Source organism: Nestor notabilis, unplaced genomic scaffold (assembly GCF_000696875.1).
Source record: "Nestor notabilis isolate BGI_N333 unplaced genomic scaffold, ASM69687v1 scaffold19436, whole genome shotgun sequence".
In the NCBI taxonomy this organism is placed as follows: Eukaryota; Metazoa; Chordata; class Aves; order Psittaciformes; family Psittacidae; genus Nestor; species Nestor notabilis.
This window is the reverse complement of record NW_009931772.1, coordinates 1-69,134: the sequence shown is the minus strand read 5'-3', so window position 1 is coordinate 69,134 and position 69,134 is coordinate 1. Positions and strand designations below refer to the sequence as shown.

General features: G+C 45.7%; 1 protein-coding gene across 1 annotated transcript; it reads right to left on the bottom strand.

Moving 5' to 3' along the window:
* Positions 1–15,527: 15,527 nt before the first annotated feature.
* On the bottom strand, positions 15,528–68,526 carry LOC104406936 (activating molecule in BECN1-regulated autophagy protein 1-like; the record flags this gene model as incomplete). Its single annotated transcript, XM_010016061.1, has 7 exons — positions 15,528–17,122; positions 25,495–25,688; positions 27,302–27,394; positions 43,643–43,782; positions 58,680–58,834; positions 59,281–59,469; positions 68,416–68,526. Coding segments are annotated over 7 exons (1,373 nt in total), but the record flags the coding sequence as incomplete, so codon positions are not given.
* Positions 68,527–69,134: the final 608 nt, after the last annotated feature.

Here is a 69,134-nt window from a genome sequence, read left to right as displayed (position 1 = left end):
GACACCTTCCACTAGAGCAGGTTGCTCCAAGCCCCTGTGTCCAACCTGGCCTTGAACACTGCCAGGGATGGGGCAGCCACAGCTTCTCTGGGCACCCACAGCTTCTCTGGGCACCCTGTGCCAGCACCTCAGCACCCTCACAGGGAAGAAGTTCTTCTCAATGTCTAATCTAAATCTCCCCTCTGCCAGGTTAAAGCCATTCCCCTTGTCCTGTCACTACAGGCCCTTGCCCAAAGCCCCTCTCCAGATTTCCTGTAGCCCCTTTAGGCACTGGAAGCTGCTCTAAGGTCTCCCCAGAGCCTTCTATTCTCCAGGCTGAACAAGCCCAGCTCTCCCAGCCTGTGTGAAAAAACCTTTGCCATGCTCTGGGTGAACTCATCAAACTGAGGAAATATCTGCTTCGAAGACAATTTGATTGCACTTGAGTTGGGTTATTTGATTGGACTCTTGTTTCAAACTACAACTCCCCATGGATAGACAAAAGACTGTAATGAACAGCGAGAAGTCTTCTTCCAAAGCTGATCAGTCATGGAGATAAAAATATGTAACCAAATTGAATACAAAACTTTCTAACTTCTAGCTTAGCCTAGAGCTGTGCTCTCTCATTAGTCAGAAGAAGCAGTTTCTCTGAAAGCCCGAACGCCCCATACATATTCCAATTAGAGATAACACTTGCTTCTCTTGCCTTGACATATTCATACATTCCCTGCCAGCGAGTTTCACCAGTCCCTCTTGCTGTCACCAAAGTGACCATCACCTTCTTTCTTAGGTCACATAGGCACTGGTCATGAGAAACAGTAACTCCACTCCAGAGTCTGATCTCAGGTCCAACCCTTACCCTGGCAACCTATGTTGTGCCACGCTGTGGGGTGGCAGAGGAATTACTTGTGGTTGCCCCGTGGCAGAAGCCAGAGGCTGACCTGCCTTCATGTTCAGCAGCCCAAGCTAAGGAAGGGCCTTCCTTGTTCTGTTTTGGGTTTAGGACCTGTGACAGTCTTAGTCTCCTGACATTTTGACTTGCACAGCTTGGTCTGGTAGGCACCTGGGGAGTAAAAGCCAGCACATCACCTTGTAGGGATCTAGGATAGCCCTGGAGCTGGCCATTTTTCATGCAACTGCGTGTATCCCTTTGTTTCATCACTGTACATCCATCACCGTGCTCCCATCCTCTATTTTTGGATGGCTTCTTTGTCTTTCTTCTTTGTTTTCTTTTTAGTTATGCCCAGGAGCTTTGCTGTGCTTGCTGTCTAATCAGCAATTGCTGCTCTTCCATTAACACTTGGCAAGGCTCCATCAGGCTCCTCCATCTCAAAAACTGCCCTCACACCAAAACACCACAAACACCTAGAAGCAAGCAAAGCCACTCCTCTCCCATTTGCCCCTGTGGTGTGAAATTCAGGGACCAGTAGCAAGTGGCCACCTTCATGCTCATCTTGGCTTGTAACAACTCCCACCCGTAGCCATCCTGAGGCAGAGGAGTGCTTACACCACTGAGTAGCACAGGAGATAGATAGGTATGTATGTTTGAAGAGCAGTGAAGGCAGTTACAGGTCATTCACTCTGGTTTCCCTGACAGGCCTGGGAACATCCATCCATTGTCCCTGAGTGATTCCCAGTAACTGTACTCACATGTGCAGAGTAGAGCGGGCAGCAGCCTCGGCAGCAGCCAGCACCACCTCCAACAGCTTAATGCCAGCCTGTGGCTGCTGAGGAATTTGGGGGTTCACCCTTGGTCCTGCAGCACCACATTGATGGCAGGGTGAAGAAGCAACACATGTTCAGACACATGCCTCGAGGACAAACCTGCTCATCACCATCTCTGGCCAGGCTTCCCCTTCCCAGCCCCAGTTTGTCCTCCCATCCCACTCATAGAGGGATGCCCTCGTGACACGCTCAATGCTTCCTCTCCTTCCTTTCTGTCCGTCTCCAAAGCACTCAGGTTTTCTTTCTGCCTCACACACACCTTTTCATGCTCTGCTTCCCTCCCTCCAGCACCAGATCCCTTTGCCCTCAGGCAGATCCAGCTTGCCTTTCCCAACAGAGCACTGCAGGCAGCCAGCCCCCCTCCCTCCGACAGACGAACGCCCACAAACCCGCTGAACCCATCCACATGGCTTTAATATTCATAAAAGTCAACCTTAGTCTAAAGCAAATGTGGTTGATGATGAAAGTATTTACATTGCAAATCACTTTTAATAACCCTCCGGTAGTCAGCCTGGTGATAAATGCTAGCTAATCCGTCTATCAGCCCAACAACAATACAAACCCAACTCCGGAGAGGAGAAGCAGAGAGAGAACAAACAGCCAGTGACAATGAGAAAGGCTCAGCCCCCCCCAAGCATCACCTCATAGAGGGAGATGGGCATGAAGGGTTTGCTCAGCAGTCAGTGAGAGCATTAAAGCATCAACGCAGGGAGCAGGAGCAGATGCTGTACTTGCTTTTGGCCAAGCAAGGGGACAACCCGGGTACCCTGGAGGGTTTGCCAGGGTGGAAGGTGAGCACCCAGCCTCACAGACCCTCACTCCCTGGCATGGAGCTGGCATTGCCTGGCAGGATGTGACTGCCTAAATGCCAGGGCAATAACTCAGACCTTGTCCAGGGCTGCAGGCAATAGGGTGATGCACCCTTGTCCTGTGTGTGCTGATGGGTGAGACACAGCCCACAGGGACACGGGTTGTTCCCCTGAGCCAGCATCACCCCTACGGGAGATGGGAGAGGGGACAGATCCTTGTGGCCACCTGCCCCTAAAGGGCATGATGGTGCATTCATAAAAGGGCTTAGGGCAGTTTGAAGAGTCTGAAATAAAAATCCAGGCCATGTTAGCCTGGAGCCTCCCATGGCTGCTGTCCCAGCACTCATGGATGTGGGGTGAGCCAGGACCCAAAGACGCTGGGACAAAACCACGCTGCAGGGAGCAAGTGATGCTGCAGGGGAGAGGGCAGGAAGACTTGCAGGGCCTGAGGAGGAGCAGGGCATGCTACAGATAGAGGAGGAGAACAAAGACACCCAGCCGTGTTCCAGTACCTCAGCCAGACCCCCAGGAGCCATCCACAGCCACATCTCATGCTTCATGGCATGCCTGGACCAGAGACAGAGAACAAAAATACTGATGCTGAAGCCGCATTAGACACATCACTTAGTGCTCAGCTGTTGCCCAGCCTTGCAGGCTGCTTGGAGACACAGGGTAATGAAAGATTCTTTCATTATTTGGAGAATGTCATTTTTAGCACCACTGAAGGATGCCAGAGCCACAGCCCCAGGGAGTGGGTGACTTTGTGTAACCACACAGCAGATGCAGCTCCTGCGGCCGCGGTGACAGTGGCACCAGCAGCACCCCTTACCCTGGGGTTCCTGGCAAGGCAGAGACAGGAAAATGGGGTACAGCCACCCTTGACCCGTCCTGGGAAGCCAGGTGAATGTGAAGATTTTTGTGACTAATCATAGACTCATGGAATGGTTTGGATCAGAAAGGAACTTAAGATTAACCAGTTCCAACCCTCTGCCACAGGCAGGGACACCTTCCATTAGAGCAGGTTGCTCCAAGCCCCTGTGTCCAACCTGGCCTTGAACACTGCCAGGGATGGGGCAGCCACAGCTTCTCTGGGCACCCTGTGCCAGCGCCTCAGCACCCTTATAGTGAATAATTTCTTCTTAATATCTAATCACACCTGGCTAGTACACACTGGTACAAGTCACACCAGACCATGACCACCCTTGAAATGCCAGGGGACCCCCCAACACCCATGAATTTGGCCTGACCACAACTATCAGTGCCTTAATCCATGTGAGGGGGCATGGCAGGCAAAACATTAGACTTGATCTCACCCCATGTTAGCCCTGGGGAAATCAGCTGTTGGGCACTGCCGATTGCTCAAGCTCATTCAAAAGCAGGAGAGCACCCACAGCCCATGTCTGCTGTGGCTTTCAGGGGTGCGCAGGGAGCACGCACCTCTGGAGAGAATTAAACACAACAGCCTGTTGTGGTGCAGTCTCTTCAGTCAATAATCATCTGCTTTTTGTGTTTAAAGGGTTGCTGCTGCTGCTATTTTAAGGTTGTGCTCAATTTTGTCACATTTGCCATATAAGCACGACTTCAAATATTTCAATATAATTGTTTTGTTGCAGTCCCCATTCTTGTGACTCTTATTTGCTTTCAGGGTAATGGAAGGGGGAAAGTGCTTCTGAATCACTTCTTCTACACCTATTACGCATAAAACAAAAAAAGGGGAGGAAAAAGAGTGGAAATGGAGGGTTGTGCTGTTCCTGTGCCGATTCCACACCACTGCAGAAGATGCACACCTACCCCATGGACTAGGTCTGTGGAGCCACACAGCATGCAGGCCAGGCACCATCCCACTGGCCTCCTGCCTGACCACCAGGGGAAAAGCCAACAGAGGCTCAAGCCCCTCGAACAGATTAATTCATTAAATTTCCAATTTGCTACCTCATTAATTCATTAACCCACAAACTCACTCACCTGCGTGCTCACACACAGCGGTGCCCGCGCCACAGTGAGGGTCTCAACCTTCCCTCCCAGCACAGCACAAAGCCTGGCTGCTGCTGCCTCCTGTCCAAAGGATTTTGGGGTCTGACACCTTCCAGCCCAGGAGGTCGGTCTGTACCGTTTCTGCAGGTTCTGCAGAAGGTGCCTGTGGCTGGTGCAGAGCTGCAGGAGAGGATGGCCACAGGACACACTGGTGCGCTAGCCCCGGGGCTACAGGGGTGGGAGCCTATAAATGTCCATGAAGCCAAGACCACCTTTGGTACAGCAGCCACTCACTGGAGGAGAATCAGAGAGTCATAGAATCAACTGAGTTGGAAAAGACTTTTAAGCTCATCAAGTCCAAGCATTACCCCAGTATCCCATTAAATCACACCACTGAGGGCCCCATCTACCCGGTGTGTGAACACTTCCAGGGACGGTGACTCCCCCACTGCCCTGGGCAGCCTGTTCCAATGCCGGAGCACCCTTTGGGAAGGAATTGTTCCTAACATCCAGTCTAAACCTCCCTTGGTGCAGCTTGAGGCCATTTCCTCTTGTCCTATCATTAATTCAGAAAAGAGACCAGCCACCTCCTCCCTCCATCCTCCTTTAAAGAAACTCATCCCACGTGAGGAGACAAGACCCAGGCCCACACAAGACCCCCAACCACCCACCCCACCTGCCCCATGGTTTGCCAGTCTCCCTGCTCTGGGGATGCCAAGCCAACCCAAGCCCCTCTGGGGGCTTCTCTGTAGCCCCCCAGGTTTCTCCCCCATAGGGGCAAGGGAGCTGGTAGCCCTGCCTGCAGTTCAGCCACTCTGCCATCAGATTTAATGCCTATTTGCTTTAATGCACCCAGTGTTATAAATGTGTGTCTTGAAAAGATGCATCTCCCTTTGTTTGAGGTAATTACTGGCGCTGCTAGGGGACAAAGAGATCTGTGTGTGCTCAGCCCCCTGTTTGGACAGGATTTGTGCTCCACACACATATACTTACCTAGTGTAGAGCTCCAATTAATGTTAGTGCTACCTACAGGTGCCTTCAGGGGGAAGGAAAACAAGAGGAACACAGCAAGTGTGCAAAAACCACAGCAGGTAAAGAAAACTGCAATTGCTGTGTCAGGAAAGCATTTAGTGCAGCCAGAATGAAGCAGACCCTCTCTTTCCCAAGAAAAATGCTGCCCCTGTCCCGCATCTTGGAGGGACCCTGCTGCCAGTCACTTGCCTTCATCCCGTGGCTGGTGAGTGTGATGGAGGCAGTGCCAAGCACTCACACCTCCTGCATGTGTGGCTGCCCCATTCCTCATCTTGTTCCCCAGCCTCTTCCCAATGGAGTTTACCCCAGGAAGAAGACCCCTGGTCCGGCAATGGGTACACTCTATGGGGATGAAGGCAATCCACTGCTGTTGGGGTATCCCATTCACACCCAGGTCTGTACCCCCCAGCCTCAGCACTTGCCAAGGCGACTCCACTGCCCCAAGGCAAGATGAAAACCTGGCTGAAGTCTCTTTTTGTTATGGCATGAGGCCATTTCCCGAGGCAGAGCCAGGGATGGAGACTCAAGGCTGCAGGAGCCGAGGAAGCCTCAAGGCGGCAGGAGCCTGTTCTCCGCCAGCCAGGCTAATAACCCTGTATTAAATTACAGGCCAGGGTTCAGCTGTGGCTGCTTGGTTGTTTGAGGTTTTTTTCTAAGCTGTCTGTTTAGATTTATCAGTGTAATTCCTGATAGTGCCTTGTCGGACATCATTACAATAATCTCACTGCTGCATCTGGCGGGAGAGCAGCGGGCTGCTGCAGAGCAGGAGGGCAGCATGGCTGGGACTGCCTGCAAGCTGCAGCCCTCAGCCCCAGGACCACTCACCCCGGAGCTGGAGACCCTGCAGAAGGTGGAGGCACGAGGGTACGAGCCCCTGCAAGGGGACTCAATAGTCAAAATGTCACTGACAGAACCAGTGTGGCCATGGGAGAAGATGCTGAGGGAGGAGGGAACCAGCCTCCAGCCAAGGCAGGTCTCCATCCCTCAACCGATCTCACTGGGAAGTCTCGAGAGAGGGGGAGAGGGTGATCAGAATAACCTGGAGGATGTGGGGAAATGAGCAGCTTCTGTTTTGGCATCGATCCCTCACCTCCCCTTAATGCCCAGTAATTGCATCATTTATTTAAATAAGGCATCTCAGGGTAAAGAGCACAAGAGGAGGAGGAGGGCAGGAGGCTGCCAGACCAGCTCCAAATATCCATCCATCCATCCATCCATCCATCCATCCATCAATACTGCAGCCCCTCTCCCCTTCATGGGTGCTCTCTTGCACACACACATGTGCACACACAGAGGCACACACAGTCCTTCTCCTCTTCCTCCTCCCCACAGCCAAACCAGCTCCTGCTCTGTCCTGACACTGGTCCCACACCAGCCCCAGCAGGATGGGGGCAAAGTGCTTCTCTCTGGGTACCAGATGCCAGACCTTTGCTTGTAGCAGGGTGATGCCCCAGCACAGCACCTCATCTTCCCTTCCCAGCAGCAGGAGCTGGCTGAGGAGTCCCCTGGCACAGCGGTGAGGGAGGGTTGGGGTTTTTTGGGCATGGCATAGAGCAAAGGTGCCTGCGGGAGCCCATTAACCCATATGGAGCATCCCTCTCTGTGCCGGGCAGGCGCTGGGGGAGCTGCAGGTGGGTAATCACATCAGCAAATAAATACAAATCCCAGCCCTGCCAGAGTTTCTATTAGTGAAAATGAGCCTGTGGTGGGACCTGATTTCCAGCTCCTGAGAGACTGGGCTGGGGGAGATGAAGCCAAACCAAGGGACATGGCCAGGCAGAGCCAGAGCACAGCCAGGCGCAGTGAGGGACCATGAGCCCCTTCCACGGGGAGAGCAGGCACTTGGCCTTGCAACTAGGAGCTGCCAACACCTCCAGAGAGCAAATGCTTCCAGTTGCCCTGCTGGAGACAGGGTGTTAACGGCCACCACCACTTAGGTGGGGTCTGGCTGAGGTCATGGCAGGAGGGGGGGTCTTCAGACCGCAGCTTACAGCATCCTTTCCCCATGCTCTGGTTGTATCTTTGCAGATGCTGCTCCATGCAGGTACTTGGCTGAGTCACCCTTACCCAGCTCTCCAGTCACCTTCGTGCATCCTCCTGTGCAGTTGCTCACACCAGCACGGCTCTCCGCTGGCTCCCACGGCATTCCAGCATCCCCCTGGTGCTGCTGTGCAGTGGGATGGCTGGCATCCCATAATACAGCAAAAAACCCCTATTATGTTCCCCTTTTGCTACCATAAAGAGGAGAAAGCCTGTTTTCATGCATTTTCAGACCTACCTGAGTGAGGGCAATGCATTTTGAGGGCAGATTCGCTATGGAAGGACACTGCACTCTGATGATACGAATTAATTCATTCCCAGCTGAGTACCTGATCCTAGGTAGGTTTAGCACTGAAATGAGGAAATACATCGTCTCAGTGATAGTACTGCAAAAGGGGAAAGGAAACAGCTAAGGTCTTGTTTGGAGGGTAAAACATTATATGAAAATCTATTTATTCCACCTGTTCAGGGCTTCAGACCCTGCCAGCCCCTGCCTGGGAGACCAGCAGGAGCCCCAGCACAGGGGACAAGACCTTTCCTGCCCTGGCTGTGGGGAACACACCACCTCTGTGGGCAATGGTGCAGGAGCAGCCCTGCAGCGCACAGAGCTTGTTCAGAGAGCACAGAGCAAAGCAAAGAAATGCTTAAAGAATGCCCCAAAAAGAGCTAGAGGTGCTGGCAGGGAGGAACAAGCCCTTGGGACTGCAAAGGGCTGGTGCCAAACCAGCCAGGCTGCTAGCAGGGGACAGGGCAGCTGACAGGACAGATCCCATGCTCCTGCTGGGCTCAAAGGGCTTTTCCAGCTGATTCCTAAAGGACAGGACCTGCTGCATGTGCATCCATCCCTGCAGCAGTAGCTGCCAACCCCTCGAGGGGATCCAACCAGCACCAGCCTGCAGCCTCCATGCTGCACCTCATCCCAGTGCTGGGCCAGCCTCTCCGCGACAGGCTCCAGAGCACAGTCTTTCCATCCATCACCTCCTCAATGAATTGAGGAGGTGCCACTGGCCCAGCCAGAGCGTTACCACCAGCCTTGAGCTGGGGTGGTTCAAATAGCTGTGCACTGCGCTGCAAATTGGACTTTGACGAGGTCCATTAGGCCATCTGGATGGCCTTAAACAGCCTTGATGAAGATGGAGCAGGAGATGCTTGAGGCAGGAGAAATCTCAGTGCTTTCAGGGCTGTTCACCAGATTTACATTAGACATTAGCAAGTTCTTCCCTGTGAGGGTGCTGAGGCGCTGGCACAGGGTGCCCAGAGAAGCTGTGGCTGCCCCATCCCTGGCAGTGTTCAAGGCCAGGTTTTACACAGGGCTTTGAGCAGCCTGCTCTAGTGGAATGTGAACCTGCTCGTGGCAGGGATTGGAACTGGATGAGCTTTAAGGTCCCTTCCAACCCAAACCAGTCTGATTCAATGATTTGGCACTTGCAGCCTGGCTTTGCTCTTGGCCAGCACAGCCCATTGATCTGCACCACCCTGGGGTGTCCCCATGGATGGATGCACCCAGAGCATCATCTTCAGACTGCCCCGCTCCCACCAGCGCCATGAACTGTGAGGGAGGCAGTGCTCCTAGGAAGGAAAGCCCACGGTTGCTGATGCACATAGGATAAATAACACCCTTTTGTGGCACCTCGGAGCCCTGGTGCGGTTTTAGCTGAGCTATTCCCCTAATTTGGTTTCCAAAGTAACTTCTAGGCAATGAGCTCAGTCCCTCTGTGGGATGAGACCCACTGGTGCTGCTTGTCCCCTGGGACTTCAGCCACCCTGAGCTTTGCCTGGCCTCCTGCAGCCCCATCTCACTGCTGCGACCTACATTCCACCTCCCCAAACATATGGCGTTGCACTTAGCTGTGTTAAACCCACAGAGTGCTGTATAGCGCTAATTTCCCATCAGGCTGTCAGGAAGTATTATGTCAAATACCTTACAGGAGCCTAAGCATATTGTGCCGACACAGCTACCTTTGTCAACCAAATCTGAGGTCTCATCAAAAAACAATGCCAGGTTCAGCCATCCTCAGCGCCTCCAGAGCAAACCCATCTCCGGGGCTTCTCCTGGATCACTGCACCCAAGGCTGCAGCTCTGCAGAGAACAGCCTGAGCCCCCCAGCCAAGAGCTGAGGAGCTCGCATGACTTGGAAACGAAGAGTCCTTGGAACAGGATCCTTACTCCCACCCTGTGCGTGGCCACGGAGGATGGAGCAGGGTGGGAAAGGCTGGGCAGCACCTTGCACTGGGTTACTGCTGCCTTTGCATGCTCAGCTCTCTTCCTCCTCAAGACTGCACCCATGGCCCTGGCACTCCCTGTGTGCTACAAACCCACCTTGTCCTTCCCAGTGCCACTCGTCAGTGCCGGTCACAGCAGGTCCTGGAGTCCAAAAGCTGCTGTTTCATGGCTGTGCTCAGCCCTCCCTCAGCAATACAGCAGGACCAGCCTCAAACCCTCCCTAAATAATTGTTTTAATTAGCTTTTGCTTTGATGTAGGTGATTAGCAGGGGCTGCTGGCAGGGCTTCCTTGGGAACTTCTGCAGTGGGCAGGCAGGTAAGTGCAGCCCTCACTTAAACACTCTGATATCAGCCTCCCCTGTGGCTGCCAGTCAGTCTTCATTAGCCCCTTTGAGCCTTCTCCAGTTCTGTGGCCAAAACAGGATGGAGCTTGCAGCACCTGCCCAGCCATGGAGCACAGGCCAGGGACCCCATGGTGGGTACCACCTCCGCTGGGGTACGGCCCTGCCTGTGGGGGACCACCAGGGAAAGGCAGAGCTGCATCACCATAGGGAGGTTTGGCAAGGACCCAGGGCAAGGAATGAAGCTGGTTTTAGGTACCAGCCACCAAAGCATGAGAGAGCCCAGCAAAGGGCTCTGGCTTACAGCAGCGCCTGGTCAGCAGCCAGCAACCAGCACCCTGATAACAGGGATGTGCTCGTCTTCCTCTCCAAAGCCTGCCATGAAAACAAATGACCTGTGAATTAAAGTTCCTCTGCGATGGGGTGGCAATGTCCATCTGTCATCAGAGCCAGCCCCTGATCCTATCAGCATATTACTGTATTATTGAGCTGGAGATTGAGGGACAGGCTTTAATAGCAACGATGGTATCAGGGGTCCAGCATTAAACTCCAGGAAGGGCCACGGCTTTGTGAGCTCTGAGGCAGCAATTGCATGCCAAAAAATCCTTCAGGATAGAAGTATTTTCGTCCCCACAGGAAACTGACACAGGTTCATACACAAATGTTGTCAATGGGGAGGCATAAGCCCATGTTTGCCAAGTACCAGCCTTTGAAACAGCCCAGGAGAGCACTCTTGTGCTTGGGCACCCAAACCTTGGTTCATGGGAGAGCCCCAGCAGCACAGGGCATGGGCAGAGCCCTTGGACAGGCAGCTCCTCACCTCCTGGACATCACCCCAGAGCAGACAGGGTTTTGTGAAAGCTGTAGCAGTGGTGTACTCACAGCACCCAGCCAGGTGGTATTATTGGCCTGGACATGTAGCTATAATACATGAAATAGAAAGGACCAAGCTTAAACTACCATGACATGTCCTGGCTTTGCACAGCGTCTGCTACTCACCCCAGCCTCTGCAAAGCTGGAGTGAGGAGCTCAGAGAGTAAAGGTAAAGGGCCAGAGAGCCTTGGGAAGAACATAGATTCCATAGTCCAATTGCACCAGCCAAGCTGGAGCAGGGCTGGACACAAGGACGGAAAGAGGAACCTCAGCAGCTACCAAAGCCCACATGCCAGCCTGCAGCTCACCATCCACAGCTGCAGGGAAGGCTCAGTGTGGTGCAGAGCCCCTCTGCAGCTCTCCATGCAAGTGTTGGTCCTGTTTCAGCAACGGGTGCTCCTGGAGACCTGTGTGTCTGGCTGCCTCTTCCAGCACTGGCTTTGCTCCCTGCTGGGCTCACACCTTGCTGGTCCCACTGAGCTGTTTGAGCTTGGAGGCCCCAGTGCCTCCTACACGGCACCACCGAGCTGCAGGAGCCTGGCTGGAACCAGCAGGAGAGTCTCTGGCACAGAGGATGGATGCTGGGAGGCTGAGCCACAGCACATTGGTTTGGACAGGAGCAGAGGGGAAGCCTCACATTGCCCTCCCTGGGGCTTGCCAGCTCCTGGCTGGGATGGAGCTGATGCCTGGGGCATCCAGGATCCAGCACCCCAGGAAGGACTGCTTGATCCCTGCCAGCTCACACCAGTGCCATGTGCCAGCAACAACTGCTGGAAAGGCAAAACAAACAGGAGCCAAGGGAGAGAGCTGAGACGAGAGGCACTTCTGTTAGAGGTGTGATGGGGAACAAATCCCTGCACTGAGCAGGCTCTAAGGAGCATCCTGCTGGGAGCTATGCAGGAGCAGCAGGGCAGGGAGGAGACGCTCCTGCTCCAGGGGGTGAGGAGAAAGGGGCCCCAGCATTAACTGGTGTTAGCTGGAAAAGAAAGGCTGACGTGTCCCCCCTGACCCCTCGTGTGCCTCCTCCACACAGTAGTGGCAGCAGCTTGCCATTGTTACTCCTGGGGAGATTCCAGTTGGACACAAGAGGAAAATTCTTCACAATAAGATCGATCAGCCATAGGAATAACCACCCCAGGGGACTCCCCAGTGTCAGGCACTTCTAAGATTCAACTGGGACATTTAATCTAGGTCACGCTTTGCCTAGAAAGGTGGGACCAGATGATCCTTGAGGTCCCTTCCAACCCTGTGTTCTGATTTACACACTACACACTGAAGTCCCTGTTAGAGGTGATGGCTCATATGCTGCACCCTGTAATTAATTTGCCTTTTCCTGCTGGAGAAGAGCATCTCTGATTGATTGGGTCCAAGCAGAAAGGGCAGCTGCTCCCCAGCCTGAGCGGTGGGCAGAGGGGCTGGCTATGGGGTTCAGCTTCCATACCAGTAATGCCAGGGAGGAGAGATTCCCTGTGCACCCAGCTGTGACCTGGTCCCTGCCCACCACAGCTCTGGCCATCACGTACCACCCAGCTATAGGGTCACCCCACACTGGTCACACGTGGGTATGGTGTGGGACTTCTAGGAGTCAAATGGAGGTGCTGGAGATGAAGCAACAGGCCAGTGAGGGGGAGAGAGCCGAAAACATGGGGGTCGTAGGGACAAGTGGGTCTCACCACTTGCTGTACCACCTACCAGGGCTTCACAGCCCCCCATGGGACCCCAGCCCTCCCCTCCAGGCACTGCTCATGGGCTGGTTTGATCCCAGAGCATTCACCAGCTGCAGGTCAGCGCTGTGAAAGATTCATACAAAGCCCCCTTCTCGCACAGCAACTCCAACCATTGCCCCAGGCACCTTCTCTCTGCTGAGCTAACCTAAATAACCCTGTATCTTCAGCTGCTCCCCTCCTCTTCCAGCTCATTATGGCTTTTGGAGAACACTGCTCCCACCAAACCCAACCAACTCACCATTAACCTCTTTCCACGCCAAGAACTGGCTGTTACTTTTTGCCTCCAATTCTCACCTCAAACAGCTCCAGGAGGACTCTACCCCTCACCCTTGAGGTGACTAAGTTTCTTTAATAGCCTCTTATGAGGGATTTTATCAAAGGCCTTTTGAAAGCTAAATAAAATTCTTGTATTTTTGCTTTCCCCAGGATTTTGTTAGCACATTTAAAGGCTCCTGACAGGCTGAGGCTGAGGAAGGTTTTGGTTTTTAAGATTATTTCCTGCTCCTACGCAGCAAAGCTCTCACTTTGCCTCCCAAATTGGGCCACCAAGCACGCACAGCTCTGCTTGGGTTCCCTCGGGCAGATCCTGTTGAATTTCCACCTGCTCCTGGCAGGACACTTGCCTCAGCGCTGCGTGATCCCACTGCGGTGGGCAGGTAAAGCTGTGAGCTTTGGGGAAGGAGCCCTGTGCTGCTGCTGTGCTTGTCCTGCATGTGGGCAATCCCATCGCCTCCTGTTCTGTGCAGGGCTCCAGGGCTCAGGTCACCCCACGGATTCACAGGCTACAGGTCAGCTCAGCCCTGCCCAAACCAAGCAGGGAACACTGCTGGGCCACAACAGGGTAGTCCAAGGCAGAGTTTCGTTCACAGAATCCCAGACTGGTTTGGGTTGAAGGGACCTTAAAGCTCATCCAGTTCCAACCCCCTGCCACAGGCAGGGACACCTTCCACTAGAGCAGGTTGCTCCAACCCCTGTGTCCAACCTGGCCTTGAACACTGCCAGGGATGGGGCAGCCACAGCTTCTCTGGGCACCCTGTGCCAGCGCCTCAGCACCCTCACAGGGAAGAACTTCTGCCTAATGTCTAATCTAAATCTCCCCTCGGTCAGTTTAAAGCCATTCTTTTTCCACAAGAAGCATAGAATGCATAAGAAATAAATTGCATTGGCAGGGGGAAGTGAGTCCATGGTACAAGTGTGCTGAACTTTCTCTCCCTTCCCTCTTCCCACCAACCCACCTCCCTCCCTTGGGTCTCAGGCAGGGACAGAACCTGAGTTTGGCAGACTCTAGGTCTGAAACTGAAATAGAAAGCACTGCTCTCTCTACGTACAGGCCCACCACCACTTAGCTATGTGGCCACAGGAGGTCATCTACAAAGCACGTCCAAGGCAGCATCTGAGGATTAAGCCCTCCCACATCCACTCTCCCACTGCTCCCTCCTAGCGCCTGTATGAACACAGGAGTCAGGCTGCAGCCACTACCAGCCTTTGACCAGAGCTACAGAGCAGCTTAGGAGAAACACTGAAGCTGCTGCTCCTTACCTCATCTGGACGAGTTTCCCCTACAAGAGTGGAATGAAAAGCTGCTTTGGATCTTCAGAGATGTCCTGAGTCAATGCCCGAGATAGCAGCTGTGGTTTGCTCCCAATTGGAGCTCACTTGGCCACCATCTCCAATGGGGACAGGTCTGGACCAAGGGGGAATCCTCAGCAGAGCAGGATTCAGGCCTCTGCATAGCACTGGAGTGAGACATCCCAGGAGACCCTTCTCCAGTCATGATGGAAATTTTCCTGTAGGTAGCTTGGCTCTGGCCATCTGTAAATGCTCTGCAACACATCTACCAAGAATGGGCCTCAAGCCTCTTCCAGGAATCATGCAGGGAGAGGGAAGGAGCTGCCAGGCTGAGCTGAAGCAGAAGTCTTTTTCTCCAGGCCCTCTTTCAGTTTGTTTTCAAGCAGAGCAGTGAATAGCTCTGCCCAGACCTGCCCTGTCTGCCCAAGTCTTGAGCCAAGACATAGCTCCTCCAGCTCCCAAGTGCCAGCACATCCTCAGGCCACCCCACACTGAGACAATACAGGGATGCATGAAACCCTCCTCACCACACAAGGGAATCCCGTTTTTCAGGCTGCTCTCTTGTCAGATCAGGGATGTGGTTGGCTCAGGGCAGGTTTTAGAGCCTCATTAACACTCTGCAATGAGGCCTGGCAGCAGCTGATTTGATTTAAGGTTCATTTCCAGGCTGTGATTTAAGAGAAGATTTGCTTAATGTTCTCTAACAGACTCTTCTGACTGGGAGCTTGAGTGCTGCCTAATGACAGCCTTATTTATTGTAATGTCTTTGCAGGGCAGGATCCAGAGGAGCCAGGCAGGTGCTCAGGCAGCAGGGGAAGCATCCCTCACTGCAGAGTGTTAACACAGGGATGTGCATTCCTCTATCCAGAACAGCCAGACACTGCACCCCTTCTCTGCTTTGAGAGGCCAGCAAGACAGACCCCTCTCTGCTTGCCTGAGATACACAGTGCTGCATCTCCACATACCTTTTTAAGCAGGACAAGAGACATGCTTCTCTCTCCCCCTGCTGCAATACTTGAGTGATGGGAAACACAGAAGTGCCTGCTCATCTCCAGACTGATTAAAAGGCAATTTGCAATCAAGACTCCACCATGCTCCCTCCCTGGCTCCCAGTTTTGGGCTTTCAACTCAAAGGCTGAGCCTGCTTTCTTCCTTGAGCTTCTGATGTACCTGACCCCAAGGCCAAACACAGAGACAGCATCACACAAATGAAGACAGTAGGTCGAGCAAGGGTTTGTCATATTTTAATGACATTGATCTTTGGTGTTTCCCTCGTCAGCACTCACGCTCTCCCCGCCCTTCCTCCACAAGCCTGCTAGGGATGGAGAGTTACAAACGAAAAGGAAAATCACATTTGAGACTAAAAACAAAATATCAGAGCCTGGAATTCTCCACTAGAAACTACATGTACAAGGTCAAGATTTCACATGCAACACCTTACATCACAGACCCATACCTCACACCCTGACCTGGAGCTGAGAGACATTTCCTGCCCCCTTGCCAAGGAGGTGCAGCTCAGTCCTGACACCATAAAACCACTGGGATGGCTCATTCATGTTAATATTGGCACAGTTTAGAACATCCTTGCGTGAACCGCATCCTGACTAGAGAGCAGTAGCCCTTGTCCCTCTATCCATCTATACAGCAGCTCTGCTTAGGTTCCTGCCAAGTACTAAACTAACTCTCTAAAAAGGGAAGATCCCCCACCTGTGAGCAGGTCCTGAGCCATGCAGGTTATGGCAAAGCCCAGTTCTTCCCAGAAAACACCACAGTGCAGACAGGAGAAGTCTCAGAACACCACACTGGGGGGGAAGCAGCGCTGTGCCATGGAGTGTGGCTGTGGCCTGGAAGACTCCTCCACTCCAGCAAGGAGCTGGAGCATCACGCCCAGGTTTGCCCAGTAGGACTGCCTGTCTCCAGAAGGATGCTGCAGGCCCCCTTTCCTTTCTCCACTCTACTGATCAGCCCCTGGGCATAAAAGGGCAGGAAAAGGAAAGGAAAGAAGCTTTGGAGAGGATGACACCGACCAAACTGCAGGGTTAGGGCTGAGCTCAGGGGACCCCAAGGGGCTTCAAAGTCTGCATGATGTGCAGCCAGTACAGTTCATATTCCTGTTAATTCTTCAGCAGTGGGAATGTTGGAAGTTAAGTACGCTTTCTTCCCCGTGGCTTCCCTTGCAGTCCTTATTCTTCCCCCACTCACCCAGGACAGAGAAGCCCTCTGAACCACCAGCATCCTGTCAGAGCCACATGTTCCTACTCTTCCAGCTCCTGGCCAGCTGTGAGGTACAGGTCTCTGCTGAGCAGTACAAGGGTAGCACCAACACACAACTCAATCTCTACCTGTTCCGCGACTCCCCACTGGTGCTGTCATTACTATAGAAGTTGGTACTGTCAGGAAGATGGTTATTATTAGTTAGGTCACTGTATTCAATTGGTCCCTCAGTGTCCATGGAGGACTGGGCCTGCTCTGGCAGGTCCAGGTCACCAGCGCTTTGTCCTTCACTCCCACCAGGGGCTGTCCGCGGGCTCAGACCATGCTCCGAGAGCTGCATAGACTCTGAAAGGATCCGTCCCTCCAGCTCAGCTGCCATCTGCTGTGAGGTGGACTGCTGTGCTGATGTGCCCTCAGCTCCGGTGGACTCTGCACCGGTCTGAGAGCTGCGGTGGATCCGGTGGCTCACGATGATGTTGTTGCCAAAGCCACCCATTGAGGCCATGGTGGTGCTCTGCTCCCGCTGGACCACGGCAGTCATGCCACCTTCTGTCATCAGCCTTTGGATCCTACTCAGGGCATCCTCCCCACTGGCCCCATAGTCTGGACCTTCACCTGCAAGAGAAAGCAGAAGCAACTTGGATGTACAAGGCAAGCTACAACACAAAGAGAAAGCAATGCTGGGTAGATGCACCACACGGTGCACATGTGCTGCAATAGAAGATAAGGTTTGTTCCAGAGCGAGCCCAACATTTTATTTCCACAACTTTTGGTGAGTGCCAAAGGCACTAAACTCTGTCAAGAAGATCTTGGCCAATCCCACAGGTATCCCTCACAGACCTGCATGTCTGGAGAAGCAGCTCTTATCTAGCCATAGAGGTGGGGAAAAACAGGAGTCAGAGGCAGTGTGTTTTCTTACAGTGCAGAGACAGCCCAGCCAGTCCTCCAGGGGCAGGAAGAAAAACCTCAGTTTGCCCTGCAATAAGCCAAACATCTCACCACAATGTTAAAGGGTCCTGTGGCCTTTCCTACTTCACCTGTTTGAGAATACCCCAGGCATTACATGATGGCCATCTCCTTCCTATCAAAGAGGACACAGGCCAGGACCAGACAGCAGCTACAGAACATGGTCTGTGCCATATGCCACTGATCAAGGAAAGATCAAGTATGTAGGCTCCTGCTGCCCTTGACTGGTATCTTTTGGGAATGCAAAAAACAACTTTCAAGATCTATAGTTCTTTGTCTATCTTTGAACTCTCCCTCCACAGTCAGGCTGTACTGAGCTCTGAGGAACCACTGCCAGATGCCTTGGTTGCTTAAGATTACTTTGAAGAAGAACAAAATCTCACAGAAAAATAGTCCATGTCTGAAATGAAATCCCCATGTCAGGAAAGACCAACCCAGTTCTGTTTCCCAGCATCCTCCTTCTGCTACAAACCCTACCCAGCCCATTTGGGGAAAACAATCTGTAACCATAAACTGCTAGAACCATTCCACAGTGGGATCCTGATGATTATTAAAGAGATAAATCTCACTCCCAGTTCCATGTTGCTATTGCAGAGCTGATTAGATGAGAGGAGAAAGCCATAAGCTCTCCTGGCACCAAGGAGATGAACACAAACGTCAACAAGGCTGGATGTAGGCAGGAGTTAAAACACAATAGAAACCAAAACGCCACAGTGACTAGGAAGGCAAAACTGACTGGGGCTGTGGGGTGGAGATCATGTATCCAACATGAGAACTGGGGTATTCAGCACAGTCTACACCATGCCACTGTAGAGGATAGTCAGAGCTGTTAAGATGTTGTGCAGCCAGTCAGTGACAGCTTATTCCCTTTCCTCATGGGCCAAGTGGCAGTTGTATCAAACACCCAGCTTCTTCCACCAGAGGGTATGGCTAATTCCATCTTCAAGCAAGGCTGCTGACATACTGCCCTGCTATAGAAATACTGTGGATATTAAGGGCAAATTTAATTCTCACGAGTAGAGTAAGTCCCTTTCTGCTAGGAAGTTAGTAAGCCTGCTCTATCCACTATACATACAGCAATTACAGAGCTCCTTGGTTAGAGCATCAGTGGGACTACAGAGGCACCAGTAACCACATGAGAATCTGGAGCAGAGCCTAGATGAGTGAGCACAAATACCCCCAGGCAGAGCCTGACCCAGAACTCTAGCAGGGAAATCCTGTTCAGGATGTGACTGATGCATGAACTAGGAGCCTGGCTGACCTGCACAAAGACTGAGAACAGAGGCAGCTATTAGCCTGGAAACTTCAGTGTGAAAAACATGCATGCCAGGGGATACTGAAGCATTAATCAGAGCAGAAGTAAGTGGAAGGTTTGAGACGCATGGTTTTGGATTCAGTCATCGCTTCCTTCTGAGGGCATAGGTGTAAGCACTTTGTTACCAACCATCTGGCCAGGCCAGAGAGAAAGCTTGAGAAAGCCAAGATGTGCAACCTGGCTTAGAGACAATCCAGCCAGCCTTATCTACACAAGTCCTGAAAGAGCAGGTACCGTGCTCTTGACAGATCATTCACTATAAACCAGTCCAATACAGGAGCACTGGAACAGCGAGTCAGTAGAGCACAGCACAGCACCCCCTGCTCTTCTCTGCCCCTTAATTACCACATGCCAAGGCTGAACTTACAGTTGAGGCAGCTGCTTGCTGAGAAAACAGGCACGGGCTGATGCCACAGCAGAAATCAGCAAGTCATGAACCTTCAGATGAGAAGCACGGAGATACAGCAGTGTTGGAAATTCCAGAAAGACCATCCAAGCAGCAAAAAGCACCTCTGCTTCAGGGGTTGTCCTCCCCTTCCCCCCACTGCATTTTTTGACAATGCCTTTGGCTGCCTGGTTCAGAGCTGAGCTTCCTGTGTGACGTTCCCTGAGCTGAGCTACAGCACAGCTTCACACAGAGCCCGTTTCTACTGCCTGGTGACTCCCACACGTGTTCCTTCACCAGGCTGCCAGTGCAGACTGCGGTAGTACTCAGTGCAAGTGAAATAAGCTGACTTCCATTTGGTGGAAGTTCAGAGTGTGCGCACGGGCACCTACCCAGAACAGCAGCAACGCTGTGAACCCCACACCTCAGACTGCTGGAAGTTTCAACTTGCTGCAGTGGCCAAACCCCACTCCCTGCACCACCAGCTAAACAAAACCAGAACAGAGAGAAACCCCACACTCATGACACTTCTGGCAGACTCCAGAGGGTTTAGGCATATTTAGAGCATGAACCTGACTTGAGCAGGCCAAGTGACAGCACATCTAATTCTCTGTATGGAGAGAGCAATTCCTCTTCTCTCATTTTACGCTCAAAACTAAATTCTGAAGTCACAGGCTCTGTAAAATCCTTTATCTTAAGCTCACATCCTTCTAAGCCTTTTCTGACCCTCTAGGAGTCAGAAACATATAAAAACCTCATAGTATACTACAGACAAAATTTAGAGAACTGAGCTAACCAGCTCCAGTGTGTGAAGTGCCATCGTGTGAGGTACCACTGTAAGCATAACACTTCCCAAATCGCTCTCCGCCTAGGCTGTCCCTCTACCAGAATCCATCACAGAGAAGGAAGCAATCTTGAAACACAGTCTTATCTTTCCCTGGACAGGGACACAAGTTCTGTGCCTGACAGGACATAAAAGCATCACCCGTGTTTCTCTTTGCAATGCAAGTATTAGTGTTGTGTCCCCAGTGCTGTGTTCCCACAAACCTTTTCTGTTCTAACTGAAGTGACCTTTCCAGAGGTCCAAAGCCCCATCTATCCCAAAGACAGACACAAAACATTGCTCTTGAGATCTAGCTGACTGGCTCCAACATTTAACAAAATACTCCCTAGCTAATGCATTTGTCTTCAGAAGTCCTCTTCCATCCTACTCCCGCAAGACTAGAGTTTGGCACAGAAGACCACAAAGCTGAAAGATCTGGCATACTTTCAATGGAGCTGTACATAAGGCAGGAGCATTTCCACTCTTAAATGAAGCGGTCTCTGAAGTAGTTATGGAATTACAACTTGTTTATCTCTGGGCATAGTCAGCACACACCTGATAAAGAGCAAAGCCCACAGAAGCAGAGATGAGATCAGGCTGTGGGATATACCAACACTGCTCTTGAATTTTTGCCTATTTTCAGCTTTCCTCTTTCTAAACCCAGGAGTAGTTAGTAGCCATGCTTGCAAACAAAGCTTCAAAATTAGAACTAAGAGTAAGCACTGCAGAGATATGCAAGTCTTCAGAGAACATGGAATAATAGCTTGGAGGTGTGAGCTGACCCACTAATTCAGATGCTCAAAGATAAAAATATCACCATTTTTAAATGAATTCATTCCTGCATAAGAATAGGAAAGGGAGTGTCAGAGCACAGCATAACCAGCTATGAATACTCACATCTCCCTTAGTGCCAGAAGAAATACTACCAGTTACTTCTCTCCCCAACCAAGCCCAGAAGAGTGTTCACACTTCCTTTCTAAGGTAGCTAATTCAAGCAACTCCACAGAACTCAGAAAAGACACACCAGCTTTGACTTGTAGAAATTCTCTTAGCAGTATCTCACCTTGGTGATTTGTATGAGGGAAACTTATTTTTGTAATGAGAGTTTAAAAGTAGCCCCCATAATTTAATCCCAAGGGAGCCAGGTACTCGGAACAGCTCACACTGTAAAGGCTTGTGTAGTACATGCTTCTAGAACCTGATTCTATTTTTTAGGCAGTGCTTTTCAGAGGGCTTTTAAAGAGAATCTGAAATTTGCAGTTCTATAGTACATATGACACACATTTTACAGATGGATAGGCAGATGAAAGGCTAAGGGATCTACCCACATTTCTACTTGGAGAATAAAAGGCAGATCTGGAAGCTGATCCCTGGTGTCTCAATTCCCATTTCCACACTAATCGCACAAAAGTAACATCACATTTGACATCACAGCATTGCAAAAACATAATCAGCTAATGTAAAACAACATGTTTCTCTTTAGCATTCTTGAGGCTTGGCTGGGGACAGGGTATTCTTGCCCATGCAACCCCCTGACACATGTTCCTAATGTCTCAGATTAAATAAGTTACATCACATGCAGGCACACTGAATCTGCATCCTTTGGCATCCTCAGGATGCTTTGCTTATACCAGGCAAGTTTCACTTGCATGTGCTGTCTTTTCAGTACCAAGAGTTTGAACAGACTGAAGCCCACAAACCCAAGCCTTCATTTTACAACTCTTTTCCCTCTCAAAAGTATCTGCTGCAACCTCTGAAAGCAGCTGGATGTGATGGAAATTTGTGCTGGCTGGTGAGAAACACTTCAAGCAAATAGGTTAAAATCTGTACATGGCATGACAGTAGTCAATATGCTGCTCCCCCAGAGAAAGGTGAAGCAGCAGTCCACTGACAGCAAGCCTTCAGATGGCTACAACTTCAGTAGTTCAAACATGTGCCTACTTGTACAATAAGCATTGAGCTAGCTAGAATGTTAAGCCCCAAAGACAATGCAGATGATAGGGAAGGAGATGACAACCGCCTTCCAGCTATTTCCATCAAGTTTCTTGTTTAAGTGTGGGGTATTTTTTCTTTTTAAACGACTGGATTACCTGAATGATGCATGGATATACTGTAAATAGCCAGGGGACAGCATGGGTGCACAATCAAACAAGTGCCCTGCAGCTCTGCAAAGGTCCCTCTCCCTCAGCCTGCAGCACCTTTGGCAGTTGCAGTCCATGACAGTTACTGCCACTTGCATCCTACTCCACGGATCCCACAGCCTGAGCAAGGGCAGCCACAGCCTGACTCAGCCTAGACCAGGAATTGCTATTTCTAAAGGTTAAAGCTTTAGGCTATTAAATCTCATTAGAATTTTCTGTTGTTTTTTAAGTGAGATTTAACTTGCCAGTCGACTACAGATCCTCCCCCGTCATCCCTGTCCATTTGCAAGGGAAACCATAGAATCACTCCCAACAGATTGTTTCTAATTAAGAGTGCCTCAAAGTTACAGCTCCATCACTATTTCCACCATGTCTGTCAGCTTAAAAAAATAGGAAACAGCTGAAACACTGTTTTAGACATTTCTTGATATCTCTCCTAGTTTTCTCTTAACTTCTTTGGTTTATGGGTGGCTTGGGAGCAGAGTTCACAAGGCAGCTATCAACTGCTGCAAACCAAAAAGATACAGACATGAGAGGGATTCACTTCTAATAAAGTCATTATATACTCATTCCTCCAAAGGAGGTAGAAAGATAATCAGAACAGCAAAGTCCCCGCAGAGCTTTGCATGAGAAAAGGAAACTATTTATACCCGCACAGAGCTTAATTAGATTTCTGATGCAATTCTGCATACTTCTTTTTTGTACAGTAAGCACATATCTGCAAGAAATGCCCTGAGCCAGAATTCCCCACAGCAGCGGGGCTGTCAGGACACAGGACAGAAACCCACTCTTGGGGGTAGCACTACCCTTTCTTTTTCTTTCTTTTTTTAAACATTAAAGGTTTTTGTTCTTTTTTTCCCCTTCACGGTGAGGTGATAACTAAAACACTTTCCTTTACATTACTCTGATTCACATCTGATTTATCCATTCTGCTGCTGCTAATGCTGCTAAGCCTTTACGTAGTGATTTACATCTTTAAAGCCCCATACAAAACACTAATTAATCTTCACAGCCCCTGGTGTACTGTGCTATGGGAAGATTTATTCCCATTTGATAGATGATTAATAATTTGCCTTAGGTCACACACCAAGTTAGTTGTAGCACATTTTTGCTCTTTTTTCCTTTGTGTCCCTGACACCTAGATCCTGCTATTAGGAAATACTGTTTCAACAGATGAGCTGTGGTAGATGCAGTGGGCAAATTAACCATCAGAAGAGCAGCATAGGATCTAATCTAGCCTGCATGAACACACTGGATGAGCATTACAGGAGTTTATGATGCTGGAAAAACAGTAATCTCAATGTCACAAGCAGTACAATGGGGCTCAAGTGTAATGTGAAGCATGCAGACTCTTGGATGAACCAGAGCACTGATGTCACAAGTCCCTGGCTAACTGGCTGAGATGCTGTTTAAAAGCAGCTGAAAATATGTCTTTCTGCTTCATAGGTCCTTGTGCTATTCCTCTGCCATGGATTATAGCTGGGTTTTTGGATCCCACACAATCTTTCCAACAGTTAATGCCTTGACAGCTCCCTGTTTTGAGCTGCTCTTGAGCCTTTGCTGTGGAATTTCCAGAGGATGTAACTGGCACAAGAACTGATCAACTACAGGTTAAGACTGCTTGGCTCATCTCCAGTGCATGTATCTGTCCTGGAATAACTCCTTTGCTCCTTACAAAAGAGACAGGAGTGTGACAGCCTATTTTGCAGGTGAGACCACTTGCAAGGGGACATGTGATAAGTCAGCATCTGAGACACAAATCGCATCAGATGTGGAACTTGCCAATCTTCTTCCAAGCAGAAAATGGAGACAAAGAGAAGTCTCTGTCCTAGGTTTGTTATCTACGTTCCTTTTCTTTCAAATGCTATGTTTTGCTTCTTTATAGAGATACCCTGCCTCAGGCACTGGTGAAGGACAACCCTTCCCCTTCTCATTAATGGTCTAGTTAAAACCCATGACCTAGTTCTAAAAATTGAAAGGTTAACTAGAAAGAATGAGATAATGAAACCTTTAGATGATTCAGAACAGCAGCAGAGAGAAGCAGCACTGGAGAATTCCACTGGTTTAACACAGCAGAGAAAGACTCCCAAGCCTCCAGCATCAGCCATCATGGCCTTGATGCAGGAAGGTCCCATAGAGTCCCTCATCCTCAGTCTGCATACCACATTCAGTGTATGCATACAACTTCTCACAAGTTCAGCATTAGTCCAGATATCCTGTGTTTCAGCCTTATTCACACACCCTTAGCTGTACTAACCGTCAGGAGAGGTTCATCTCAGCTCTGCTAAGGTAAGCACATGGGAAACACCATAGGTCAAGAAATAGACACTTTAACAGAAGAGAGTGAGATCAGAGTAAAACAAAGCCTTATTACACATGCTGGACGCTGCACAGCAGGAACTCTGGAAGAGTCACATGCCAAAAAGCATCTTTCCAAATGACAGAGCACAAGCAAGCATACTGGCACAAACAGGCATGTCATGGGCTGCTTCCCAAAGATAAGTGGGTTCACCATGAACCAACAACTTCAAAACTGTCTCCTCAATTTTCTCTGTCCTTCCTATGCATATACTGCTAAACTCCATCCTAGCCAAGCCTTCAGAATTAGATTCAAGCACAATGCTACAGTAAAGAGACAAGAAGCCGGGACAAAACCATCATGCTTTCAAAAGATCAGTGACTATCTTCATGTAGGAACTGCACATCAGCTGCTTCCAGCTCTTCATATACTGCTTAGTTTTCCTGGGCTGGAAAACACTAGAGACATTTCTGTATAGCTGAGCTGGACACTCATCAAAGTCTTCACTGATCAGACTAAACAGAATACTCATACCTGCTTTGTGAGAAGTGATTTACAGGATTTTACTTTGTGTCCAGGTGCTGAGTTTGTGAAGCCTGCACAGGTTTTAGATGCAGAGGTTGAAGGACCAAGCTAAACTAACAGAGAGGCAGAAAGGATAATTCTTAACAGTTTGCAGCTTTATGGATGGTTAGAGTTCAGGAGATTTGAGGAGTGATGCCAGTACAGCTGATTCTACAGAGACACAAAGTTCTGGGGAAGAGTTCATTTTGCCTTCTAAAAGCATGAAAAAAAGACAACTTCACCATTAATATGGACAGAGATTCACCCTCCTGATCATCTTGGCCTAGCTACAGGCAAATTAGGCTGGAGAAATGTTTGCTGAAGAGAAAACAGGAGTGTCCCAATCACAGAATGGTTAGGGTTGAAAAGGACCTTAAGATCATCTAGTTCCAACCCCAAATGCACAAATGAATTGGTAAGATGTGGAACCTATATGGAACCTCTTTGTTCACCAAAGTAAGCTCTGTCAGATAAATCACTGCGTGAGCTCCTACCTTCCCCAGTCCCGGCAGAGGCGGATTCCTGCTCCTGTACCTCCCTCTCTGTCTGAGTCTCAGCATTCTGCAGCTGAGGTGCCAAGGTCTGGGTACCCTGCGAAGTCACAGAGGTGGGGGGGTTTCGGGGTTGCAGGCCTATGGCATTCATCAGGCCCATGTCCCTGTCTGTCCTCCACGTGGCTCTGCTGGTTCTGAAAAGAGAGAAAAACAGGTAAGACCAGGAGCATTGAAGGCAAAGAGCTCCAGCAAGACTGAAGCATCAACTTGAGCCTCTTCTTGCCTCCACTCCAACCAGGCATCTGCTAGTCAGTATGCAATGGGGCTGGAGGGAACTGTGCCCTGCACACACACAGACAACCCTCTCCAGCCTCAGCTGGCTGGTCCCTTGAGTTTTAAGCCAACAGAGTCTTGCAGTCCACTCACCCTTCCATGGAAGCAGCATATCTGACAGGCACAGACAGAGATCCCTGCAGCATCACTAAGCCTTCAGTACAACTCTGTCTTGGGGTCACTGAGTTGAGTAGGCAACAGGATGTGCAGCACAGGATCACAAACACACACACAACCTTTCTCTGAGTGTCAGCAGGATGGTTTTAACTCCCAAGGACACAGTCTGTATCCCTTCCCTTCTCTGGACCTCCTGGTTTGTCAGCATCACACATGAATGCACTCCAGCAGGCATTTCTGCCCGTTCCAGTCAGACAGGAGAAATTCTCTGTTCTCAAAAGCAAACAACAGGAACCACCTCAAGGCTCATTAGCTACTCAGAATCAAACAGTTGAGTGTACAATACTTCAAGAGCTGAATCTCAACAGTGCTTCGATGCTCCTTCCAAAACTGACCTCTGACTGTAAGTGCTGGGAATGGTAAAGAGATTCTAGAAAATATGGCTTCATTTACAACCTTTTTTCATAAAGTTTTGAAACCTGCCACACTTTGCTTGCTCTCTCTTTGAGCTAGTTCATTCTTGAACAATATTTTGCCTTCGAGCTGCTCCTAAGCCCATCAGGCAAGACTGACACGTGCTGTCGAAAACCATGAGTAGTGGCAATATCCACTCACGTGGCAGAATAAAGAATCTCTACGGCTTATTTTTCACCCTCAATCAGACCAAGGCTGTAGGACAGCACAGATAATGCCCTGTACACTAGCTCAGAACTCCCTTGGGATCCTGGAGCTCACAGTTCAGAAACAAGACTGTCACCCTCTTGCTGAGAAGAGCTGGCTTACAGAGAATACTCATCACTGGGGCAAGAAGCAATGCCCTGTAGCATCATCCTCATGTTTAGAATAACTAATCCGAGCATCACCAGACAGACTGGATGAAGCAGCCAATAGGGCTGTCAAGGGATTTAGCTGTATTTTTAGAGTTTATTGCTCAGAAATAACTGTTCCATGACCAGAAACTAAAGGGATGAAATCAGTCACCAGGACTGCCCGATGGATTTGCACTCATCTCTGTGAAACCCCCCATTCTTCGGTTACCCTCCAAAGGCCATTTACTTTGCATTGTGTTTTTGATGCATCAAGCACCACGTGTTCCTCCTACAGCTTGCTCATGGATGTTACAGAGACCATGAATGACATGTTAGTTCACTACCACTGGCAGCACTTTTGGGCACTGAATGTCACTTGCTGGAAGCAGGCAGGTGACCCAACTAGACAGTTATCAAAAGGTGGGGGGGTGGTAACTGCATATTTAAAGCAGCCAGTGCTAAAGGAACAAAGACGAGGTGGTGCTGTCAGATGTAACAAAAGCAGCAGAAAGGGCCAGGTCTCTCTAACCCACACCCAGGAGACTCACCCGGGCCGTTCAGTGCTCCTGCTGCTGGAATGCACAGTGAAGACGTTCTCATTCATCTGGTCCCAGTGGTACTCAACTCCAGAGTTTAAGGCCCTTGCAATACCAAAGAAGGAAAACATATTAGCATGAGAGGACACTATTCCAGCCAGCACACATTACATCCCCAAAACATGAGGGACAGTACTGATTCCTCCCTACAAAACTACAGGTCTAGCTCAGTTCACATTTTCATTTAAAGGGCTCATCACCATAAAGAGCCTTGCAAACACAGAGCCCTGTATTACCCAGATTGCTCTGGAATATTCCATTCATTTCAATTCAATATTAGCACCGAGGCACAGCAACAGGAGCAGAGAGATTTTCAGGAAATGAAGACATACAACTGTGTATATAAAATCAGGTTACCTTAACTCCAAGTGACTATTAAACAAAGAATTGGAATGGGAAGGCTCTCTCTGTGGTGCCTGCCAGCATTTCTTGCACTAGGTAATGTTAAGTAAAACACTGCTCTTATTTGACATTTAGGTTTTTTGTAAATGGTTCTCATTCTACCTATAAATAAATCTCTATACAGCCCTCTCACTGACAGTCACTGTGGAACAAGGGCAGATGTAGAGGATATGTTGACAAGTTTCCATAAAAGTGTTTGTACTGCTTTTTGTACTGGATCAACTACTTGTGTGTACAAAACATCCAAAACCACAAATTTTACAGCTAATGCTACTAAGTTTAACAGAGAAGCAAATGCTCTGGCAACCTTTCACAGTGCATTTCCCTAAAAGATACATGAAGCCAGGGCTGGCTAATCACAGGAACAGGCAAGGTTAACACTGTATAGCTACTTATAACATCATTGCTGAAGGCTACAGTCAATCACAAAACCTAAACCACCATAACCATAATGCTCTAAGTGTGTCTCCCACTATTTCTAAGGCCCAACAGTCAGACTGGAAGAGGGTAAGAGTGAATCCAGCTTCCCCTGTGCCCTACGGAAATCTCAAAGGACAGGCACACACTGTGCAGTCCAAGGCCGGATGGAGATCTCCCACCTCCAGAAGCACTACCATGGAAGAGACTTCCTGTTCAGTGTTTTGCCATGCTGACACGCCAGCTGCCATGTGTGAGCTGTGGGTTTCAAAACCAGGCTGTATATCACCACATGGCTGCTGGACTGCAGACATTTGACGGTGGTAGGTGGAGAGTTAAGAGCAAAATAGATCCTGTATACGCAGAAGGGAATTTTGTCTGAAGAGCTGGACCTGCATCACACTGCAGGCAGTCTCAGAGCATGAACTAAGGGTAGTCTCATAATCACAGACTGGTTTGGGTTGGAAGGGACCCTGAAGCTCATCCAGTTCCAACCCCCTGCCACAAGCAGGGACACCTTCCATTAGAGCAGGTTGCTCCAAGCCCCTGTGTCCAACCTGGCCTTGAACACTGCCAGGGATGGGGCAGCCACAGCTTCTTTGGGCCCCCTGGGCCAGCGCCTCAGCACCCCCACAGGGAAGAACTTCTTCTTCATATCTCATAATCCGAAGGAAGGATTCAAGGCAAGTAGTTAGTAGCTGGCTATGGCTCAGGCACAAACATGGTGTTTTACATACATGTAAAAGCTGTTGTCCCTGTAATGAGATGCCTCAGCAAAACTGGCAGGAACCACAGTTCAGAGGATGCTGCAGGTCAGACATGCTGCAATGGGAGTCCTGAGTGTGCTGGAGGCTTCGGGCTAGGCTGCTGGGGTGACAGCACCCTATGTTGGGATGTAGGGCAAGAGCTGGAGAAAATCAGGTCAGCAAAACCACACATGGAGCCTACAGGAAGGAATCAGTCACCACTTTTATTTGTGCTGAGCTGGGCCTGTGCTGCTTCCTGCCCCATGGAAGCAGCTGCCAGGGAGATGCTGATTTAGAAAGGCTTCAGTGTTAATTGTTCTCCACCCAGCACCTGTCACTAAACCCATGCCAGTCTGTCTGGCTGCTCCATCCCCTCTGTCTAATACACTGAGACTTGGCTGTCACACTCTGTTGTTTCCAAAGTAGCCCACTCCCATGGCAGTGGAGACTTTCTGACCTGGTAGTCAACATTTCCATGAAAAGCCTAGTTTGCTTTGGATCTGCAGCCATTACACAAGAGCTAAACTGACCCATGCTCTTCTCCCCCTCCTTCCATACTTCTTCACACTTTCCAAAGTACAGGCACGGTCCCCACAGCCACCTACATAACTATTATTCCTCACCAAGGTGCTCTGTGTGCCCTACTTGTCTTTGCCAGTTTGTCAGCTCCCAAGGCATGAAACCAGAAGACATCAAAGGCCAAAATGTGTGTTGGCACTACTGTGACTCCTGTACTGCACAGAAAGCTCAGCTCCTGCATGCACACACATACTTTGAGTTTGATTCATGTCACTTCTACAAAAGCACCATCGTACCAAGCTGATGTGCAGTACACCAGGTTAAACACTCCTGTCCCTGTGTTCCCTCCTATTCTGCAGAGGATCACTACTGTACAGTCGAGCTGTTGGATAGGAAAATCTGTTCTAACTCCGTGCTGTCAGTTTGTACCTTTCCCTGGATGGCCAAATCAATAGCCATTCCATTTAATACATGACTTTGCACATTGGCTTTAAATGCTGCCATTTATCAACTGAATTTCACTGCCAGAGTCCTATTTACTCATTTACTGACACAGAATCGAGGACTTTGCTTTCCTTTCCCAGAGGAGGATCTGTAGCAGCTGGTGCCACCACTCCCATTGCTGACTCTGGGAACACTGATGAACAGGCTTAAGCCGAGGTCACTACACTTGGCCATGATGGGAGTTCAACATCCTCAGCACCACATTAACTTGGCTTTTTAGACTGGACTGAGTGTGTCTCCCTGCAGGACCAGAAAAGTGGCTCAGAATAAACAGCTGGCACTCTCTACCTCAGCACAGTATTTGTTCTCTTCTGCATGCTTATGCACTTCTTTAATCTAGAACCCACATCTGCCTCTCCACAGCCCTAAGACCAATATCCAGCTTGCTCCCCATCGGGTCTTCCAGCCTTTGGATTGAGGCTGCAAAAGAGATGTTTCAGACTGCACCAAGGTACAGTGAGGAAAGCAAATATCTGAGTTTAACAGAGGGAACTGGTTGGGTGCTCTCTTTTATGCAAAGATCATCATTTCCCTTCTTAATAACAAAGATTTCATCAAAGAAATGCTGCTATTGTATGGATTGTCAGCTTGAAGACCATACCTGCGTTAGAAACTTGATCACATAATCACACCTTAAACCAACTCAAGTACTTGCTGTGGCAAGATGTGTGTGACAACCACGATTACCTTAGTTTAAAACAGATTTTCAATTAAGCTTCAAGATTTGCACTGGTTTAACCATACCTATTTAAAACAGTGCAATCTCCCTTTTTCAGAAAGCCTGAAGGTTTTTTAACTCCCATTGCAAAATATTGCTTGAATTTTGTAAATTAGCAAGCCTCACACAGTATGTTTCCCAGGAGATTTGCAAATCAAGGCCTGACTATTCATTTCACAGAAGCAGAGCTTACACTGGAGAAATGAATATTTTCAGGTGATGTAAGCATTTAACTTTTCCTCCATCAAACTCTAGACATGGAAATGCTGGAAGCATTTTACATTTTCCAAGGCATAGATAGGTAGAAGCTTTGTGTAGCATGGTCCATGTTGCCACTTGGATGTGGATGCAGTAAGGAGGACATTTGTTGCCCAGGGCTTTGGGGTGAAAAATTGCAATTCTCCACACTGTGTCAGTCATGGACAGTGAAGTCCACTTAGTCAAGTTCTTATTTACTTCCTTTTTATGGCTGTCACTAAGCTCTCTAAGCCCTCCCTGGAAATTTCCATTAGCTTTGTTAAGTGCAGAGCTGCTCACAGCTTGGCTTTCCCAGCAGGGGTCTGTTCTGAGATGGACTTTTCCTTCTTGACTGTGCCCAGCTCACATTATTAATGAGCTTGAAGAGGATGAAGGGCACAGACTTGCACGCTTTGCTGAAGGATGAAGAATGTTCAGAGTGGAGCCTGTTAAGTACCAAGAGTCACCAACTTAGGCAGCAGAGTCTCTCCATCTGCAGGGAGGTATTGCCTACACAGCTCAGGTATGCCCTCCTAAAGAAACTAGGACCAAGCTCTAGGATTTAAGGCCTAAATTATTCATATATGACAAGAAAGCTGAAATACGATTTACTGCATTGGCTTAACTGGTATTTGAAAAGTAAATTAAGAAAGCACAGGTCAGCACAAACCGGCTGAGACATCTGGGTAATCCCCCAACTGGCATATCCAAAACTGGGAGCTGAAGAGGAGGAGGGATTAGGACAAAAGTTCCCCAACTCCATCATAATAATGCAGCTCAGGAGCAAGATGGTAAGATAAAATCCCCATAATTTGCAAGTAGGGTATGCATGTCCAGGAAGGCATAAATGGCACTTACTGTCTTTTTAGTGGTTCCTTTAGAAACCACCCCCAATACTGAAAAAGGCAGCAGCAATGGGCAAATGCACTGCTCTGCTCCTTCAAATCCTGCCACACGGAAAGACCCACCAGTAGCACACTTGTCTGCTACAGCACTGACTTCAATTCTGATTAAGACACTGCAGTCTGCAGTATCGGCACAACCCTATTACCAGAATGAAGACTGTGGCAAGGTCGACATGCAGAAGACTACCTGCAAAGTGACACCATGCGGCATGCTCCTAGGTGAATATCTGATGTTCACACTGCCAAAGTTTGCTTTCTCCACAAAAGAAATTACTCTTTAAAGCTGATACACAAGGAAATATAGAGTGAGCTCCAGAGAGCAAGGTGACACTATGCTGAGGAACAGAAATCCATTGTCCTGGTTTGGGAAGGAAGCAGCAGCTTGCAGGATCTCACGCAATGCAATGCTCGGCCGGATCCCAGATGCATCCTTGTCAGCAGCTCATTATCTCTTATGCCGGTGTGTGATGATCAGCACAGCAAGCCCATCCCTGGCTCCCATGATTAGCTAGGCAACGGTATTGTCAGCACAAGGCAAAGTTTGGCACTCCTAGCAGCTGCCTGGGTAGGAAAACAATAATTTCTAACACGCTACTTCATAAATATTTAGCTTTCTGTGCAGGCGATGAACCACTGCAGAGACAAATCCAAGTGAAAATTGGCTGCAGTGCAGACTGTATGGAACCAGCTAACGGGATTCCTGGAGTAGCTCTGCTGGGCAGCAATTCCCTTAGACTAAGGAAGAGGTGCAGCTTCACTGGCACCGGTCTATTTCAGAGCACACCCTTGGAGTGCAGCCCATATATAAGTAGCAGGGGAAGAGCATGAGACCAAGCACAGGGATTCCTAACAAGGTAAGTCAGAGAGAACACAAGATCTGCAGTTTACGACTAACAACCACCCAGGCTTTTAGATGACGTATGAAATTATCCTAGTCATCACATTCAGAGGAACAATGGAAAGGTCACCCCTTCACAACTAGCAGTAGGTGTATTTTTACTCCTTATACTGATACAGCCCATTAACCTTCCAGAATCCTGCAAGCTTTGCCCTCCTGGAAAGCAGCAACCATGCAGAAACATATCCTGACACCTACCTGAGCTGCCAAAGGTGCTGTGGAAGCAGGAGAGAGAGCGGCTTGGTGCAGGTGGTGCAGCACATGCCTGCTGCAGGGAGGATGCCAACTCAACTCAGAACACTATGCAAGATGACTGTCCCCCTTTATTTGATTGTGGAGTCCTGCTGGCTAAGTTAAATGCTGGATTTTTGAAGAGCCTCTCTTCAAATTCACACCATTTAAATGAGGACAGCCTTATAAATTTGGAGATAGAAAATAGAGACTAGATAGAAGGCACATCTCTAACAATCATCCTCCCTGGGCAACAACGTGGTATCTCAGCTAAGAAAGGGAGTCATCAGTCACCTAACCTGTTAGATACCTCAGAGTGAGAGAGAGGAGAGATTAGCACAGTAGGAAGAACCCAAACAGAATGGTTTCTTTTGATCTACAAGGTCACTGCAACTAAAACCTAAGCAACTTCCAGGAGTCAGCATTTGTAACCTATGAGCAAACTCATAAAACGAGTTGAAATGGAGAAAATTGCAACAGAAAGTGTAAGAGGAATTTGCTCTGCATTTCAGGAGAGAAAGTCTTAAATTAAGAATCAGTCTTCCAACACATTCGACAAGACTGATAAAAGGAAATTGATCAACAAGACAGTACAGAAGGAGAAAGGTTCGTATTAAAGTCTGGATGTTCAATTACCTTGGGACACAAGCAAAAATATTGAGGTTGAGAGCATTGCCCTTAAGGACACAAAGCTTCACAGCAAAACCTACATTGAGAAATAAGGACAAGAAAAGCCCCTCACAGTCCCTCATGCCAATATCAATTCTCCTACTGAAATGCCACAACAGGTTTCTAAAGCAGCTTTTCCCAGAGCTTTTTTACACGACACTCAGCATGACACAGGAAGTTGTAATTTGCACCTAAGAGAACAAGAGAACCTTCCTAGTGCCAAACATAACTCCTGCACTACTGAGGTTGTAAACAGACATCAGCTACTTTGACATTTAGAAGAGATATATACCAGTTTAGAGGAGGTATACTGAGGCCATCATTAAATGCAAAACATTTTAATTAATGCACTACTGTAAGCAGATGGATAAAACTCTCATTGAATCATGGAATGGTTTGGGTTTGAAGTGACCTCAAAGCTCATCTAGTTCCAACCCCTTGTCACAGGCAGGGACATCTTCCACTACAGCAGGTTGCTCCAAGCCCCTGTGTCCAACCTGGCCTTGAACACTGCCAGGGATGGGGCAACCACACCACAACAGCTGCAGGTCCACTGCTGACTGTGCTTGGAACGAGGAGTCCAGCTCCTTCTCAGCCTTGCTGATGCTTTGCAGCCTCCTCACCACCTCCTGCAGCTCAGCCAGCTGCAGCAGGAGGAAATCCATCTGGGCACATCATCTGCAGGCAGGTCTGCTGCCTGTCCCTGCCCCAGGAGAAAGCCCTAGACACCTACTGCAGCCTCTCCCTTCAGCAGCTCCGTCTGAGTGGAGGCATCGTCCACCACCAGTGTAGATGGTGCAGACCTCTCCCATGGAGATGCAGCTTTTACTTTCTGATGAGTGCCCATCACTGTTTGCTCTGGTGAGTACCCTGATACTTGTACAAGGAAGACCCAGAGTTAATATTTGCTCCTCCAACACTGGTAAGAGCGTTACGTATCATACAGCACACTATACACTGGTTTTAGCACTATTAACAGAAGCATGTTCATATAAGAACACATACCACCCAGGCCAAACAGCCTGGAATAAACACGGCAGAAACAGACCAAAGAAGAATTTCCTGAATTTTTACTGTTTTCTTTTTGACCAAAATCTTGCCAGTAGTCCATGGTATCCTTCATTTATCTGGCTCCAACCACATCAAGTAGCATATAAGGATCCTCTGGAAGGTAGATGACAAGATTACAGAATGTAGAATCCTTAAATAAGAACAATATAGCTTGGTATCCTCTTAAACCAAGCTCTAAATATGCATAACTTGCTTAAAGTCTTCCAAAAACCTAAAGGCTTGTTAATTGCTTTAAGTGATTACAGACAGACTATATTCCAAATAAACTTTGAACCCACAGAATATCTTAAGCTGTTTATGATCTATCAGCTCTTCCAATGGTTTAGACAACTTAAGATGTTAGGAGCCTATGGGGAAGAGCAAATTGCTTAAGCCTTCTAAGGCCTTAAACATCTTAAACTGCTACAAGTCTCAAAAGCCAAAGTCACTCTTTAGTCATCTTTGAACTTCCATTAGCTTTTTAGTAGGAACTAGCATTTATGCTGATTCAAAAGCAACTTCCAAGTAGGCTTGTTTTGTAGATCTTATGCCAACAAACTAAACAAGGAAAATGCATTTAGAATGGGAGGAATCAACTTCAAAATAAATGTTTTAAATTAGCAAGCATAACAAATGCTTTCTTTTTTTTAATAGAACATTGTGATGTGCACATGTAAAGCTGCCAAGCTCCAGAACCAAGATCTTGGCTTGGTCTAATCTCAATGAGATCCACAGGGCAAGCCAAATTTTGTATTTTTTTTAATCTTTAGCAGCTTTGAAATTAGCCAGCTAAAAAGTGTTCTGTTTGGCACACGGGAAACCTGCTTCAAAGCAAAACAAAACAAGAAAAAAGGACAAAAGTTGACAAAAACCCCAAATCCACAATTATCATTCCAATTGCAGTTTGCAGACATTGAGCTGAGCCCATTCACAGAACCAGATAGACTGAGGGTTTAAAAAAAGGAAAGAAAATGAAGAAGACAATGGCTATTTGCTAGCTGGATTCACTACAGTCCTGCTGGAAAATACAGGCATAAGGGACAAGAAATGAAACTCCACAAATAAAGTAGATCAAAGACCGGAAAATTAAAGATGATCTTATTGGAAAGCCAAGGGAGTAAACAACTGAAGAAGGAAGGTCTAGTATAGACCTGCTGAGAAAAGGAAGGAGAGCGGGAGGGACTAGTGCTGCTGAGGAGGGTAAAGACATTGTAAAAATAAACATGAGAAAAATGGTATTAGAATTAAAAAAGGTCTGTTCATCAGTGAGGCTGAGGGCAAAAACTAATGGTGACTCAAAACGGACGAGATGCTGAATTTTCTCTCTGAAGTCTCCATTTAAAAAACATCCAAGGGTACTTACGCAATTAGGGAGCAAGAAAAGAAGCCGGATAGAGCAGCTAGTTGCACTCATTAAGAATATTAGAGACATAAAAGAAGAATAATAATAAAATAAGTTAATTTTTGAGCCATTCACACCTGATTTTTAATTACAACAAACCAAGGAGGTGACAAAAGGCCAAAAAAGCCACGTTAGCAGCATTCTTTGAAAAGAAAGCCATCCTTAAATTGACAATTACTTTCTCCTAAGCCTAGCTTTTATCCTTAAAGGCAGTAATATAACAAAGAGAAAAAAGGAGATATGAAACAATGAAAGAGTGAGCTCCATGCAGTAGGCAGTAAGTTAAATGATAGCATGAAATTTAATTGCTTTTGTAGATAGAATTAGAAAAAAGGGAAGGAAGAAAAGGCGGCAGGTGTGATCTGAATAGATTTAAGTGAAGCATTTGGTAAGTGTTCTTTGAGTACATGACCATGCTCTTACCCAATCCAAGAACCTGTAAGGAGCTGCAGAAGCCTGGTGACACAGTACACAAACTGGTAAGCAGTGGGCAAAGTTTCTTTAACACAGAGCTCTGTGCCAAGTTTCCTTTCTCGTGGTAGAAAATAAATGTCACTAACTAGTCAGTGCTTCAGCACATCCTGAAGAATTGGGTGAGGGAAATGAACTTGCTAATAACTGAAGACTTAAAGCAGCTCTCAAAATTCATCTCTAGGATTCATAGACATATTAAGTGGAATTTTATGAGGGCATCTTCCACCTAATGCCATCATTCACCCGGGATATCAAATTCACATGGAGAAACAGAAATGGAATAAAAAACAGTTTCAGAATGGAAATACTATTTCAAGCCTCTGTATTACCATTCTGCTTCTCCTGCATCTGTAATGACTGAGCCTCTTGGCACTCGGGATACTTGGGCATCCCTGCACTAGTTGGAAACAATTAATTTCAGTTTTTTCTTAAATGCACAAATAACAAAATCCAAATATAAGCTTTCAGGATGCATCTTTAGTGCAGAATTGTCCAATCTTCCCCCTTTTCAGTCATTTTATCAATGAAAATGATCTTTTCTTCTCATTTAGAAAATTCAATGTATCATGTGGCTAAAAGTCCAGGGCATGCATTCACTTAACTCAGCCCATGGTCAAAGGCCACTGTGAAGATGCTGCCTTTCAAAAGGCCTTTTGCAGGGAGAACTCAGACATCACCAGGCTCTCCAGCCACCCCAGTTAACAGTTGTGAGCACATTCCCTCTGCAGGGTTGCTAATATCCCTGTTACACATGAAGGAAGACAGCTCCTCCTTCTGTCTCATTGTTTACTCCATCCTCCAGAAGCTATTCTTAAAAGGCAAACAATACACCAGGGCATATGCTGCTGGGGGGCATCACTTCTAGAGGCTGAAAAGCCTAATGGAGCCAGCCAGCAGAGACACAGCTGGATAGATTACCATCTCTTTACCAGCATGGATAACTAGATACAGACATATTGTCCCCATTACTAGAGGATATGCAATTCTCAAGGGGAGGGGAAAAGCCAGGATTGGTATGGACAGACAATTGCAACGATCCTCTGCAACACAAATTTATTGTGAAGACAATTACATAGGATAGGAATAGGGATTCATTGTGAAGAAATAGGAATTTAGGAATAGGCATAGGAATTTATTGTGAAGAGACTTTTCCCAGAATAATTTCACATTAGAGGCAGATCTCACCACAAAGAATTAAAATATGCACACTGCATAGCACTGAATCAGTTTGAGACTTTCCACACCTACTTCCCAATGAGAGAATTCCAAGGGATGCTGCCTCTGAACCAGATGCTCAGGGAGTATTTTAATTCCATTACCAGAGGCTCAATCTGCTGAAGAAATCCTTCCTCTCCTGTGGATGCCTGCATTACACAGCTAGCCCTAAACAAGGTGTTTTCAGTGCTTGATTTTGAAACAATTTTCTCAGAACACAGAAGTTTTTGGATTAGTATTTTCAAAAGCATGTGGGCAGTGAGCCCGTCCAGAACCTGCTTCTCAGCATGGGGTGGGTATGAGGTGATTCTACTGTACAAGACACTGTGGATTTCAATACATGCTGCTAAATCCAAAGATTCAGGAACTGAATCAAAACTTGAACTATTTAGAGCCAAGAAAGATGCACAAAACTTCACTGAGCACTAGAACTGGTCACAGATACAGAGGATGTCAGGCAACATATGGCAGGGGAGAAGCAGCCATGGGGAGGCTAACAAAAAGCACTAGCAGGACACGGAAAAGTCAGTGTGCTGCAGGATAGCAGAGGAGTGAGGGGAATTCACAGGGCTCTGTACCACCTCCTGTGACAGACCTCCAAGCCACAGTGAATGATAGATGGTAGTTCACTTAGTTTGCTAAGTGGAGTATGCTACTCAAGTGGTGTGCCTAAAGGCATTCCTTTAGGGTCTCCCAATAAACATCACTGTCATGAATTTAGTGTCTTGATTTTTCTCAATGGTGCCCACCCTTTAAAACATGGCAGCCTCTGAGCCTTTCGATACGACACTTCTGGACTGAACACGAACTCCTTGAAACTCATCCAAAAAGCCCAGACTACCACGTGTTAATGTGAAGCCATGTGCAAGCAGAGAGCAGACTCATGATCTAATACATAAGCAAGTCTATCAGTTGGCAACCATCTGTACACTGAATCACTACAAGAGTGAACTACAGGACCCTCAAAGAAGGAACGGGCTGTCACAACCTCATATAGTCTGCAATCTGTTTCCAATCCACATAGGAGGTTTTTTTTGCAGGAATCTCAGACCTGAGTACCCTTGCTCCAGCCTAGCATCACTGCAACTGCTCAAAAAGCAACAAGACAAGCATGTAGCATCCCCCAAAGACCCTTGCACTGCCTATGATCTACTCAATTCCATTCATTACTCCATGAATATTCAGGATTGATGAGGTTTTCAAATGGAAAAGAAAGATCAAACTTGGGAAATTAACTTGCTTGTCCTGTTGGTCACTTGCAGAGCAAGTTCCTGTCCCACAGGAACCCAGTCCCCTGCGTTCTTTCACACAGACTGTTCCTCAAAAGGGCAGTAATTCAGCATTTCAGGAAAAGTAGGCAAAATTTTAAACAGGTCATAGAGCCCTGCTCCAAAATGAATAGTTTATTTGTTTGCAAGTGAAACCAGCAGCTAAATAAGCAAAAGACAAGAACATAAGTAGGACAGGCAGACTGCTGAACATCTGCTCTAACACCTTTGCTGTTCATTATGCTTACTTAGGATAGTATTTATTCACTGACATTGGGATCTCTGAGTTTTCAACACAAGTCTGTATTTAATCTGCATATTCAAACGTATTAAGAAACAACCTAAGTTGGTTGGACTTTGACTGTTTGGGAAAGGAGAAACTTTCCTGATGTTACATTAAAAGTTTCTTCCAACTTAATCACACAAATAGCACAATTTAGTGAGCCAGGAGTCACCCCGAAATCTAAGGAAGCCTAAGGAATCCTTTACTCCCCACAGTACAACCCTGCTCAGGGTTGTATCTTTTGCTAATATTTATTCTATCCTCATAGCTATTATTTTGGCTTATGAATTCCAGTCTCTTACAAACTTCTTTCAGGCCCATTAGGTGCATTTCCAAGTGTGGATGGGCACTGCTGTCACCACCTCACCTCCCTACAGCACAACAGCTCTGAGAGCCAACTTATCAACACCTGTTTAGACGCGGATCTTGGGTTTAAAATACTGAGAACTGCCTCACAGCTCAGAGGTCCAGTTCCACCCCCAGTCTCAAGTACTCAAGTCATACCCTTGTCTCTCTGCAAGCCAGCCAAGCTGCGTCTCTGAACAGCCAAGCCTTTTGCACCCACCCAACCACTGAACAGGCTACTGCAGAAATCAGTTGGTTAGCACCTTCCTATAGTTTGCAAACACAACCCAGTCACAGTCAGTTTACGATTCTCTGTTGTCTAATAAAAAGTATATATATATATTCAGATAGTTCTCCTTTCTTGGAGATTTATGGCAGGCTATATAACCCCTCCTTTTCAGCCCAGCTAAAAACCCCAAGCTGCAGGTTTGCTGAGCTAAAAATGCTCCACTGACCCCACTAGCAGCTACTTGTCCCCGCCCTACCAGTTCAAAATCAGTTCTGAATATGGATATGCAAATTTCAAACTGTTCCAGCTTATGCACTTAGTGTTTTCTACAGTGATACTAACATTTTGCTATCTCTGCTATTAAGCATCTTGTGTCTCATCCTAGTACTAATCTTTTTGTTTTTATAGCCTCATATATTGATGGCTTAATCACCTACAATCAACTAAAACCTCAGGTCTTTCTCCTCCTCTGTCATTTTAACTACTCAGCTCAGTGTTATTAGTCACTAAGTGCACTTGGTACTAATAAGTTCTCATTTCTATAGCTCCAGTCACTTCCAAGGCAATCCAATTCTTGTGCAATACTCTGATCTTTCTCTGCAATGACACGGCTTAATGTCACGTCCTCTGCAAATTTATTCAGTGCACCCTGACAAGGTTTTAGTGTAAATAGTATTAATAACCAGCCCCAGAACAGGTTCTTAAGGAAGTCCATTAATGACCTCTTTTGTGACAGAGTCCAGCTCTCAGTCGTGTTGTAATTCTTTCCTTTCGCCAGGCCTTTACCTGCTTTCTACCAGATCTTATTCTAATCCTAATTCTTTACAAATTAACTACATTTACTGTAGTTCCAACATGGAAACTACTTAGTTACTAAAACACAGAGGTATTAGACCTGGAGCAAGTCCTTAGTTGATCCTTTAATTAAAAAGACCAACCTGCTATACTCCACCTTAGTCAAATCACAATGCATTCGATCCTGCTTTTCATGGGTTTAATTTTCCTTGCCTTCAAAATATACTAAATAAATCTGCGTACCAAGTTCACATCATGGATTGCCAACATAACCTGACCTTCCCCATTTCCATCTGCAACAAAAGCTGCCATCAGTGCTACCCCAACTCATCAATATAGTCCAAAACAGTTGATTTTAATTACTGCTTCTTTACAACTCTGGAAGGACTACTTGCACTGCTTCTCATTATGAGCCCATGGAGCAAGTTATGCCTTTTTTTGACCAGCTTGTGTTTGCAGAATACTCATCTCATTTTCCCTAAGCACATGCTTTTCAAATCCTGTATTTGAGGCAGAGGTGCTGTTTCAACCTGTTTACGTGATCCCTGTAGTACTTGGGTTTCAAATGCCTCCAGTGTACGTGGGAATAAAGACCCAGGGAATTATAACCCTCTCCATTGTTTGCTACTGACCTCCATTTTCTTTGCCAAATTAGAAGAGTGGAGGTGTTTTCAGCAGTACAGTGTTTTCTTGATCCCTGCTGTTTGCTAGGCTAGCCCCCATACAGTACGCTATCAACTGCTGAAACCTTTATTTAGTATTTCTCTTCCTCTGTATTACTGTGTATGGAAGCTACACCACTGATTTTCATCTTTCTCCTTCACTTCTCAAATTAAAGTCAACACATATGCCAACCTCAAACCAAGTCTATTAAGCCAAGAACGACTGAGATGGCACCTACATGTCAGGGTTTTTCCCTTCTCCGAGGATCTTCCAAGTAGGTATGTGGCAGACATCACAGCCACAAGCCACTTCTGCTCTATGCACTTCTGACCACTCGTGTTCTCATGTTAGAGCCTCAATGCAAATCATTGAGCTCGGTGAATATCTACACCTTCATGCAGTTTTGTAAGCCATCCTGGCTGTTATTGGTCTATAAAATGGTGCAGTCAAGAACAGAACATATGAGGTGTCCTGCTCCAAAAAGAACCCATCAGAACATGTGAGGTCTGCACCAGAAGCTTCAAACCAACAGCAAGAAACCTGTTGAAGCATACCTGTCAAACCACCAAGAAATCTCCCACCTCTACAGCCACCTTGTTTCACATTCATATAAACAATTTTATTTTTGTTGGAATGGTTGCATGATTGTTGCTGGAATAGAAGTATGGAGACAGAAGAGTACCCTAGCAAGATGGTGTGCTAAGAAGGTTTCACAGAGATGCTGCAGAAGGACTGACAGTGCTTCTATAACACACCACGAAAGCTTACCTGTTGTGTCTCTAATTGGTGAGGTGCCAAGTAGAGACATGCCACTTAGCCTGGGGCTACTGCAAGCACCAGAATGGATACCTAGTGTAGCGTGTGGCAAGCCAGGAGAGTCAGACCTAGCTCAACTCTGCAGCATTCAGTCAAAGCATCCCTTCCCAGGGAGACTTCATTTCCCTCGGTTCTCATTCAAGTTCATCTCATGAGCCATAATCAGTAGACTAGATCTTATCACTTCTCTATACTGACAATAACTTAGAACAACTTTGGAGTTTGAGAAGAGCCATTATTCCTGAGTAACTCTGCTTAGAAAGTACAGCAACTGTTCTTGAAGAAAGCCACTTATCCTGGAAGAGTGATTATAGCTTATTCCATAATAATATCTTGTAGAACTTCGTGTATAAATAAGGCCTTGATGAAAGATTATGTTCAAGGGAACAAGAGGGCTGTTTGAAGAGCACTGGCATTCTGTGTGACTGAAATTGGTCCAATCTGAATTCCAGCCACAGATTTCACCAGAAGGCTGTACTGAATTAGTCACTATTACAATTGTATGTATTTATTCAGATTTAAGAGAGTGGTTCTACACTGACCATGAGAGTCTCCTCAACCACCACGACTGATCTCACGCACAACAGATGGAATCCACATGCATGTGGTAAGATCCCGAGCAGTGCTGCAAGGTTTTACCTGCCAGCTTTTAAGTTACAAGGAGTTTCAACAAGTGAAGCATAGCCCAAAAGAATACCAAGGTAAATAACTGAAGCAGAGAAATCCCATAAGTGTTCCTGCAGCGTAAAAGAAACACTGCTCCAAAAGAAGCACTTGCACAACACAATGGAGAAAAGGGTCTCAATAAAGTATGGTGCAGACTCCCCAAGAACACTGCTCAGATAGTCATCATCAGTGTCACATCATGTTTAAATTAGCTTGTGTTTAATTGCAAGTTTACAAAGGAGCAGTTACACCCTTCCTGGCGCTGTACAAATAAAAGAGAGCTCAAGACTACACATCACAACATTGCACTTTAAAGTGAGAACCAAAACAATTCACTGGCTTGCTCATAATCATGACAAAAATCTTTGTAGTTCATAGAATCTCATGCTTGAGTACTGTAATAAGCATTCAATATCTCTAGGTTAGCAGCTTTCAAGCTGGTTGGTGGACACCAAGTGGTCCATGAAAGCTGAGGAAAGCAAGCATATCACTAACAGCTCAAATTTGCTCTTCTCGTTGGAAACTTTTAAAGGTCCATAAATCCAGAGAGACTGAGACATATGTAAAACAATGGATCCAGAAAGCCAAGGAAGACATGGGCAGTAATATGAGCTTATGAGATGCACTTCAGAAAGCCTAGGAAGTTCATAATCAACAAAACAAACACTGTTTGCAAGAGATTCAGGTAAACACTTGTGGCAGTCCAAAAACATTATTAGGAGTTGGGTTTTTTGGTTACCTCAAGCGAAATGCCCCAGGCAGTGAAAAGCCATCATATCCCCACTGCTGTAAGAACAGAACAGCCAAAGCAGTTGTATCTGCATGTAAAGCAAGCACTTACTCTGGTCGGCAAATCACCAGGTCCCCTTTGTTGGTGCCATACGCCAATCCCAGGCCTGGCTCAGGCAGCCAGCGAGCAGAGTTGATGCTGACATGTCTTCTCTGGTCGGCAGGCATTGGGTACAGAACATTGAACACTCTCTGGAAAGAATAACAGGAGATTACTTGATGGGACAATACAAGGCAGGAGAGCCAAGGAGGCTGAAGTACTGTTCAATCTCCCTGCAGCAGCACAGCTGGCCAACACGACTACAACACTTTACAGGATGTTGCAAGAACCCATGAATCCAGCAGTGAAAGTAAGCTAGAAATGTACATACATGTGTCCTTAAGTGTTTAACAGACTGACTGGCACACAGCTGTGGAGTAGAAGAAATTCTTCCCCTGGGAGAACATGCATGTCACTCAGTGGGCTGCCCAGTCCTTCTATTCAAACTAATTAAAGTGATGGGGACAAGTGGTATAGTCATTAGAAAGCAGGCGGGACAGCTGGGGCTCTTCTGGCCTTCACCTTTCGTCTCAACTCATTAGTGTGGAACAGGAAGCCAGCAAATACGTGGGGGCTTTCATGCATCAGAAAGTTTCCTTCAGCATCAAAAGTTTATTGTTGCTAAGCCAAGCTTTACGCAAAAATAATATACAATTCTCTCCTTTTTCAAACATTTAAACAGCCTCCTGACAATGTTTCAGAGTTTGACCAACCCCCACACCAACAGTGCATGGAAGAAAATTAAAACCCCATAGTTCAGGTCCCCTTCTGACACTATTCATTTTACCTGCAGTAAGGTAAGACACTGAAGAGCTGCTAAGATTGCAGGTAGTTAGCACAGCAGCAGCTGAATGAAATCCCTGTGCACATGAAGGACCAACAGCAAGCTCTGCTTTCTCGTCTGCACTAGCTTGGTTTACAAATCGTATGAGCTTGAAAAGCAAGAAGGTTGAAGTGGAGCATTATACCTTCAAGAAGCTAATGTCTTTCGTACGGCACAGTGCTTTCCTGCACCCTGACATCCAGCAACCAGAACTGACAACACTGACAACACTCCATTTAGCTAGAAAATATGACACATGTAGATCATGAAAACAAAGGTATAGGAAGTGGAAAGAGGGGTAGTGAATTAGTTTGGCTACCAGGATTAGGGACAAGCTGTGTCAGTGGACTGGGCCATCAGAACATATTCCATCAGAACCTTTCTGCCAAAGGGCAGAACTGAAGACTGCATTTACAACTCCAAATCATTAACAGAATTTCTGCAAAATTGATGTAGGATTTAAACCTGAAATCACTGCAGTTAACACAGACTTCCAATCTAGAGTTTCAATGGGGTAAGTCCCAGGTGAAAGATGTGTTTTACATTAGATTTTAATGGTGAGCAACCACCCACCCATCACAAAACTTATTTTCCAGACTCCTAAGAAAAGAGGATGGTGCTGGACTAGAAAGCAGGGAATGAAAAGAGGATGTGCTTGAACAACAGGATAAAGGTAGATGGGAATGCAGGTCAACTTCTGCACTACTGAGGTGGCCTGAAGTAATAATTAGAATTCTTGTGGGTGGGACTCATCAGCTACCACAACAAACTGGGGCTGTTTTTGTCTCTGTAGTTCTATCGCCCACCCCACATCTTGTGTTTGACAACCTGTCTGACGCAGAGACCACCTAACTGTATGCCCTCCAACAGCTAGCACCCAGAACCTTCATCTCAAACATCATAATGCAAAGTAAGTCAGAGCAAAACAATATAGCTACATTATGTCCTGTCATCAGCAACACAATTTAACCTCTCCTCCGAGGAGGCCACCACATTAGAGGAGAAAATGTCCTTAAGGATTTCTCTGTGTGACAGAAGCTGGTCACTCTTCACCCTGGCTATCACTCAGCAGTCAGTGTGTGCAGACAAGCTTGGTGTTTGGATGGAAGGAACAGGTCCTTACAAGTTTATCTAGATCTTACCCATCTTTATCATGGAAGAAAAAGAACTGGGAAAAAAAAAAGGATTAGATGTATGATGCTAACACCTGTTACCATGGAGATTACGGTGCACTCTGATGGGAAGACTGGATTTTGAGGAGGAGGAGGAAGGAGGGGAAAGGGAGGGGTCTGCCAGAGCTGGAAGCATAAATTCATAAAATAAGCATTCCAAAACTCCCAAGAACTGCAAGGGTTTTCCATCACATCCTTCTTCGGCAAGTCAGAAATGGCTCCTCTCCTCCTGAGAGTGGCATCACAAGGTATCACAGCTTGAGAAGCTGCCTTCTTGGCTAGCCACAAGCTCTCCTCCATGGGCAGGGCAGTTTGCAGAGCCGCTGTCCCACATGCTCCCCAAGCAGCCAAGCCAAGGGGGGAGACCTGCCTGCTACAGCTGAGTAAATAGCACCTCATGGAAAGTGCTGCCAAGGACACGGGTCTGGTTCTGACAACCTGCAAACATGTTGGCTGAGGGCAGAATCCCAGAGACAAGATGGCTTAACATTTCTGCGTAAGAATAGTCGCTTCATCACTCCACTCCATTCACTTCCAAACAGCTTGTCATGCTGAAGAGCTCCCCTCCCCTGCTGCTTCCCACTCCCACGCTAATGGGACAACTCCATGCAGTGTTAAGGGTGATGACATCCGTGCATGTGGTAATTAGTACATAAAAAGAGAAAGCAGCTGTACTGGCATAATCACCATTCGCAGCAGTAACCAGGACCCGGCTAATCAATCTGATGCAGTCATACAGACTGGCTCTGGCAATTGCATCCATTAGCAAGACCCCCTACTCTATCTGCAGATTAAAGTTTCTTCAACATCGGCAGGTCCCTCTCTTCAAAGAGGGTCAGAAGCCTGCCAGGAAGCATTATTCTCCATAGATCACAGCTAATTCCTCTTGGCTTTTTTTTCTTGTCTTTTCGTTTCCATTGCTAAATCGTACAAAAAGTTACTGAGCTATTTCAACCAAAGAAGCCAGGCTGAAAACATACCACAGAGTGACCACAACTCTTTGCCAGTGGGATTGTCCATGCTTTCTAGTTCTAAGCTTTTAGGATTAATATTCAAGTTATTACAGGAATCCTACACTAACATGATTCTCCAGCTTCTAGGTCAAGACATCGCTGCCAACCTTCAGACACTCTTAAAACTATCAATACACATGCATAAACTTGGTAATTCACCACTTCCCTCTGAATAGGTCCATAGTTGCAGGCCGTATGTAACATCCATATTGATGGCCAAGGCTTCAAGAACCACTGTTGTAGAAATCCACAAATCTTTAAGCTGCTCACCACACTGTACTACAGCCTCCTGAGAGTTTATTTTAATAGGGTGGCATTTTCATTTAGGAGAGATATTGTATTGCACCACACTTTATAAGCCCATAACCACTGCCAGTAGTCACAGCAAGCTTCCAGGCTCTTCACCACAACCAATGTCAAACTTGCTCTTACCATCCCTACACCACTGATTCAATAATACACAGCCACACCATTAGATGTGGTGAGTCAGCATTTTGTGAAGTTGGCAGTTGTGCTTGTTTACAGATGCTGTACTGAAATAGAGGTTTGAATGGCATGTTTCTCTAACTATAAACACTGTGAAGTCTGAGGAGTGGGAGCTTCAGAACATCCCTATGGAAGCTTAAGCTCAAACAGGCAACGTAAGTATAGCAAGCTGTTCTTTTCTTGGCAACAACAAACATTGAAATGTCATTTCAGCAGGCAAGAAAGGTCCTACCCCTTCCCTTCAGGGGATCCAACCTGGATTACACTGAACAGTTGCTTGACTTGTGCATATGTTTGTAGAAAACCCTATCTCGGGTGATCTCCCCACGCTACGCACACACTTCTGTCATTTCAGGGACTCCATCTCTCCTGTGAGTTCAGGGAATGTCAGCAAGATTAAAAAGTCGTCTTCTAGAAATACCAAAACTGACTAGGTAACCAAGCTTCCACACAAAAGAAGCAATACTCACTAAAGAAAGAGCTGGTTGCTTCCATTCTACATCCCTGTAATCATGAACTGTTTGGTTGACTAATTCATGTCTGCACTTCTCTCTTTTCAAGAAGAGCACTAGAAGCAACTACTTAACTCTTTGGCGTGCCTTTTCCATCCTCCCTCATCAGGAGTGGGCAGTTACATCATCTGCTGAACTCCCTAAAGCTCATTTCATCACTTCACAGACACTTCTTCAATGTTGAAGAAAGCAGAGAAAGCAGGGCTGTAAGGCATGTGCTGTGCAAAGGCCACCTCAAGTCCACTGCTGCTGCTCCCCCTCCAACTTGTCACTGCTGGCACATCAGTACTGTAGCACTTGTCACAGCCACCACTTAGGTATTAAACTTAGGTATTTATATTTACTTACAGCAGAGAGCTAAGGAGAGGCTGCATCACAATCAACAGCCTCAAGGAATCTTTCCCAGTGATCCCTTTCTCGCCTTCAAGCTGCTGTACTTACGTAGGAAGAAGGGGGCCCAGGGCACAACACTCAAGCACAGAGCTTAATCTGTACCTGCCCTGGAAGAGTAAGAAAACTTTCTGCTAAAAGCCTAGTTATTGACTTAGTGCTTCCCTTTTCCCCTCCTGCTCCGTCCCAGGGACGCTGCTGCTGTTTAATAAAGCTCTTCCATTTCCACCTCTCCCCTCCATTTCTGGGGGGTGCCAACATTAAAAAGCTGGAGAGAGCAATTGCCAGGATCCTGTCAGTCATCAGAGGAGCAGCAGGCTGCCCTAAGCCTCTGCTACTGCTGCCAGTTGGCAACAGTGCTGCACTGGTCCAAACAGCACCATGCTTGGCCAAAGCAGAGGCACCACGTCCTCTGCCCAGCTGTCTCTTTGCTCAAGGCCTTCCCACCACGAAGGAGAGTAATGAAAAGCAGGGGAGTGCTGAACATTACTTGTTTGGCAGAGTGGCACCTTTCTTCTCTCTGGCACATAAGAAAGAGAAAACATGTTTTGAAGCTGGAAGAGAAGAGAATGCTGGCACAAGCCAACATTCTGAGGGAAACTCAGCAGGAATACTTGCTTGTTATCTTTTTAAATTCAATGGAGACATTTCTGCTCTTAACTAGATGCAATGCCTTTCAAGATGCCAATACATTTCAAGCAATTACCTTTGCTTAGCCCAAGCAGTATGTTGGGCTCTTAGATTAGCCTTGATAAAGGCTGCATGGGGAGGGGGTGCAGATGTTCTCTTGTTTACATGGGGAAATCTTGTCATCCAAGAAGCTCCATCCTGACAGGTAAAGGAAGAGGAAAGCCTGAAGGTGACCAGGTTTATCAGGCATCAGCCTAAAAATGTAATTATTAATTTTTCAACAGAATCAACGCTGTCACCAGAGGCTGACTGACCATGAAAACACACAAGAGAAACATCTAACGTGCTAAACCAAACCTCTTACATGTGCTAAAGAAACCTCTTACAGGGAGGACTGTTAAAATCCACAGTTTCACAGCTTCAGAAAGGTAGCACTTATCTCTGCTGGATGGGTATAGCTGTCCTGGCAGCTCATGTTCATACCTCGTGCCTGCACAGACATAAAGTTTATGTTGGTAAACAGTGCTCTTCATATGGATACAGGCTATACCACCAAAGTAATTGTAGAGGCTGCACAGCTTTGCCAATGTACCTGCAGCTATACTAGATCCTTCAGCCAGCACGGCTACGTCATTCTGTAACACGCTTCAGCAAACTAAGCTACATGGAATATGTAATGCGGAAGTAGCCCAAAAGCACAGCCAATCCACAACACTGTATAATTAAGTTCACTGAAAGCACACCTCCAAGAAATGCCTACGTACAGTTTGGAACTACTCAAAGAGCACTAAAACAAATGCAGAAAAGTACTAACTGCATTTGTATTTGCCAGGTGAGGTCCAGCAATGAGACAAAGGCAGAAGCAAAGGAAAACCAACAGCAGTACAAAGAGGGCTGCACGTATTTTGCATTTCCCTACGTGTCCATCTTCTGCTCCACAATCTGACCTTGAACAAGGAGTTTCATAAGTTTCACTTCATCTTCGATTGCAAGCATCTCACTGGGACTGAAAAGCACCTAAATAACTTCATTATCCTTTTTTTGGCCTTACTCATTCCAATAGTGTGTTGTCACTGAAAGATCTTACCCGATTTTTTTAATGTCCATGTGTTAACTATTCACCTCTGACACCAGGGTATCAGATTAAGCTGCTAGTAAGCATCTACCACTCTACTGAAAGCACTGAATGCCCTTTGCTTAGCTGCCGGGAAGTCAGCTGCATCACTGACTTCTACAGTGCTGCCAATTAGTTTAAACAAGTCTGTGGCTTTTTAAGATCCAGAAGCATAATACGAAACAGACATCCTAACCTGATCTCCTTAATAAATGACACCATGCCTTTTTTGCTGAGATTACATTCTTTGACTTCTATTAATGAATTTCACAAAAGCTGTTGAAATTCAGGCTTATGCCTTGCACTGCCACAAAGCCCGGAGCCCTCTGCAGCAGAGTTCCAGTCTAGCTTGTCTAAAGCAGAGAGCCTTAAATACAAAGCAAACATTCCTTGGGATAACTGACTGATAGCTCAATATGGTTATTTGTAAGAGAATGTACATCAGTATTTTGAAACAAGGCAGGTCTCCCCTTTGTTTGGAAGGAGTCTTCTTTCTGTATGTATACACAGATAAACAAAAAGACTTGCATTTTCCTGTGGTCAGACAGGGGAAAACGTTGCTGTTTTGCTCCCAGTCTCCCCTTATTAAGCAGGTTGGTCTCAACCCTTCCCCCACGGCTGGTTCTTGCTAACAACATATACATCTTTCCGTTATATCTTCTCTGTTAAAATGGAAGAAGCAAAAATAATGCAGTTATCTTTTTGGATTTGCCAGTCTTATTCTCAAATGGATCTTATCACATAATGCTCCGCACAAATTAAATTCCTTTCAACTCCATTTATCTTCCCCAGCTGCAACAGGATCACATACAAAATTCTCTCTCAGTCTTTACCAAAACAACAAACCTCTTTCTGCCTTTTTCTGCACCTACTGTCAGTGTGGTTTCGCTTTTTGAGCCACGGTGAATTAAATGAGAACTAACCTTTCATTTCCATCATCAACCAAAATATCAACTGAGGATATTTGATCCAATTTCTAAAACAGGTCAGCACCTGAAATTTCTGGAGGATGGACTGAGAAGCTTTCTGCAAAGGTAAACCATTGTTGGTTCTTCTTGACCATACACAATCACATAAAGATCACTTTCAGATCAGGAGAAGCCTCACTACAGCACACCTAACTCTTTTCTTTCTTTAGGTTAGCTTCTTCGCATTATGAGCGAGTTCTTTACCTCACAAGCCTGCCGTGCAACTACTATATGAGAAAGAGCTTCAAAATAACTAGTGGGAAACTTCCAAGCATGAATAAGAACTAGGTCTTACAAAGAAACAGATCATGTCAGGTAACAAAGCTCTCATGCAGGAAAATAACACACTGTTATTGAGTGAAGGAGTGAAGTTGCTCATTAATTTACTACTTGTTCCCCTAAAGCTGCAAAACCAGGGTAATACCTCTGAAAAGCCCTTCAGGGGACTGGTCCTAGGATCTGAAACCTAGGGCTGAGTAAGCAAGAACATGCTAACAAAACAATTGTCCTTTCAATTGTGTGTTGGAACAGATGAAAGGAGAGAAATGGGAATGCCAAAGGGGGTGTCAGCATGACAGAAGATAGATATGTATATATTGAAAGCAGATGCACAAGTGAACTGAACTGTGCAAAGAGCCCCCAGCTATTGCTACCTCTTGCAAAAATTGCCAACAGCTCTCAAACCTGGAACCAGCTAATATGGTCACTTCTACGGCAAAAGGAAGGACAAGCTTCAATTTTGCCCTTAACTCAGACTGCAAACCAAAAGCAGTACCTGTGAATTCCCCTCTAAATATCATGCTGAGACTGTAACAGCAAAATCTACACTATGTTAAAGATCTAATGACAAGAGCAAAGGATTCGTGCACAGCTGCCATTCCACCCCACTCTCCGTCTGCTGAGCCTCTACAGAGCGGCATACGAGATCAAATGTCAACAATATGTTGATGACAGAGCTACATGCATCCTCATCTAGGTGAAAAGAGGCTGTCATCCAGCTGCCTACACGTCTGGAAGGAATAAATACTGGAGGAAAGAGCTGGCTTAAACTTAAATCAAGAAAGATGGTAGAAAGAATTACAGGGAAATAAAAAGTCTTCATGAAATTGCAAACCTCTTCTCAGCCCATGGCCAGTTTAGTGCAAATCTGGTAATAATTCATTTCAGCTCCCTCCCCCCTACCTGACTTGGGCAAGATGAACGCACATAGATAATCTCAGATGTGAAATCATATTTGCCATAATTTCTTCTTAAAACTATGTACCCAAATGCCCCAGAGCTAACTATCTCCTGCGGGGCAAATGGGCTGAAGGCCTTATCTGAACTGCAAGAGCTCAGCTCTCCCAATACTGAACCCGATATTAAAGAAAAAGGTCTTGGTTCTCAGCTTCACATCCCATGAAGTGAAAACATCCTGAATAAATGTAATTTGCCTTTTCTTCACACCAGTTTGCTAAAACTGATGCTGCTCCCACGTTTAACCATCACATGAGCTAACAACACAATATTTTATGAAGGGATCTTAATGAGTTTTAATTTTTCACAGTTTCTTCTAAGATCTGTCTTAGCAGCCTTCACGCAGACACGGATGAATTGGTCAAGGCAGCAACCTCAGTGACTCTTACAACATACCATTCCTGCATCTACACTCAAATGTGCACATCTATGCAAATCTTCACGCCATCTGCAACAGCAAGGTGGCCCTTCATTTTCCAATGATGCTGAATACAGCTCTTTCTTACAACACTCAACATGAGCAGTGCTATGCAGCATGGGTTTTGGATATGCTATGTTTTCCTAAAGATACTGACAGAATCTGCCAATACACTGGAGGGATTTCCTGTATCAGTCAGGAAAGGGTTCTGTCCCCATGTCCTCTTCCTGGTATCATAGAATGGTTTGGGTTGGAAGGGACCTCAAAGCTCATCCAGTTCCAGCCCTCCTGCCATGGGCAGGGACATCTTCCACCAGACCAGGATGCTCCAAGCCCCTGTATCCAACCTGGCCTTGAACACTGCCAGGGATGGGACAGCCACAGCTCCTCTGGGCACCCTGTGCCAGTACCTCAGCACCCTCACAGGGAAGGATTTCTTCATAATGTCTAATTTAAATCTTCCCTCTGTCAGCTTGAAGCCATTTCCCCTTGTCCTGTCACTACATGCTCTCTCCAGATTTCCTGTAGCCCCTTTAGGCAGTAGAAGCTGCTCTAAGGTCTCCCTGGAGCCTTCTCCAGGCTGAACAAGCCCAGCTCTCTCAGCTTGTCTCCACAGGGGAAGTGCTCCAGCGCTCTGACCATCTCTGGGGCCTCTTCTGGACTCACTCCAGCAGCTCCATGCCCCTCTTGTTTTGGAGGGCCATAGCTGAATGCAGTACTACAGGTGGAGTCTCGCAGGAGCAGAGTAGAAGGGGGGAATCACCTCCCTCAACTTCCTGGTCATGCTTCTTTTGATGCATCCCAGGATACAGGGGGTTCCTGGGCTGCAAGTGCATACTGCTGGGTATGTTGACCAATACCCCTATGTCCTTCTCCTCAGGGCTGCTCTCAAGTATCAACACCTACATGCAGCCTGTGACCCTGCTTGGACTTTTGGTAGCCTAAGAAACATCTATCTGGTTCAGTTCTGCCAACAGTGAAAAGTTTCTTTGGGCAGTAATTGGATGTATTATTTGCAGTTCTACTCAAGAGCTGTCAGAAGCTCTCCCTATCAACCCAAAAATGTCAAAGTCTTTTTTAAAAGGAGACACAAGGGACCACACCAATAAGTATGTTTTTTTCAGTAACACAGCAAGAGGTTGGTACGCTCTTTCAAACTACTCGTTTTCAGAAGTCTGTTAGTTCACATGAACTTTTCCACTGGAGATAATGTGTTGCAGTAAGCCATCTCCATGAATTCTCCTAATCAGTTTTCTTTTCGCATTATCAAGGGTTCTGACAAACTGTAACTTGCACCCCAGTGAAGCAAATGTGCATGTTGACTTGCTTTCAGGCATAAAGCCCCTTTGGGTTTGGCTTCAGGAGCATTCACAGCTCATCCAGTGAGTCTAGGAGGTCTAACAGTGATCTCTGCAGACTGCAGTGACCTTTGCAGGCCACACGGGATAGATTCTAATGACACTTGCAGGAAGCTCAGCAGACAACAGCACTCAATAAAACTCTGCATCTTATCACATATTCTGCGCATTGTCCTCATTAAGAGTTAATATGTTGAAAAAAAGCTTGGCTCTGTGCTAAAACTCATGTGCTTTGCTGCTTCAGGCTCTTCTTCCTGCAGTATTTGGAATTCTCCATCTGTTTACAATGGAAGCATACACGTCATCTGTTCCATCCAAGCAACCAACCGACCACTTCATCGGGATGTTTCCCAAATACCAGTAGTCTTGTCAAGAGCTAATTCTGGATCTCCACAGCCTGAATTTCCTTCCAGATTCAAAGCACAATGCACTATTTGAGATATGGCTTGGCTAAGTTACCTTATCCCCACAAACTGCATTGCACTTCAGCTTCATGTCCATCAGGTTTTTCTGTCACCTACCTCACTTTTTGTATCTTCAGCTTGAAAGTTCCTTTCTAAATCTTATTTTAATTTGATTACAGCAATCATGTTTTCCTGGTATTTTAGAGTTAGCTTCCTCTGGGTAATACAAAAAACATTAAACATTGCAAGGGCATCAGAATTTGTGAATGCCAGAAATAAAACTACCTTCTGGCTGCCTTTCCCACTAATATCCACTGCTAACAGATCCAGAGCAACATGATCCTTAGTCTTTTATGTTTCTAAGGACCTTCAGCTCTGATCAAGTTTCTAATTTCACATTCTTCTAAATTCTTTAACCTCCATATACTCTTGGAACCATACTGATTCAGAAATCACCCTAGACCCAAGCCACTTGAAAACAGATCCTCTTTATTTGGAGACCAGCTCCACCTAAGCTTTCAAAATAGACTGCAAAAACTATCCTTCCTCCATATTTAGTCTTTTCTCCAAACTCCCCATCTCTGAAACTCAAGTATTTCCAGATAATTTCCAATACCACTGCAACCTGTACCATCCCAAGCTAGAAATCTGCTAAAAGCAATTATTTCCCTGTACTACAGATAAATTTCAGAGGTGTTAGCTAGGTTTGCAAAAGAAATAAACCACTAACACAAATAACAAGAAATGAATCTCACACATACCACTCTTGATAAAAGTCAACACTACTAGAGAGCTTTTGAAATCTCAGCCTGAAGAACAAGCTTGTTCTTCAGCAAGGCTGGCTTTCCATCTGAAATGCTAAGCACATCAATTTGAAGGGAGCAAATAGAAAGAGCATGAACCTCTCACTCATGACTACCGTATTTGATGGCAATTCACTACTTTTCCTTCATTTCTGAACACAATTCAGAACTGTCAAATCACATCAGCCCTGACCTGCGGAACTCTATCCAAACCTCTCTGAAATATTAAGAGCAAGATGCATATAGACATTCACACTCTTATAACCAAGATGCTCCTTAGTACAGTTCAAAAGCACTGTAGTTCTCAGAGAGAACGTTTAACTCCAAGTCAGAAAATGACACCAGCAGCCAGTCAATTTCTAGGTGCAATTAAATGTATTAGAGTTTCACGTAACAAAACTAATTAATTGCATCTTCAAAACCCCTATTTCAACAGCCAGATGGAGGAAACTCTCTGAGGAACAGAAAAGCTGCATTGCACTGACTGCTAGTCAAGGATGTGGAGGAGGGGTTAATTTGAAGCAGAAATAATCACTGTATTTCACTCCTCAGCAGGTTGCCACACTTGTGCAGTGACTTATAGGCCACATTGCCAAGCCCTAATCTCCAGTTCATTGATTGCAAATCAAAAGGCATCAAGGAAGGAAGGAAAGATTATGAGACAACTTACAAGAATTTTCACAGAATCTGATGTAGCATTTCTCTCAAACTTCTCTCTTGGGAGTTTTGCGGGTAATGTAATATTAAAACAACCACAAAGCATTGCTTCAGAACATGGCTATGACTTATTTTTAATTAAGAAGTTGAATAACAATTGCTTTGTGCTACAAGCTTTTGGGACAGACGCAACAAAGACACTTTCTGATTCTTTCTAACGTGTGCATTAAATTAGAGACTGAAGAATACAGTTTCACCAGGTTTCCTAATCCTTTTTCTACTGCACGCTGGCCAAGCTGGAAACAGGATTTTACTCGGATGAATACAAGTACGTCAGCCACTGTGCTAAGAATATTGTAATGTTTCCTACTTAAAATTCTATCTTTATTTTGCATGTCTTGCAATGTATTAGAAACTCATGGAGCAGTCTTACTGCAAAACTCAAGACAGAAGAAATACCTGTAGTTGATTTACTAATTTTTTACAACTGGATTAAAGAATAATATTTAGAAGATTAAGCTTTATGGTTTCCAAGCTTGGTCCTACAGACTGCACAAAGATAACCAATAGCACACCAGAATGTTGAAACAATACTTAACACCATCCCACAGGAAGGCTCTTTAACCAAATTAATTCAAACTGGTCTAGTTGTGACCCTGTCACATATGCAGAAAGCTGAAAGTCCGAAGCAGTCAGAAATGAGACATTTTTAACATCTTTAAACATGATGTGGGAAAGGGGAAAACAGCAAATTAGTTAGCAAATCCTGCTAGACTGGATAGATTTAAAAACGTGGGGGGAAGCTTTCTGGAAGCTAAAAATACATGTGCAAGAAAGATGATAAAAGCAACCTTTCGAATACATGCAATCCATCTGGAGAAAAATAATCCAGAACTACAGCAGATGAGAAAGACAGGAGTGCAGTGATGTGGAGCAAGTCTGAAAAGCAGGAGTGGGAAAAACTGTACAAGATTTTCAATGCACCATAACAGTAAAAAAGGAAAAAAAACAACAGTTTTTGAGTAAGTAAAGACCTGTAGTCCAAAAAAAGCAGACAAAAAAATACCCTCTGTGGCCTTCTGGTAAAACTCTGCTTATCACATTATGTACGTTTAAACATATCCCAGAATGAGAGGGGGAAAAAAAAAAAGGAAGGGTATTTTGGAGAGAATTCAATAGAGAAAAAAAAACGAAAGCTGGAAGATTGAATTACAAGAGAAGATTAAGGGAATACAAAGCATTACTTCACTAAATGGTGACTAAGAGCAAGGGTACAAGCATTTGAACAGTGTAAAACACCATAGGAAAAGAAGATATGTTTGAAATGGAGATGAAGAAATATAAATGGAAGATTTTGACAGCAGCTTACTGATTTAGCTGGCTACAAAAAAAACCCCCGTCTCCAAAAGGAAGGGCTAGAAGCTATAGCAACTGGAGTTTAGAGCAAATGTAAAGGAGAGATGAGAGGAAGAGACACGATTTTAGCTAATAGAACTTCTCTGTCTTAACTTATTATGATACGGTAAAAAGACTCTGGGAAGGGATACTTCCATATCTGGCAGTATAAGCTATGTATTTCACTAGGATCTTAACTGCAAAAAGAAACAGTACCAGGGCAAACTACACTTTTAAAAGGATCTAACAGGATACTGAATCCATGTAATTAGTGATCTTACCATATCCACACAGCTTTCAGCAACAGTACCTGCTAACCAAATTGTGCTTTCTTCATAAATACATTTTAATTTCTGTCTCTTACCTTAAGAGGCTCATACCAGAATGGCAGCTCAGAACCAGCGCTGAAAAAGTGTGGGTTGGTGCACCAAAGAATATCCTCATCATTGATCTTCCCCTGCCTTATAACATGGTGCAGATGATGATAAACAAGAGTTTTATCAGCTGATAAAGCAGCTCAAGTAATGACGCAGCTGAGATGACCCTTTCTGAATCATGAGCTCTCTGGGGAGCAGCTACAGAGTCTGAAGGTGAATCAAGCAATTTCTCCCAGAGACAAGACTCCCCAGTGCTGGGCCACTAGACAAATGGCTCAGTGCAACCCCTGTACACGTGAAAGCTGTACCAAAAATAATAATAATCATAGGGGCCTTTTAAAAAAAGAAAAAAAATTAAAAGGGAAAAGGAGGGGGGGAAGCTGCTCATGGAATTGATTCCGCTATGATTAAGTTATCGCCCTAAATGAGAAGCTATTGAACAGCTATTTTTTCATCTCCTGCAACAAGTCACCTGGATACATGGCCTAAAACTTGAATCCAGCCCAACTTTCAGCTTTAGAAATTACCTAGTTCTGCCTCCTCCACATGCTTTGTGCATTATCAGCTGGACATGGCTTTTCCCATCCTAAACTATCACTGAATAGCTGCTGTGCTCTGCTGATGAACAAAGCAAGACGTATGTGTTCTCTTAATTCCATTTGTCAGTTTGTAAAAAAAGATGAAGGTTTTTCCTCAGATAGTAAATGAGTCAGAGGGGGTATGGAAGCAGAAGTACAGAAAGATAATTCCATTGCCAAAATATGCCTACGTGTACATAGAAAGCTCACAAATAGCCAACAAAAGCCTGTTTGGTAAAAGTATAGTAAGCCTCACCTTAGACTGGTTGGCTCCTATGCTTCCCAAAACTGCTGGTCTCCTAGAGGTTAGCTGCTTTTAGGCATGTTAGAAAATGATCCTGAAGCCTCAGCTGAAAAACTCCTCCATCAAAGCCAACCACATTACCATAAGCAAGATGCCTATTACCCAAAGAAGTCCAAGAAGACGTACTAGGTACTCCTAATAATATCTAGATTTAGGAATGTATTCCATGACTTGGAATGTATTTGTCTGTCATCATATTTGAAACCACAGTAAAGTGTCACAATTCTGTTACTTTCATGTTCTCCTGCCATGTTTGCACACCTCTGCAACAAAGTCCTTCACGTGTTTATTATTCAGTGGGCCTGGACCACGCTACTTCTTTGCTATCATAACCCAGCAACTAACTACCAGGCTAGAGCCAAAGCAACACAAAATGCTTGGTGGAAACACACAGAACACACACACACTCACCCTCATAGAGGTTTCTCCACCGTGGGGCTGTTGTAGCCTGAAGACTTGAGCAACCATGTGTTCAGTGGAGGGGTGCAGCAGGATACGTCGGGAAGCCAGTCCCACCATGACGTATCTACCCATTGGCGACAGGCTCACAGAAATGGCATTAGGGCCTACGAAGAGAATAGGGGTTATTTCTCTCACAAGTTGACATCCCTTCCCATGCTTCACCCTCACAGCTTCTTCATTCCCTTCCAGCATTCCCATAACATCTGGCATTCTAAGCTCACTCTTATAAGGGATAGAGATGAATAAGGAGACCTGCACAAATACAAGTTTTGTGGGACATTTCCTTGCTGCAATCATCTTCCTCCTAAAACAATAAAGTTCATTAAGGAATAAAATACTATCCCTTACTATCTCCCCCATACCATCATCTTGTATGTCCAAACCATACCACAAGCTTCTCCCCAGCAGTACTGGCTGGTTGGAAGGTCAATAAAGTATTTCCTGTTACTATAATCACTGACGTTCAGACTATTGCACTTCTCACTGGAGGCTGAGTCCCGAGGTAACTTCTCACACTCCCACCCACCCTGACTTCGTGCAGTGTGCTTACCAAATCGCTTTGTGTAAAGCATCTCGCCCAAGTTGTGCGGTGCCAGAGAATACACAGCCAGTATTCCTTCATCAGGGAAGCCTCTCTGGCTGCTGGGAATGAAGGCTGCCAGCAGCTGCCCATCAGCAGAGATATCGCAGCTAGCATCATTGTAAATCTTGCAGTTTTGAACAAGCACGTTCACAGAGGCTGCAAAGAAAGGGACAGTGATTAAAGTACTCAGGTTCAACAAAGACTAAAGTAAGATTTAAACCTAATGCTAGAGACCGGACAATACATGTAAATGGCACTCATGACATTTAGCTTTCTCCAAAAGTTTATGAAATTTTAATACCCTGATTAATGTAAAATTTGCTCCAAAGCGGAGATAAGACACTCCAATGAGCCCAGGAAATGAAATCTACTCACCTCCTGGAGCCTTCAGCCAAGAAACAGTGGCAATTGCACTTTATCAGACCCTTCCCTTGTTGAGTATAACACCATCCTTTGCAAAGGACAGCACAGTTTAAACAAGCCTCAAATCATGACTCTCCGACAAACTCCAGCAGCAGTATCATTAGAAACAGTACACCTAAATTCATTTCCCCTGCTCTTGTGGAGCCCCTAAGTTCCAGCTCCCCTTTATCTCCAATAAACAGGAGATGAGAGAAAAATTCCTCCCTGCAGATACAGACGTTCTTTTCTGACAGCTGATTTTTACACCAATCTTGGATAAAGCAAGTGAGAAAGAGCAGAGACTTCTCCAGCCAGCCCTCCATTTAATTACTCCAGTATTGGAGATAGTCCTGTAATGGGTGAAGTAACAATTGAGCAGGCAGGGCAGTGAGCTGCAACTCACAAAACGTAAGTGATTCTTTAATCTCTGGAAGCCAGTTGCTGGGTGACCTTACACTAGTCTTTTCCCCTCTGTGTCTTTCATATGCAGACTACAAACTCTTTGTGTTACTGAATCCTACTATGCACTTGCGCCATTCATAGTACAATGAGGTTCCAAGGCCTTGTAGCACTGTCATAACCAATGGTTCGATAGTGGTTTGGTAATACAAGGCTGGAATCATGTTTGCTCTCTCAGTCTAACCTAAATATACTCCAGTTTTTCACCAAAACCACTGCAGTTATTCCAGGTTTATAGCTGAAACTGCACACACTATTTTGGGAATGGGGAAATTTCAGTTTCTACTATTTTCAAACTCACAGGAGTAGAAATATAAATAAATAGAAATAAAGCCCACATTTGCAATATATAAGCTTTGCATGCTGGAAGACAGAACACCACATCTCACATGCTTGAAGCTATAGCACCATGTGGATCACTATGTGAACTTCTACACTCCAGAAATTCCCTTTTAAACCATCAGACCATGCCCAGCCTAGAAGTAGCTTTGATTTGTTCAGCTACAATTGCTGATGAGTTTATTATGAAGGCACTTCTCAGGCTAGATTCCTTATTAGTTTAACAAAAGAACAGTGCCAAGAATGCTTTGTGCATACTTCTCAAAGTCTGAACTTCCAAATCAAATTAAGGCTGTAACTCAATGCTTTAAGAAACTGGTGCTGCTGCCAGAAAAAACAATCCCTGCCCTTTGTTTCCAACACTTCTTTGGAAAGAAAGCTACCTCAGGGAACTGATATGGCTGAGAAATTACTGACTGTGGTCTGTGGTCACTGCTTAGCCAGAAAGGTTTCCCAACCTGGTATGCCACACAGCCACAGAGACACTTGCAGAAGCAGAAGATGTCATGACAAGGAAGGAGACAGGACTGCTTCTTCTTCCTGCATTGCTGATTTAAAGCACTCACCGAACCTCATCTTTAGTTCTGATCTCAAAGACATTTTTTCATAGGAACTGCTTTCCCACATGGTTGAGTATCAACTTCTACTGTTGCATTTAAGAAACCCCGATGAAAAAGACGATGAGGGTAAGAAGTGGACTATATAATCACATTCTGTACCAAGCCACCTACACCTGTACTCTAAATTTATTCAACCTTTTTTTTTCTCCAGTCTCAAAGCTGCTACAAACAGTAATTTTCAGCCTAGTATAAACAGAAAGGTGCTGAACAGAAAAAGGTAAATAACAGTAGTCACTGCCAGTGCTGTAATAACAGAATCTAAAACACACATGGCCCTTCAAAGAACAGACAGTCCAAAGGATAACAAAATTCCCGACTGCTTAGACTGAAGGTAGTTGAACAGAAAGGCAACAGAATAAAGATTAAAGACTATACTACCTTATTTTAAAAGAAGTAGAATTAACACACATTCCCTCTTTCTTTTTCCTAAGTCCAGGCTTCATTCAAGTACTCATCATGTCATCACAAGAGAAGATGATGCCACGAGGATGATAAGAGGACTGGAGCACCTCCCGTATGAAGACAGGCTGAGAAAGTTGGGGCTGTTCAGCCTGGAGAAGAGAAGCTGCATGGAGACCTCATAGCAGCCTTCCAGTATCTGAAGGGGGCCTACAAGGATGCTGGGGAGGGACTCTTCATTAGGGACTGTTGTGGTAGGACAAGGGATAATGGGTTTAAACTTAAACAGGGGAAGTTCAGGTTAGATATAAGGAAGACGTTCTTCACAGTGAGGGTGGTGAGGCACTGGAATAGGTTGCCCAAGGAAGTTATGAATGCTCCAACCCTGGAGATGCTCAAGGCCAGGCTGGACAGAGCCTTGGGTGACATAGTTTAGTGTGAGGTGTCCCTGCTCATGGCAGGGGTGTTGGGACTAGATGATCTTAAGGTCCTTTCCAACCCTAACTATTCTATGATTCTATGAGCCTCAATGCCGGCACTGCAGTATATGCTGTGAACTAGCTAAAGGATGCAGGACAACAGGTTGAACTATTCCAATCCCTGTCAAACTGGGAGGATTCCCACAGAATTCTTCAGTGACTCATTTCCAAACCAGTCCTATTTATTAGCTTTATCAATGGGCTAGACACAGAGTGGAGCTGGTTGATGAATTCTGCTGATAAAGCTGGGTAATTTCATTAACAGAGCATGATCAGACCACACAATGAACTGAAGGACATAGAGACATAATGGAAGGGAAATGGAAGAGTTTTAAAGTGTATTAATGTATCTTATTATATATTATGTATTATATATTATAAATTTCTGCTTTACCTAGGAGCTTCTCAACTGGCAACAAGAGAGAATCGATGTTGGTAATCATAGCAAGGACTGAGCCATCCAACAGGCATGAAAGAGATCCTACGCTGCACTAGAGAGCACACAGCGCTAACATACAGCCTTGTGCTGGGACCACATGCAGGATACTGGGCACAGTTTTGGTCAGCCATGTTCAAGAAAGATTAAACCTTAAATGGTAACAAGTGCAGCAAAGAGCTATGAAGATGACTAGGGGGAAAAAAAAAAGATTGTGAGGAAACAGGCTTGCATTTACAAAAAATACCAGCAAGTAAGTGCAAGAAAAACACCAATTCTCTTCAGAAATAACACTGACAGGTAAGTGGGTAAAAGCAGCCATTAAGTTTGGAAATTAGAAGATTTCTACCAGAGTAGCAAGATTCTAGAATAAATTTTCAACAGAAATGAAAGGGACAAAGAATTTAACCAATTTTAAGACAGAGTAAGAGGATGTGCTTGCCTAAGACAGCAGGGAGCTGCACTCAGTAGCTAAGGGGGTCCTTTCTCACCAACTCCTTTGTAGCTGCACTCAGGTCAGCAGTGATCTAAATAATTGGAGGGAAAAAAGGTGTGTGTGGAACTTATTGGACAGGTGAACATCAGAACTCTCACAACCAATTCTGAGTTAACTAGTTAAAAGATAGCCAAGTAAGAAGGCCTGCAACAGAGCAAAACTACACATCACAAAGGGAGAGCATCTGCCAGAGACAGAGTTATGAAACACACCACCACCACCTGTGCAAAACCTTTCATTAGTAGGAGAGAAAAATACATTCCTGTCCTTTTCTTTAGGATCGAAGAACTGTTCTCTCTCATTCCTATCCTGCTAGACATCCAGCAGGTTTTGTTCTGCACCTCTAGGCTCAGGATGCTATTCCCAGGAGGAAGCCGTGGTTTCCCTAGATTGTTTAGTACTGTCACTTGATGCTCAATATTGGAAGTAACCAGACTGTATACTCGCTTCATCAGACCAAAGGTATGGGTGTCATCTAGTCCAGAGACCTTTCTGTACTGATGTCCTGGTGCTTTTCAAAGAGGTGCCAGAAGCTTTAGAGGGGACAGATATACATTTCTCTGGGCACAGGTGATGTTTTTTCCTTGTTCCTGTAACTATTGAAAAATCACAGTTTATAGAATTCATGTCTCTTGTCAGCTTTTAAAGTTTAGAGGTTTTTTCAATCTAATGCAACCTTGGACATTCATAAGAATTCCACATCTTTATTTCTGTAAGGCAAGAAATGCTTGTATTTCTTCTGTACCATTTACAGATTCAGGGACATTGCCATGCCTTGTACATACCCTCAGCTCCATGGCTATTTTTTTTCCTTTCCAGGTCTCTAATAGTCTTCCTTATCTAGCATTTACTGTATGTCTTTTCAAAACAACGTACGGTTTGGATCCCCAGCCACCAAGAGTCTATTTATCATATAGCACATGTTCACTCATGTTTTTTCCTCCCTCCTCCCCTCTTTTTCAAGGCAGCAGAGAGGTTTTGGTGAGCAGTCCACAGGGATGGCCAACACAACTGCATGGTTTGTTCTTTTTAAAGTTTATTGCATACAGAGAATGCCTCATAGCAAAACAGATTGTGAGCTCCGCTGCCAGAAGTGAACTATCTTTCCCCCTTGATGTGTGTCTGGAACATAAAACATCACAGATGCAAGATGTGCTAAACAAGGAAGAGCGCCCTTTATTTCAGTCTTTCAATATCTGATTCATGCTAGCATTATGGTTCTTTGCTCTTCTCTCATTTACAATGGATGAGGGACTCAGCACTTACACCCAGAACCAAGGGAACCCACTGTGCCAGCAGAGAAAGTCTAAATGTGAGAGGTGGAGAACTCAGCAAGGTTTCATTTTAAGGAACAGCATCTAAGAGATTCCCAAGACACGGGGAAGATGACAATACTCATGCATTTGCCAAAGCCACAGGCTATTTGATTTCTTTGAGCCTGAGGCCAGATCTCTGAAAATGAAGTCAATGCAGGAGATTTTAGGGGGGAAAAGAATTGCTGTTTTTGGAAAACCATTTACAACGAGGCTGCCCTTTCATCTCTTGTTTTCTTTTGTTGTTAATGCAGCCACCAAGCTGACAGAACAGATCAAAAGAAACATCAGAGAACAAATTAATCAAGCTGTTGTGCCAACTTGGAGTGCTTACACCTACAGCATAATTATGCTTGAAGCTGAGGAAGGCCTGGAATGCCCGCAGTAACAGCACTGTTTGCCACAGGAAAAGAGTGCTGGGTGCACCATCCATTCCTAGTCACAATTAAGGATGACACTTCATTAATGGCTGCTCCTATTTATACATTGTTTATCACGCCTTTTTTATTTTCTCTTTTCTTCTTATAAGTTTTTCTGCATCCCACTTACTTACAATATTTACTGGACCAGTAAGTGTTGATCAAATCACCTTCCCCAAGTCCCAGCCAGCGTTAGAACAGAACAAACTCCTGACATATGACTGTATCTGGAAGAACCAGACCAGTTCAGGCACAATGGCTAGAAAATTAAATAACAAGCAGCGAGCAGCACAAGAGAAGCTAAACAAGAGAGAAAACCTTCAAACATTTTACCTGTGGAAAGGCTGTATTCTACACTGTTCACTGATTCAATACTTACCCGTTAGCTGCAGGAAATCTTAAGGATATGCAATACTTAATAAAAGAATATTAAATAAATGCCAGAGATAGCATTGTGTCTGCTGCCAAATAAATTCCTCACTCCAATGTTGATACGACTGGCATTACATTTTAAGACTGGGCCATGTTAATGTCAAGAGTTATTAAAAGCAAAGATAGCAAAAGGAGAAGAAATCTGAATCCACCATTTCCCATCTTGCAATTAATAGAGAAAGATAGGGCAGAGACTAAAATCCCACAAGTCCCTGCAAAGCCATTTCCCCAAGACTGCCAGAGTCCCCTGTGTGTGTGTTCTGGACTCAGCATCAGTGAGGTTGCTGCTGCAGAGCCAAGTCCAGAGCCCAGGGCTCTGCAGGGTGTTCGACTCAGCTGCTGAGATCCGAGGACTGCACTCATCACGCTGCTGTCACTTGCTCAGATGTGTCCGCTTCAGTGGAAAACATCCTACTTCCAAACTATCTTTTCTTTGTTTAATGGTAACAGGAAGAAGAGCTGCTCAGAGATGGAGGTTGGCCACAGAGTCATTTGTTTGATGGAAAGAAGAGCTGGCAGGCAGTCTCAAACTTCAGCTGCATCATTTCATCTGTCTGAACTCCTAAAACACTTGTGGCTCAGGTCAGCCCCAGGAAGTGCTGTTGCCCCCTCTGTGTAAGCGGCCTCTCCCACATGGCCACCTCTGATTTATAGGAAATGATGGAAAAAGAAGGGGGCTTTTAAGGTCAAATGCTTTACTGGGAAAACAGTTTATTTCCAAGGTCATGAAGAGTCAGAAAACACTCATCCTGCTATCACTCCACTGTTATACATTCAGCTTCACAGTATCTCTACAAATGTATGCAACTTGCCAAACTTGCAGCTAGCCTTTGTTCTGTGCCTATGCAAGCTTGGCAAATACCTGTTTTAGGATGAGCACAGCTGCTACATCTTCATACATCCCAACTAAACCTTGGCAGAGGGAGATATGGCTAACAATCTAGAAATGCTAGAGTTGAGCTCAGCATGTAAAAATGAAGAAGCAGAGTAAAACTGAACATCTCCAAATGGTAATAAATAAAGATGGACAAATCAAGTACTATGAAGCACAAAGTGGGGAGTCAGATGGACTGGGGATGCAGTTGTAGCAGAAATCCTGCCTGCATGAAGGGCATAATGACAACAGAAACCATAGCCCAATTTCCAGCTAATTAAAAGCTATTTCAGAATAGAAGTGTCCTGGTAGGGTAGAGGAAGAAGATTGAAATATTGATGTCTTGAGAAGCAGATGGTTCTTATTTTGCATGGGATTCCATAAATTATAAACAAACATCTTATGCTTTTTTTTCCTTAAATCAGCAGCCTTCTCAGCATCCAGATGAGGCCAAAACCCCCCAAAAGCTATAAAAAGCTATCAGCAGCTGTAGCACTCTTCAAATACTTCACAAGTTTGCAGAGATGTCCCAGAGAATTTAACTCAGCAGCAAGATGTTTCCCCCTCTGACTTCATCTTTACTCTGTTCCAGAGTCTGGCTGGACCACAGAAAGTATTGCCACCACGTGGCAAAACATTGCCTTGAGCACTGATCCTCAGCCTACAACTTCACACTGGTACTACGAAGTTTGGCAGTTCAGAGTTTGACACATCAAAGCACTGGCATATGAGTTCAATACAGTATTTGACTTTCAAGATGACACCGTCTGTTCATTCCCAAGAGACAGACTGGTTTTCAAGGACAAAATATAAAGCATTTTCCCCCTTTACAGTGTCGAGGGCTAACATCTAGAAGCAGGACTTTTATTTCCCAGCAGGCTACAAGCATCACACCACAATGTTTTGTACAGTGCGAAGGAAGGAGATGAGATAGATGCTTTATCCGTAGGAACACCACACTAAGAAAGCTTTCTGTAATGGGATGGGCTACTGGTAGCTTTCCCCTAGCTCCTCTGATTTCCCAAGGACTGGGAGATAAATGGCTCCATACAGCTTGCCCAGAGAAGCTGTTGATGCCCTATCATTGGAAGTGCTCAAGATCAGACCGGATGGAGCTTTGAGCAACTTGATTTATCTAAGGATGTCCCTGCCCACAGCAGGACGGATGGAGTAGACGATCTTTAAAGCTCCCTTCCAACCCGAACTATTCTGTGGTTCTATGATTTCAATTCCCTACATCTCTGCTGCTATGGTGTCACTGCAAGTGCTCCTTTTGTGGGTCCATTAAGCAACAGGACAGTATCCCCCCCAAGACCTCTATTGTCAGATATGTGACTTGTAGAATCGCAGAGCAGACATGGCTGGGACTGGGAGAACCTTTTTCTTAATTCATTTCAATGGCTACCAGTGAAAGCAGAAGTCTTTCTGAAAACAGAATCTTTGTTCTCCCTAAAAAAGTCAGTCCCCTGAAGCAGAACCCAATCTGGTTTTGCTGAGAAGTCAAGCAATGAATTTGATGCACAGAAATGGTCTATGCTAAAAATCACTGTACAAAAAAACCCCAAATCATAAATATCTACCTCCTATCTTCATCCCAGGCTGCCACAAACATTTCTGCAGCTGTGCAGCAAGCTATATCAGGATACCATTCTGGGTTAAAAATAGTCTTTCTAGTCAAGTTAGTTTTAGCCCCCAAAAAGTCATTCCTTGATCAACTGACCACAAGCATCAAATATGCTTGTGCCTGCATACGGAAATCTCTTCCAGTGTGAGAGGTAGCTTATGCCATAGAACATAGGTAGAACCAGGGTCTAATTTTCACAAAGGGAGGGAGAGAAATACATAAATAAATATATAAAATCAGCAATATTGCCCATATTCTTGACCCAGAAGCAGCTTTCACCTGAGATATGGGACAAATCCCTGCTTTTGCAAACGGCTAGAAACTACATCTGCTTCTCCTGACTTGCAACACTGTGGTAAGCAACAGACCAGAGGCCCAATTCCAAACAAATATTGCAACACTTTAACCCACACTAATATCAGTAACTTGGAGAACTTAGACCCAACTGATAGCAGGTCTTAACATAAAGATATAAAGACAGTATCCCTCTAGAAACCTGATAAAAGAATAAGGAGATCAGACAAAATTCTTCTAAGAGGATTGCATATTTTCGTGAGAATACTGACAAAAAAAGCCCTGTTTACGCATGGATTTGCTGATAGAAAGAATACACAAGACAGAGCAGGAAGATCTCTGCATGCTTTTAGTCAACGTTCTGAAAGGGCTAAGCATTTTACAGTTTTCAGTGCAACAAGACAATCAAACAATCCAAAGCCCGCAACATACAACTACCTTTGGAAGATCCTACAGCTTATGGTAGCTGTGATTGGTATAGATTTAAAAGAAGTACTGATGTCCTTTCCAGCTTACCATTGCTGATTTCAGGCAGATCAAATTTAGTGAAGTCCCACCATTGGAGCCGGTAGGTTGTGTTGGCAATGTTACTGGCCACAGCTGACTGTCCGTCCCCAATCACAGCACCTACAGAAAAGGCGAAAGAATTAGTAATTGAACCTCCAGAAGATTATCCAGAGAAGAACTGGGGAGACAAACCATAAAAACCCCTTTCAAAATCCAATACACAAAACTCTAGATTCTTAAAGAAACCTTATTTACAGAAATAGCAACATCTGCTAAGTAAACCACAGGAAATTAATAGGAAAGCACCTTTCTGCAACGTATTTCTGGAAGAAGAGAAAGTTGATGAGAGGCCAGACTTGTCCAAGGCAGAAATCTCAAGGCAGAAATCTGAATCAATCCATTTGATGCAAATGCATTCTACTTATTGGTACTAGTGAAGCTTCTAGTACAGCTATGAAGGCAGACCAGAATAAATACTAAGGAAAAATGTTGCCCTGGCAAATCACACCCATTTGTGGACATAATGCCTGTTGCTACTGAAACTCGACTCAGAAGATACAGGTTGCCTACAATATTTGCCACACAGTAAGGATTGGAACAGAAAATATTTGGGGGACCTATGAGCTGGCCCTTTGCTGCTCTGGGTGGCCCAACCTACAGCAGGCATGGGCTGCTCTGACTCCAGGCAAACAACATAGAATCATAGAATAGTTTGGGTTCTAGTTCCA